This window comes from Pongo abelii, chromosome 1 (genome assembly GCF_028885655.2).
Source record: "Pongo abelii isolate AG06213 chromosome 1, NHGRI_mPonAbe1-v2.0_pri, whole genome shotgun sequence".
Lineage (NCBI taxonomy): Eukaryota > Metazoa > Chordata > Mammalia > Primates > Hominidae > Pongo > Pongo abelii.
Window position 1 is genome coordinate 6,277,681 of NC_071985.2, and position 72,089 is coordinate 6,349,769.

The following is a 72,089-nucleotide window of genomic DNA, read 5'->3' on the forward strand; positions in this document are numbered from 1 at the left end:
TTCTGCTGGGATGACAGTGTAAGTGAGCAGGTAATTTTCAAGATGTTTTAACTGTCGGTTGGAATTGTCAATGTTTGTTTATTAAACTTTCTGACTCAAGGCCATGGTGATGATTTCCAGGGTATTTTTTTAATTAAAAAAATTAAAAACATAAACAAGGTGCTGAGCATTTCATTGACAAAACTGAACCCGAACAAGCTCAAAAACAGCTGGAGTATCAGCCGGGTGCAGTGGCTTATGCCTGTAATCCCAGCACTCTGGGAGGCCGAGGCGTGTGGCTCACGAGGTCAGGAGTTCTAGACCAGCCTGGCCAATATGGTGAAACCCTGTCTCTACTAAAAAATACAAAAATTAGCTAGGCATGGTAGTGCGTGCCTGTAGTCCCAGCTACTTGGGAGGGTGAGGCAGGAGAATTACTTGAACCTGGGAGGTGGAGGTTGCAGTGAGCTAAGATCACGCCACTGCACTCCAGCCTGGGCAACACAGTGAGACTCCATCTCAAAAAAGAAAAAAAAAGTTGGCGTATCATCTGTCATAAAGTGGCAATTTGGATGATGAATTAATAATGAACTAATAATAGTAAAGTCCTTGGATGGAAATGAGATCCATTGCAGGTGTACAGAGAAGGCTTGGCAGGTGAATTAATCTATGATCTATGATCTCACACAGAATTCTGGATAGTAAATTTGATTCCCATGGTTCCAACAAAACGAAACACCTAACCACTATATCAAAGATACCTTAAAAGTGTGACAGATGCAGTACAGTCATTGTAGATTGCCCCCAGATGCTCATATTTTGCAAAAAGAGAGATGCAAGCACAGAACACTCACAGCTGGGACAGTCACCGCCTAATAAGGACCCATAGTATTGCTGATGATAAATTCCAATCTCATGGCTTCTACTTCTGGTTTTTCTAAACTACTGTTTATTAGGTTAGGTTTTTATTCCTATGGCCAAAGGTATCCTTTGAAGCTGTGATGCTCAAATGGCTGTCTTTCTCTGGGTCAGCAAATACCAAGAGAAAATGGGAGCTGATATAATTACCGACATGTGATAGACTGGACTATTAGTCACAAGAACTTTCCCCACCCCTGTAGCGTTGCTATACTTTCACAGTCTTAGCCCCATAAAGGGTGGAGTGTATTTCTCCATCCCTTGACTTTGGGCTCAACCATGTCATTGGCTTTCATCAACGGGATGTTTAGGCTGGCTCTTTACCTCTGTCGTGGGGAGAGGATGCACAGATAGCCCAGTGGACCCAGGATATTGAAACACACGTGGTAAAGGGCTGTCCCAGCCAATCTTAGACATGCCCAAGAAACACATGCTTATTTTTATATGCCACTGAGCTTTGGAGGTAGTGTGTTTCATGGAATTATTGTGGCTATAAATGACAGACACATCAACATTTTATTTGTCGAAGAAGAACAACAAAGGACAGAAAATCTTACTGTTACTCTCATTTCATAACAGGACATTTTGTTACTAAAAAACAGAAAGAACATAATTTAAAATAAAAGTCACTCCTTCAAATTGAAATAGTTAACTATGAAAAACACATCACTGAATTCTCATTTTCCTCCCTTTTCAATGGGAACCTAGGAAAAGTTGATCATTGGGTTGTAGCAGTCTGGAGAATAACTCCAAGGAATCTTCTCCACATAGGAGAAGGATCTAGGTACAGGTCTCCCAGAAGATTTCTCTGGTCTCCCTAGCTACAGATGAATCAACGTTTCTGCAGATTTATTCTCTTGTGTCTCAGGATACTATTTTGGTGTTGTATATCTTTTTTTTTTTTTTTTTTTGAGACAGAGTTTCGCTCTTGGTGCCCAGGCTGGAGTGCAATGGTGCGATCTCGGCTCACTGCAACCTCTGCCTCTGGGTTCAAGTGATTCTCCTGCCCCAGCCTCCCAAGTAGCTGGGATTACAGGCATGTGCCACCACACCTGGCTAATTTTGTATTTTTAGTAGAGACAGGGTTTCTTCATGTTGGTCAGGCTGATCTCGAACTCCCGACCTCAGGTGATCCGTCCGCCTTGGCCTCCCAAAGTGCTGGGATTATGGGCATGAGCCACCATGCCTGGCTGGTGTTGTATATCTTTAATAAAAATCTTCTTTAACTCTTCAAGAGGCAAGCAACACCCCTTGCATTTAAAGTATGCTCTTTCTGAGAGGCTAAGGTGGCTGGAATAGCCTGGTGGAGGTCATGGGGCTGGGGGGATGTGTCTTACAATGGAGCAAATCCTTTCCTTGCTTCGTCTGGTGATTCTGACAGTGGATGCCCATGGTGCCTCCGACCATGGGTCCTTGATGAAAGCTGCCTGGTTAGCATGGCTTAGACAGTGTGAGGTTGGATTTGTTTTCTCCACAGGACTTACTTTTCTTATTTTTAGCCACCACTGTTCACAAAGAAAACAAAGAGATTGAATATTGAATTGTGGGTTGCAGATTATAAATTATAGCCCAAGCAAAGGAATTTGACTCATCCTCTTGTTACAAAGCATGAAAATGGCCATTCACACAGGAAATTATGGTCTAGGGACAATAAAAACAAAGGACATTCAAGTGGATGACCTTCCTCAGGCAGTGGAAAGCTAATTGAGTTCTTTAGGCTAGAGCAAACCCCAAATCTGTTGGTTTCCATCAGTTCTGCTGCTCATAGCCTATAACTTTGGCCAGGCTTGAGTGAATCATCAATTCTATGGCAAATCGGGCAGTGATTAGGCATAGCTGTGGTGGGCTCTGCATTGCAAAGTTCTCAGACTTTTCGTTTTTGTTTTCGAAATTTTAAAAAATCACACAACTATATATAACTATATAAATGAACAAATGTAAAAATGATGAAAATTGAATGAGATCTGTAGTCTTGTTACCAATACTGTACCAATGTCAATTTCCTCATTTTTACATTTTACACCTCTTAGGATTGCCAGGTTCAGCAAATAAAAATACAGCACACCTAGTTAAATTTAGCTTTAGATAAACAACAAGGATTATCAGGAAACATTTCTACTGAATAGTTATTTGTTATCTGAAATTCAAATTTAACTGTATATCTTATATTTTATCTGGCAATCCTAATTATACTACAGTTATTTGCAATGTCACTATTAGGGGACGTTGGATGAAGAAGGCATGAGACTCCATGTACTATTTTTGCAACTTCCTAAAAGTCTATAATTATTTTAAAATAAAAAGTTCTAAAACATCATATCCTCCTCTATTCATCCCACATATAAAAATATGGGCATCCTCAGATAACCTGGAAATGAAATGGACTGTCTGCCTTGCTGGTTTATATGTTATTTGTTGAGCTACAACGGGTTTGAAGAAGCTGGGTACTTGTCTCTTAGCTGTGGAAAAAAACAGTGAAGACAATTGGGAAAGATAAATTGTGTGTGGCAAGCTTCTCTTCCGATCCTGTTAAAGTCTCAAATGCACCTCCTCTGCTGGCAGTTGGGCAGCAAATAGCATTTTCACTCTGATGTGTTGTAAGTGAGCTCTCTTTGGTGTCCTGCATCTCCAGTGACAAACTGTCATGGCTTCCAAAGTGATTTGGCTGAACTTCCTGGCCAAAGATTAGGCTAAACTGAAATAGCAGCTCATTTCTATTTCTTGTTCTAGAGGAATGGCCTTCAGGACTACTAAATATGTTAGGATGTACTGAGCATTCATATAATTGGATTCCTGAATGCAAAGGGCCCAATGCCAAGGTGACATTCACAGGGAATGTACACTCTTCACCTGCTTAGGTAGCTGGCCCTGTGTTCTTGGTGTTCTTTTAGGCCGAGGAGGTCTGAGGTTCCCTCTTGCCCCTCTGATGTAAAACCAAGACAAAGAACCTGGGTTCTTGGCTCCTTTATCATGGAACCATTTGCTAGTCACGGCAGGCTAAATGTTAGCACTCAAAATGTGGGTGGAAAAATAGATTTGGAAAAAGAGGACTGAACCTCCTTGCCCAAAGCAGCACTGTTTGAGTTCCCCTCTCCATATTTTCGTGTCCTAGTATTCAGAGATGATATTCAAATATTCAGCGACATGACTATTGAATGCCTGATACACCTATAATATTTCTTTCCCGTATTTTTAATCTGTATTCTCTATGATTACCTCTTTGTAGGACAATTTTCTAGTATTTTTACAGAGAGAATAGAAAGATAATCTAGTCTTTCCTGTGGCATGTCTAATTTTAAAGTTTTAAAGTCGTATTAATAGTTTAGAAAATGTTCTTTCAGATTCACAGCTCATTCTTGGCAATGTTTTGCAAAATTTTTAGAATTATTAAAATGTTTTTTAGAATTATATAAAGTTTTTTTCATACATGAGCAGTAAGATTTCAGAGACTTTCAATTTTCTTGTTCAATGACTGTTCTTAAGTGATCTGAATTGGTGACACTCACTGACCAGGTATCAAAATATCTGTGTCAAGATATGGGTGAGTTGCCCCAGAGGCCTTAGTTGTATCCCAGGGAAACAACCACACCAGAAAAGGTTTAGCAGGAAAACTTACCTATACCAGAAAGTGATTGCAAAGAACATAAATATATTCTACCCAAAGCAAATTGGATATATTCCTAGTTTAAGTTTTTATAATGTTTGCCAAATGTATGTGAACATGATTATCATTTTTATTTGTACTTTGAGTCTTATTGAGACTAAAGCTATCTTCATTGGCTTTGGCCTTTTTCATTTTATTTATTTATTATTTTGTGAATTGCCATTTTAGTTTTTTTTTTTTTTTTTTTTTTTTTTTTTTTTTTTTTTGAGATGGAGTCTTGCCCTGTTGCCCAGGCTGGAGTACAGGGGCATGATCTCAGTTCACTGCAACTTCCACCTCTGGGGTTCAAGCAATTCTCCTGCCTCGGCCTCCCAAGTAGCTGTGATTACAGGCATGTGCCACCACCACACCCGGCTAATTCTTGTACTTTTAGTAGAGATGGGGTTTCACCATGTTGTCTAGGGTGATCGCGAACTCCTGATCTCAAGTGATCTATTCACCTTGGCCTCCCAAAGTGCTGGGATTACAGACATGAGCCACCGCACCTGGCTACCATTTTAGATCTTTTGTCCATTTTTCTCTTTACATTTTATCTTTTTTCTATTAATTTGTGTGACTTAAAAAATATATATCTAAGATAGTTGACTTCATGTTTTGTATGTGTCACAGATATATTTTTCTGCGAATTAACCTTGTTTATGATGTTCTTTGCTGTATAGGAAGTTTAAATCTTTATAATTAAATGTACAACTCTTGTCTTTTGCAAGTTCTATTTTTAGTCTTATTTTTAGTAAATGCTTTTTTATTGCAAGACCTAACAATATTGACCAAATAATAGTAGTAATAATGAGAGTAATAACAATAACTACAACTGTTACATCTATCTATTTAGTACACGTTATTTGCCAGAGATCTCACCAGACACTGAAATTATGGAATTATATTTCATTCAATTATTAGTCCAGCAACCTGGGTGACCTTATCTTGCAAATGAGGAAATTGAGGCTCAGAGAGGTTTATCAGTTTGACCTTGCCCAAGGTCACTGTGGTCTGCTTGACTCCATAGCCTTGAAAGGACTGAGGGACAGGTTCTGAGTCCGGAGGGCGGGCGAGACAGGTGGACTGGAAAGCCAACTGGGATGGGAGGGTGTGGGTAGCTCCTTTCCCTGCGGTAAGAGAAATTCCTAGTCATTGCTCTGGAGAAGAAGTGCATTTTATTGACTAATCTTCCAAACAAACTTTAGGCTCATTTTGTCAATTTCAAGTAAAAAATCCTTTTGGAAATTTGACATTAAAAATAAAATCTTCGCACCCAAGATCATGCAATATCTCATTTATTTAGGTTTTCTCTCACACTCTAAAGTAGTATTTTATAGTTTTTAAAAATACTATCTGGCACATCTCATAAGGAGAGTGTATTATGAATGGGATCTTTTTTAAAAAATTATATTTCTAATTGGTTATTTTTCATGTAAAACTTCTGATTTTTATATGTAGACCTATCTGGCCACCTTACTTGACCCTCTTCTTTGTTCTAAAACAGTTTTCCAGCTGATCATCTTGTGATTCTTTGGTAGACTGACCCAGGTTTATAACATTTATATAATCTTGCCACTTATTTTGACAGAAAATGTAATTTATTTTTTGTGTCTAGATTTGATCTGGTTTTCTGACTTGCTAGTTAGCAGTGAAAACATTTAAATGTTAACATTAAACAGTCAGTGTCAGCCATGCACAGTGGCTCACACCTGAAATTCCAGCACTTTGGGAGGCTGAGGTGGGTGGATCACTTGAGGTTGAGACCAGCCTAGCCAACATGGTGAAACCCCGTCTCTCCCCACTAAAAATACAAAAATTGGCCAGATGTGGTGGCTGGCTCTTGTAATCCCAGCTACTTGGGAGGCTGAGGCAGGAGAATCTCTTGAACCCGGGAGGTGGAGGTTGCAGTGAGCCGAGATGCGCCATTGCACTCCAGCCAGGGCAATAGAGCAAGACTCTCTGTCTCAAAAACAAAGAAACAAACAAAAAACAGTGTCTTTTTTCCAATCTGACAATTGAAGTAGTCTCTTTAGTGTGTTCTCAGTCTCTCCAGGGAAAGGAAAAAAAAAAAAAAGCACCGTTTTTTGGAGAGCTGGCCCCTTCCCTTTTAATTTCACCAAGATAGGGTCTGGGTATATGAGGAAAATTGCCCTGTCTTAGTGGTGGTGATGAGAAGGAGGATTCAGATGGGTGTAATACTCTTACTCTGTCTTCTCTGTGGTGACATCTTTGCTCTGATGGACTTCAGTATAGTAGTCTCTGGACAATGAATTTACAACTCTTTTTTTTTTAAATTTATTAATGCTCCTGGATGTAGTGGTCACACTCACCCCTCCCCACAGGCCCCAGTCCCTCGGCCCCTGCCCTATCAACATGCAATCCCCTCAGTTCTTGCTGGCTGCACCCCTGAGTCTCAGCCTCATTCTCTGCCTAAGCCTCTGGCTTGATGGTCCCTCCCACCCTCTACTCTCAGGTCACAGGTTCCCAGACTCTGAATCTCGTGTCCTACCGGGTAGGAATTGATGGTGGCCTGTGAAAACTAAATTTCAATGCCTCACTTTGCATGTATCTCCAATTCGCTTTAGTGTGTTTTAATCCCATTATGGTTTTGGGTAATGATATGGTTTGGATCTGTGTCCTCATTTATATCTCATGTTCAATTATAACCCCTAATGTTGGAGGTGGGGTCTGGTGGGAGGCGATTTCATCATGGGAGCAGATTACTCTTGAATGGTTTAGTACCATCCTCTTGGTACTAGCCTCATGACAGCAAGTTCTCACGAGATCTGGTTGTTTCAAAGTGTGTGGCGCCTCCCCCTCTCCTTTCTCTTGCTCCTGCTTCTGCCATGTAACATGCCTGCTCCCCCTTCACCTTCTGCCATGATTGTAGGCTTCCTGAAGCCTCCCCAGAAGCTGAGCAGACATTGGCAACATGCTTTCTATAAAGCCTGTAGAACCATGAGCCAATTAAACCTCTCTTCTTTATAAATTACCCAGTCTCAGGTATTTCTTTACACCAATGTGAGAATGGCCTTATACAGGTAACCTATGAATCGGACTCCGCCCAGAGACCCAAATGGGAAACAGGAGACATGAGACCTCTCTGTCCTCAAGTTGTATCATCATTTATCTTATCTATCTGTCTCTTTTCTTGCCCAAAAGGGTAACCTGGGACAACACTGGCCAGCTTCGCTGTCTTGCATCCCTTTCTTCTGAAGCCCCCAAAAAAGAAAAAAATTATTTGAAACTATCTTTCACCATTTTTTTTTTCCATCATGGCTTTGCAGTCATAGAAAGACTTGGTATCTTTTCTGCTCCCCTCCAAAATTAATCTTATTTGCAAGTAAAATATTACTGCATTTTTTCTTTTTGTAAAACCAAATTATAATCTCTATCCCTACCTGCCCCTCAGTAATTAGGATAAAGATCACGTACTAAATGATTCTGAAGACATTACTTTAGTTACAAGGTTATTAAAATAATTGCAGAAAATCTTGTTTCTGTCTTGATTTTTCTTATCTCAGTGGCACCTAGAGGCTCTGGCCAGGGCCTATAGGACAATGTTGAATAGTAGGACTGATAGAAGGTAGCTACCTTATCCCGACTTTCATGAGGTTACTTTAAATGTCACTGTCAAGTTATGATGTTTTCTGGCAAATATCCTTAAGTTAAGGAAAATGCCTTCTATTTTTAGTTTACTAAGAGTTTTCTTTTTTAAAGATTAAGCATTAAATGTTAGTGCTTTTTTTTGCTTCTATTGGTATTGCATAATTTTTCTACCAGGTTAATATACCCAGGTAAGTGAAACACTATTCTGCCCAGGTAAGTAAATCGCTATTTCTAGCTATTCTAATCATTTGAATTGAATTTATCTGGTGGCGAACAATGACTAATAGGCATTTAATAGCAATAAAAGAGGAGTTTGTTGAAAATATAGTGGGGATATTTTGAAGAAACAAAGAGCTGAACAATGAAAGCTCAAGGAGAACCAAGACTGCTTGGAGGAGCCGAGCAACAGAAACTAGCAGATCGCATTGCTCCTACAACACTATCATATCGTTTACCCCCAATTACCTTTATTACCTTATGATGTTTTCTTTTTTTTTTTACTTTTAAAATGATTTCATTTTATGTCCAAATAATGAACAGATGTTGTACCCATAAATTCTACTTTCCAAAAACAATTAGGAGCTTTTTAAAAGAAAACCACATAATAAATTTTTAAAAGGCACTGGGATTCCTCTGCTTCTAGATCATTGTTAGGCTAGAAAAACAAAGTTTGTTCTGCCAGGAATCACAGGTTAGAACCGAGTATTCTTCAAAGTGGAAATTCTAGAGTGTAATGCCATTCCAGGCAAAGATTATTCAGTTCTCATCCCCAGCATCCACAACTACCTATCAGAAGGGTTAAACCAGGTCAAAACAGTCCAGCATAATTAGGCCTCATCAAACAGTGTCATTATGCTCTTCTAAGATGCAAATAAACCAAAACAGGAAATACTATAATCACAATAATATTTCACGCTGTCGCACAAATTGTTAGTTCCTTGTTGTATCCGCCCTTCTACAACATTAATAAAGGGAATATTTTACTGCAAAGAATATTTTATTTCATACATCACTAGCCATGAATTTTTGCCATTAGTTGTTATACAAATGCTACTGAAAGGTGACCACGTGCTAGCAGTCCTCGCTGGCTCTCGGCACCTCCTTGGCCTCGGCGTCCACTCTGGCCGCTCTTGAGGAGCCCTTCAGTCCACCACCGCACTGTGGGAGCCCCTCCCTGAGCTGGCAGTGAGGGGCTTAGCACCTAGGCCAGCAGCTGCGGAGGGTGTGCCGGGTCGCCCAGCACTGCCAGCCCGCCCGCACCGTGCTTGAATTCTCGCGGGGCCTCAGCCGCCTCCCCGCGGGGCAGGGCTCTGGACTTGCAGCCCGCCATGCCGCTGCACCCCCCAATCCATGGGCTTCCGCGCGACTCAAGCCTCCCTAACGGGCACCACCCCCTGCTCCACGGTGCCTAGTCCCATTGACGGCCCAAGGGCTGGGGAGTGCGCGGCACGGTGTGGGACTGGCGGGCAGCTCCGCCCATGGCCCCAGCGCAGGATGCACTAGGCAAAGCCAGCTGGGTTTCTGAGTTGGGTGGGTACTTGGAGAACTTTTATGTCTAGCTGGAGGATTTGTATATGCACCAATCAGAACTCTGTGTCTAGCTCAGGGTTTTTGAATGCACCAATCAGCACTCTGTATCTAGCTAATCTGGTGGGGACTTGGAGAACTTTTATGTCTAGCTAGAGGATTGTAAATGCACCAATGAGCACTCTGTGTCTAGCTAAAGGATTGTAAATCCACCAGTCAGTGCTCTATGTCTAGCTTATCTAGTGGGGACTTGGAGAACTTTTGTGTCTAGCTAAAGGATTGTAAATGCACCAATCATCACTCTGTCTCTAGCTCAAGGTTTGTAAACACACCAATCAGCGCCCTGTCAAAATGGACCAATCAGCTCTCTATAAAATGGGCCAATCAGCTATCTGTAAAATGGGTCAATCAGCTCTCTGTAAAATGGACCAATCAGCAGGATGCAGGTGGGGTCAGATAAGGGAATAAAAGCAGGCTGCCTGAGCCAGCGGCACAACCTGCTGGGGTCTCCTTCTACACTCTGGAATCTTTATTTTTCTGCTGTTTGTAATAAATCTTGCTGCTGCTCAGTCTTTGGGTCCACACTGCGTTTTTGAGCTGTAACGGAGGTCTGCGGCTTCACTCCTGAGGCCAGCGAGACCACGAACCCCTCAGAAGGAATAAACATCTCCAGACATGCTGTCTTTAAGAGCTGTAACACTCACCGTCCAGGTCTGCAGCTTTACTCCTGAAGTCAGTGAGACTACAAACCCACCGCAAGGAAGAAATCCGGACACATCTGAACATCTGAAGGAACAAACCCCAGACACACCATCTTTAAGAACTGTAACGCTCACTGCGAGTGACCGTGGCTTCATTCTTTATGTCAGCGAGACCAAGAACCCACCAATTCCGGAAACAGTACCTACTGCCGTTATCCAAATGGCATAACCACTTTATGTCCACAATTCACTTCTATAGTTATAGGTAGAAGTTTCATGATTTACATGAGTACATCAGTGAAGATTTTACACTGAGATGCAATCTAACATCCGTAATATCTGATGTTTTGAAGATAGTAATGTAGAAAAGATATATTTTAATCACTTTTCATTTAAGTGACCTTATATAAAAAATAAACCAATAATTTAGCAGTTCTAAGTCTCCAAAGGACATTTTCAAATGTACATCAAGAAACGGTTACAGAGATGTTTTAAGAAGCATCTTCATGTCTACGTCCTGTAGTTAACTGCTGTACCATATTCTCGTCCAGCTGCTTCCCTTTGCTTGCAAGAGGGACTCGGATAAGATGGATGTTTTGCTTGAATTATTCGATATCCTGGACTTTCTGTGGCTCTTTATTTTTCTTTAATCTGTTTATTATACATTTAGCTTAGCGTTTCTGTTTGATCTGTTCAACTCTCTTCATTGCATCAATAGTTTTATTCCATAGCTCTCGCTGGATTTGATAGGTTCATTTCTACGTTATTCAAATTCAAATGAATTATTCACTGTAAGCTCTTTACCAGCTACTTCCCGGAATGCTTTAGTCCACCTAACTTTGCAAGGATTATGCTTCTTTTTGAGTTGTTTATGCCGTTTAGATTTACAAAATCTGAACACGTTGCAATCGTTGCAGATGAACATTATGTCATGGCCAGGGTAGATGGGCCCCAAACAGAAATAATACTTCTTGATACACGTGTTGAACCCGCGTGGGTCACCACCAGCCAAACACCAAGCTTGAGAGGAAGTGACCACCTTATGATGTTTTGAAGAACTAAATTTCAAGCAGAGAGAATCTTATTCGTCTGGTTTAGGTCACATGTCTACTCCATGGTTGAGCAGAAGTAGTGTGGGCTCTTCCAGAATAGGGGAGGAACAATTCCTTAAAGAAAGTAGCATTACAAAAAGAAGTTTAGGGGTTGGTGGTGAGAAAGAAATGTGTTAGGCAGGAAAAACGCTATCATAGTACATGCTAGAGTGGATTTGCTAATTTTTAAAATATTTTTTCATCTATATTGTGCATACGTATTTGCATCTCAAAGATGGAATTAGTTTATTTCGTGCTTGTTTGAAGTTTTCTATTCCTTTTGGTATATTTTAAGCGAAGTTTAATTAATAGAAAAACTTTTTTTCCTAGATTGATTGGGAGAACCTGCCTGATTCTGGTATATAATTACTATTTGTTTGGTTTTAAATATATATTTTTGGCTCATTTATTATTTGTTCCATGAATAATGGTGTACTTGGGTTTCCTTGCCTCTTGAGTAAATTTTGACAATTTATACTTTCATAGAAAATGGTTTATTTCATGTAAATTGTCAAATCTGTTGCTATAAATTTGTATCCAATATTTTCCTATATTTTAAGCATTTCTTCCTACTAGTAGTTCAGGCATTTTTCTCATTCTTATCCTGCTTATTTGTGTTTGCTCTTTCTTCTGAAACAGATCTATTTTATTGGACTTTTCAAAGAAACTGCTTGTGCTTTTGTCACGTGTTCTTTAATTAGATGTACTCATTTGACTCTTTTATTTCCACTGATTCCTTCCACTTTTTACAAGTTATTTTGTTGCTAACGTTCTTGCTTCTTGAATTGAATGACAGTGTATACATTTTTATTACATTTTCTCAGATTCTCACTTGGAGGATCGAAAAAATAACAGTGGGCCCCATTATTACTTTTTCCCATGGCTTTGGAAATGATCGTGTCAATGAAGGTTATGTTTAGCTGCGTAAAAATAATAACAGAAATTTAAATAAGTTAGAAGTATATTTCTCTTTCATACAACAGAAATCTTGTGGATAGGCACTTCAGGCTGAAATGGTGGCTCAGCTCCCGCAGTCACCAGGGATGACTAGCCCGCAGGGACCCTAGTGCTATTCTGTTATCCTCAGCACATCATTTCAACCTTAAACTCTCCTCATTGTCTTATACAGCTGCTGGTCATCATGCCTGCATTTTAGGACAAGAGGGACCTCTTCCCAGCTGAGTCAACTCTCTTTAAGCAGATTCCTGGGAATGCTCACATATCACCTTCACTTATATCTCATTGGTCATGGAAGAGAGCCAGAGAAAAACAGGTTTTCCATGAATCCGTTGTTATTTTAACGGTAGTCCTATCTTGAAGACAGGGAGAAGGAATATTAGATAGGAAATAGCAGCCCCTGCCACAATGATGAAGAAACCAAGTTGCATTGATATCTGCTTCTGGATCAGACACTGAAGATGCTTAGGATGGGTTTTTTCAGTTTAGTAGATATTTTGGAAGCATAGGCTCGTTTGGCATCCCAGGTATCCTCTCTTTAGAGCTCAGGTCATTAGAAAGAGTGGTGGAGGAGACTTCAGTGTGAGCTTGGCCTCCACTTATTATGAGGGATGTGTAATTGCAACCCCTCTGAGTATATTTCATTACTTAAAAATTGAGAATTTTATCTGATACCTGTCCTACTTGTTTTCTAAGATTGACATAAGGCTCAAATATGCAATAAATTAATATTTATTTAATGTATGTATTTACTATATTACATATTTTAGTATAATATTTATTTGCTATATCCCATTCTGGGATATAAATGTTCTCCATACAGGATTTAATTTCACTGAGAGCTTGCATTCACCCTGAAGATTTTACTAAGCATTTATTAAGTGTCTACTATGTGGAGGATATTAGGATTCAGTGGTAAATATGACAGTGTTCTTGCCCTCCTGGGATTTCATTCTGTCAGTGAGTCAGACATTAAGTAACACATTACAGAACGCATTGCTTCATGACAAATAGTCTAAGTGGTGTGAAAGCTAAGCATGGGGTCCTGTGAGCACTTAAGGAGGAACTGTGACTTACTGTGGAGGGTCAGGAAAGGCTTCCTTGGAAAGAGACATGGACCTGATTCTGGAGGAGGATTAGAAATTAGGGAAATTGGTGAAAGGTTTCCACAGATGAGACATTACACATGAAAAACCACTAATAAAAGGATTAAAAATGTAGCGATTCATTTTAAGAAGGAAGGGTTGTAAAGATCTGAGTTTGGAAGAGGAGGAAGAAATGTTCTGAATTTCTCGTTTCTCCTGTTTCCCCGAATGCCTACATGTATGTGTTCTTCTTCACACAAAGAAGAAAATTGAGCTAAAAGTTGTATAGCTCTTAGTTTTACTGTAATTATTTTTATCAAAAAACTGTATTTCTTTAATTTTATTTGATCTCGTCCTGCCAAAATCTCACTGAAATTGGACTAATAGATAATCTGAGAAATAACACCTTGTACCATTTACCCACACAGTTGGGAGGCTGTGATGCTTGCTGTCATTTTGTGAAGTTCAATGATACCCAAGACCAGGGTTCTCCTCAATTCTCTGTCTCACTCATGAGGCCAGGGCTCAGCAAACGCCTTTGTCAAGAGACACATAAGAGCTGCCAGTTGGTAATTTTCATTATCAGCAAACTTACATGGTTGGCTCTCACAAACCAGTCACAGTCAAGAAAAGGGGGGAAGACAGTATTGAAGCAGAGTGGGAAGCCAATCAAAATACCAATATTCTTTATTTACTCATGATTCTATGGCAAATTTGAGAGAAAATGACTTATCTTGAACTTTTTTTTCCTGAGGATTAAAAGCTTTTCTAGTGCAGGTACAGGCCCTGCAGTGGCTCTTCAAGATCTGTAACACACTTGGTATCAAGTCCTTTCATGTGACTTTTCTCCAGTCTTCATCTCTAACAAAATGGACAAAAAGTTACTATATCCACTTTTATTTTTATTCTATTTGATTTGGTTTTTGTTTTAAATTGTATTATTATTTTAATTGACAGATACAATTGTATATATTTATTGTGTACAACATGATAGTTTGAATTGTATATACTTGTGGAGTGACTAAATTTAGCTAATTGACATACGCATTACCTCACACAGGTTACCATTTTTGTGGTGAGAACACTTCATATTCACTCTCCTAGCATTTTTCAAAAATACAATATATTGTTAACTATAGTCATCATGTGGTACAAAAGATCTCTTGAAATTACTCCTCCTACCTAACTGAAATGTTGTATCCTTGGGCCAACATTCCTCCTCCCTCTCTGCCAGCTACTTCAGACCTTGGTAACAACTATTCTATTCTCTGTTTCTAGGAGACCAGCTTTTTTAGATTCCACATGAGTGAGACCATGTGGTATCTGTCTTTCTGTGCATGGCTTATTTCTCTTGACGTAACATCCTCCAGGATCATCCATGTTGTTGCAAATGACAGGATTTCCTTCTTTTTATGGCTGAATAAATAAGGAAAAAAATAAGGAAATAAAGAATAAAGAAGGAAAAAATTTGTGTATATATACCATGTTTTCTCTATCCAGTCATCCTTTGATGGACACTTACGTGGATAATGTTTCTTGGCTATTATGAATAATACTTCAATAAAAATAGCAGTAGAGAAATAGGCATACTGATTTCATTTCCTTTGGGTATATTTAATATATCTAATAGTGGGATTACTAGATGTGATAGTTCTATCTTTGATTTTTTGAGGAAGCTCTATACCATTTTCCATAATGGCTGCATTAGTTTACATTCCTACCAATAATGTTTGAGGGTTCCCTTTTCTCTACATCCTCTCCAACACTTGTTATCTTTTGTCTTTTTGATAAAGATGATTAGTGATGTTGAGCATTTTTTCCATAAATCCATTGGATATTTGTATGTCTTATTTTGAGAAATGTGTACTCAGTTTATTTGCTCAATTTTTAATTGGGTTATTTGTTTTATTGCTATTAAGTTGTTTGAGTTCCTTGTAAATTTTGGATACTAACCCTTCATCAGATGTATGATTTGAAAATATATTCTCTCATTCTGTAGGTTGTTTCTTCAATCTGTTGATTAATTCCTTTGCTGTATAGGGAAGCTTTTTAGTTTGATGTTATCTCGTTTATCTATTTTTGCTTTTGTTACCCAGTCTTTTGGGGTTATATTTAAAAAATCACTGTCCAGACCAGTATCATGGAGCTGTTCTCCTATGTTTTCTTCTAGTAGTTTCATAATTCAGTCTTGTATTTAAGTCTTTAATCCATTTTGAGTTGATACTTGTATATGTTGTGAGATAAGGGTCTAATTTCCTTCTGTATATAGATATTTAGTTGTCCCAACACCATTTATTGAAGAGACTGTTCTTTTCCCATTTTGTTCCTGGCACCTTTGTTGAAAATCAGCTGACCATCAGTGCATGGATTTATTTTTGGGCTCTCTATTCTGTTCCATTGGTCTATGTGTCTATTTTTAAGCCAGTACAATGCTGCTTTGGTTACTCTAGGTTCGCGGTATATTTCGAAGTCAGGTAGTGTGATGTTTCCAGCTTTGTTCTTTTTGCTGAAGATTGCTTTGACTATTTGGGATCTTTTGTGGTTCCACGTTGATTTTAGAATTGTTTTTTCTATTTCTGTGAAGAATCTTATCAATATTTCAATAGGATTTCATTGGATCTGTCGATTGCTTTGGTGAGTATGGACACTGTAACAATATTAATGTTTCAGTCCATGAACATAAGGGATCTTTCTATTTATTTGTGTCTTTTAAAATTTCTTTTATAAATTTTTAAGGTTTTAAGTTTAGGGATTTTTAACCTTCTTGGTTAAATTTAATACTATTTTATTTTTTGTAGCTATTATAAATGGTATTTTTTTAAAATTTCTTTTTCAGGTAGTTCAACATTAGTGTATACAAACACTATCGATTTTGTATGTTGATTTTGTAACCCGTAACTTTACTGAATATGTTTATTAGTTTTAACAGTTTTTGGTGGCATTTTTAGGATTTTCTATATGTAAGATCATATCATCTGCAAACAGGGACAATTTAACTTATTTTCCCATTTGGATGTCTTTTATTTCTGTCTCTTTCCTAATTGCTTTGGCTAGGACTTCCAATACTATGTTGAACAGAACTGGCAAGAGTGGGCAGCCTTATCTTGTTCTGGGTCTTAGAAAAATAGGTTTCAACATTTTTCCCATTGAATATGGTATCAGCTGGGGTTTGTCATATATGGCCTTTAACATGTTGAGGTGTGTTCCTTCTATACCTAATTTGGGGAGAGTTTTTATTATTAAAGAATGTTGAAATTTGTCAAATGCTTTTTCTGCAACTATTGAAATGATTATATGGTTTTGTCTGTAATTCTTTTAATATAATGTGTCATGTTTATTGACTTATGTATTTTCAACCATCCTTGAATATCTGTGATGAATCCCACTTAATAATGGTGAATGATCTTTTTGATATGCTGCTGAATTTGGTTTGCTAGTATTTTGTTGAGAATTTTTGCATGTAAGTTCATCAGGGTTATTGGCCTGTAATTTTCTTTCTTTTTAAAATGTCCTTGCCTGACAGAAAACCAAACACCACATGTTCTCACTCATAGGTGGGAATTGAACAATGAGAACACATGGACACAGGGTGGGGAACATCACACCCTGGGGGGTGGAGGGAGGGGAGAGGGATAGCATTAGGAGATATACCTAAGATAAATGATGAGTTAATGGGTGCAGCACAACAACATGGCACATGTATACATATGTAACAAACCTGTACGTTGTGCACATGTACCCTAGAACTTAAAGTAAAATAATAATAATAAAAAAAAGCTATCACAAATACTCAACAGGAAACTTCAGAAATTATAATTTTGCCATTTATACTAAAAAACAAATAAATAAAATGTCCTTGCCTGGCTTTGTTATCAGGGCAATGCTGGCCACATGAAATGGGAGTCCTCCCTCCTTTTCAATTATTTGGAAGAGTCTGAGAAGAATTGGTATTAGTTCTTCAAATGTTTGATAGAATTCAACAGTGAAGCCATCAGGTCCTTGTCTTTTCTTTGTTGGAAGACTATTACTGATTCAATCTCCTTACTCATTATTAATGTGTTAATATTGTCTGTATCTACATAGTACAGTCTTGGTAGGTTTTATGTGTCAAGGAATTTATCCATTTCTTCTGTGTTATTCGATTTGTATATAATTGTTCACAATAGTCTCTTTTGGTCCTTTGTCTTTTGTATCCTTTATTTTTTGTAATGTAGTGTAATGTCTCCTTTATTTTTACATTATTTTTTGTAATGTAGTGTCTCTATTTTTAAGAGACATTATTTTTAAAGGAGACATCACATTACAAAACTAATGTTTATTTTTGTAATGTTTCTTTTATTTTTCTGATTTTATTTATTTGATCCTTCTATCTTTTCTTAGTCTAGATAAAGTTTTGTCTATTGTTTGTCTTTTCAGAAGACAGACTCTTGATCTTTTCTATTGTTTTCTAGTCTCTATTTCATTTATGTCTGCTCTGATCTTTATTATTCACTCTCTTTTATTAACTTTGGGTTTAGTTTGTTTTTGTTTTTCTAGTCCCTTTGGGTGCAATGTTAACTTGTTTATTTGAGGTTGTTCTTCTTTTTTGAGGTAGGCATTTATTACTACAAATGTCTTCTTAGAACTGCTTTTGCTGTATCCTGTAGCTTTTGGTATATTGTGTTTCCATTTCAGTTTGTCTCAAGAAATTTTTTTAACCTCTCTTTTAACTTCTTCATTGATCTATTGGTTGCTCAGGAGCATGTTATTTTAATGTACTTATTAATTTTTTGAAGTTTCTCCTGTTATTGATTTCTCATCTTATACCATTGTGGTCAGAGAAGACACTTGATAGGATTTGTATGTTTGTCAGGGAAAGTGTTTATCTCTTTATCTTTTCTGAAGGACAGATTTTCAGTATTCTTGGTTGGCAGGTTTTTTTCTTTCTCTAGTAACTTTGAATATCAGTCTACTCTTTCCCGGAGTATAAGTTGTCTGCTGAGAAGTCTGCTAGCTATATTCAAACTCCCTTAAATGTTCTTTGCTTCTTTTTGTTATTGTTGCTTTCAGAATCTTCTTTTTGTTTTTGACTTTCGACAGTTTGATTATAAAATGTCTTGAGTACTCTTATTTGGATTGAATCAGGTTAGACTCCTTTAGCCTTCCTGTAACTGAATATTTACAACTTTCTGCAGGTTTGGAAAGTTTTCTGCTACTATTTCCCTCCCTCCCTCCCTTCCTCCCTTCCTTCCTCTTTTTCTCTCTTTCTTTCTCTCTCTCTTTTTTTTTTTTTTTTTTTTTTGACATGGAGTCTTGCTGTGTGACCCAGGCTGGAGTGCAGTGGTGTAATCTCGACTCACTGCAACCTCTGCCTCCCAGGTTCAAGCGATTCTCCTGCCTCAACCTCCCGAGTAGCTGCAATTACAGGTGTGAGCCACCACACCAGGCTAATGTTTGTATTTTTAGTAGAGATGGGATTTTGCCATGTTGGCCAGGCTGATCTTGAACTCCTGACCTCAGGTGATCCACCCACCTGGGCCTCCCAAAGTGCTGGGATTACAGGCATGAGCCACTGCACCTGGCCTACTATTTCTTTAATTAAGTTTTCAGCCCCTTTATCTTTTTCTTCTACTTCTTTAACTCCTATGACTCAAAATTGCTCTTTTGATCCTGTCCCATATGTACTATATATTTATTCGTTCCTTTTCATTCTTTTTTATCTTTTTTCCTTGAATGTGTATTTTCAAATAACCTGTCTTTGAGTTCACACATCCTTTATTTTGCTTGATCGATTAAGCTGTTGATGCTGTCCATTTCTTGTTGATCATTGTATTTTTTACCTCCAGGATTTCTGTTTGATTTTTAAATTATTATTATTATTTTAATCTTTCTATTAAATGTCTTATTCTGATCACACAGATTTCCTCATTTTGTTGAATTGTGTCTCTACATTTTCTTGATGTTTGCTGAGCTCTCTTAGTTATTTTTAATTTTTAGTCAGGCATTTTGTACATTCTCATTTCTTTAAGGTCAGTCACTGGCACTTTATTTCATCCCTTTGGTGATATCATATTTCCTTGATTGTTCTTGATCCCTGTGGTCATATGTCATTGTCTGCAGATTTGAGGAAGTAGGTACTAATTCCAGTCACAGACTGACTTTGTCTCAGAAAACGCAACAGTCAGCCTGTTCCGAGATTCTGGGCAGGCTGTCTGGTGTGATCCATAGCACTTGGGCTGCTGTGGTAAGTGTGGCACTGGGGTATTCCAGAAGCCCAGGGCCACTGTGGTGGGTGCAGCATTGGGGTGGGCCCAAAGCCCAGGTTCCATGGAGGCTGATGTAGTGCTGGGGCACACCGGAAGCCTGAGGTCCACCTCAGGCCCACTGTGTACCTGAAGCCCAGGGCTGCTAAGGCCTACCAGAGCCTGGGACTGCTGAAGTAGGCCCAGTGGCTGTATTGGCCTGGAATCTAGTCTGTTATGCAAGCCTGAAGTCTGGGGCTGCATGGTCCTGCTTGGTACCAGGGCAGGTCTGCAGGCTTAGTCTGTGGGTACTGGCCTGGAGTGTGGGGCTATTGATGTCTTCCTAGTGCTGAGTTTTACTGTCACAGGCCCAGTGTTGGGGTCCAAGGCAAAGTTCTCTGCTCACTTTCCTCTTTTTCCCCCAAGTGGACAGTGCTTCTCTCCACACTGTGCTGACCGGGGTTGGGGGAGAGTGAGGCAGGTAATGTGAAACTGTCCTTTCTATTCCCCTTAATGTGTATTTTTTAATTATTATTTTGCTGCAACCAGGAACTGTGATCTTTCATCTGGTTTCCTTAGCTCTTATGGGTCTATTTTCACTTGTGGATACTTGTTCAAATTGATGTTTCTGCAGGGTCACAGTCACTGAAGTGATCTATTCTGCCATCTTGCTCTACCCCTCTCATATATATCTGATTTTAATTTTTCAAAGAAAAAGGTGTTACCTTCTTAGTACTGCCTTTTGGTTCTTTTAACAAATCTATATATCTCACTTTAACCTTTCAGAGGGAAAGGTGGTATCTTCTAAGTGCTACCTTTCATCTCAGTGACATAGTGGTCTATATCTGTGGCATATTAGAGAATGACCAACAACAGTGACTCAACTAACAAAGATATTTGATTCTGTAACATAACAAGATGGCTAGAGATTGGTGGTTCTAAGGGTGGTTCAGAAGCTCAAGGTCATCACTGAGGACTGACTAACACTTCTTCAAACATTGTGCTCTAAGATCCCAGCGTGTTGGTTCTTCCTCATACTTGCTCCCTGATGGTTATAAGGGATGGTTAAAGCAGTCGCTGACATCAAACCCTGACAGCACATGGAAGGTATAGCCTTCGCTAGCAGACTCTTCTTGCAGGCTTGTCTTTCTTATTAAAAAAAATATATTCTCAGAAACCCCTCAGCCGATTTCCAGTTATGTCCTCTTTGATGAGACCTGTGTCATATGGCCGCTCTTAGCTGCAGGGAAGACTGGGAAAACAAGTGTCTGTCAAATGACAATGGGGTCACCACGAATGGTTCAGATCACTACAATTTAGTCCGTGGGTTCCAATCAGAGCTTTATTTTTCTGCCCAACTGTTTTGGTGGCAAAATAAAAAGGGAGAAGAAAATAAAAAATTTGTATACTTTCTTTCAAAAAGGGTCCCTCATTGTTTATTTCAAATAGCTTTTCCTTCTATAACCTAACTGTCTAAGACAGTGATGGACAAATATTTTGAACTTAGGAATCCTTTATGCTTTTAAAAATTATCAACAATGCAAAGAGCCTTTGTTTTTATGTGTTTCATCAGTCAGTGTTTAATTTTGAATAGTTACCAAATTTGAGTATTATTTTCATAGATTTTTCAAATATTCTGCTGTTAGGTACATATACATTTAGAATTTACCGTATTTGAAATTAAAATGAAAAACTTTAAAAAGTACTTATTAATTTTAAAATAGCAATAATAAACATACTACATGTTAAACAAAAGTTAAAAGTTTTAACAAGAAATAACCATTTTGCAAAAAAAAAAAATTTGTAAGAAGTGGTATTGTCTTGCAGTTTGGAAACTTCCTTAATGTCTTGGTTAATAGAAGTCAGCCAAATTCTCATATCTGCCTCTGCATTTAATCTACTGCAATATGCTAGTTTCGTTGAAATTGTGAAGCTGTGCAGTAGGAAAAAAAAGGATTATTTTAGTAGCTTTTTCATTTTTGAGAATATTCTTCTTTGATACCATATAGAAACTTAAGAAGTGGTAGTTTCTTAAAGGTTAGTTGCAATGTGGAATCTGAAACCGTATTAATGAACCTTTTATATTGTTACTGAAAATTTCCTATTGTAGCTTGAAATTTGCGTGGATCTTTCACCCATGCGTTATTTTATAACATCATGTATTGGTAGATTGGGAAACAGTAGTTCACTCAACTATGCAGATCTTCCAAACATGTTGTTATATCTCACTAGTCTCAAAAAAGACATTTTCTTTTCTTTTCAAGTATTTGGAAACTGTCACGCTCATGATGATGGAAATAAGTTTTACAAAATTCTAATTTTTAGTCGAGAACTTTAATTTGATCACTGGCAACAAATGCTGTCAGTTGTTTTCTGTGAAGTCCCTGGCTCACTTTGCTTATTTTCAGGAAAATGTCTGTCAAATATCCAAGTCTGAAAAACCACGGTTCTTGTGTGGTCTGTCAGCTGTTCTTTCAAATCAAAATAGTATTCAAGGAGAAAAGTGACTAGATCAGCTCACAGCTCCAGCAATTGCTATGGTGCTTTTTGTTGAGACAGCTATGGAACTTTAGTACATAGCCGTACTTTATGTGTGGTTTTCATTTAATCCCACTGAGTATTAGAAAGACATACTCATGAATGAATCAAATGAACAATTTTTATTGCTTCTTTGTGGATATTTGTGAGGGAAACAACTTTCTTTTTCTTTTCATGCATAGGAGTGAAGAATACAATGACTGCCAATTCAGTTTGGTGCTGTGGTCTTGATTCATGCAAACATACCAGCAGTATTACCCACCATCGCTTTTGCACTATCAATACAAAGGCCAGTACAGTGGGAAAGGTAAATAATGTTTTTTATCTTATTATAAAATAGTTTCAACATCACGAGCCTCCTGAAGAATTGTGGGGATCACCAGCTGTTTGTGGACCACACTTCAAGAACTGCTGTTCTGAGAGGTTAGTTGTTTCAGTCTTTTTAAAAAGTTTAGTCTCACTCCTGTTCTTTTCAAATAGTGAGATGCTTTTGGTTATGTATATTTGTCAAGTACAAAATTCCTACTTTTTATAATTTGGCTCCATAAAAGTTAAGGTACCCCACTCTTTCTTCAAGAAAGTAGTATCTTAGATTATATTGGAGTTTGGTAATAAACATGTAAAGAAAACAAAAGGTAGATGTCATTAAACTTACCATTACAAGTACCATTTTACAGTGAGGAAGCTGAGGCACAGAGAGGTGAAGCACTTGCTCAAAGACACACAGCTAGTAGGAGTGGGGCCAAGACTTAAATCCATGTATTCTGACTTTGGTGCTCACACACTTAGCCACTACTGTCCTGTTCAGTGTGTTGGTGCAAGGAACAGCAACATGACTTGTACTTTGGAGGGGAAATCCTAACATGTACTTGACTACTTAAATACTACAATTTTACCGGGCATGTAAGCTCCTAAATTTTTAGAAAATTATCTCACACCTTTTGGCATGTGATTTACTAGGGTATTTTAGGTTCCTGCTACTTTTTATTTTCCAGGTTTTATGATACCACTGATGTAATAAAATGTTAAGATCCCTAAGTACCAAACCAAGTCTAAGTAGAGGGTAAACAGAACTCTGAGTCTAGGTAGTGAAGGTGTACTTACAGCCTTACCAAGTAAAAACAGCTTCTGGATATTTGCCTATTGGTGTATGAACTCTCCAACTATAAATGTGGATTTCTCTATTTCTACTTTCAGTTATGTCAGTTTTTGCTTTATGTATTTTGATACTCTGTTGTTAGGTGCGTATACATTTAGAATTAATATATGTTCTTAGGGAAACAACTCCATTATTATGTAATATCATTCTTTACCTCTAATAATATTCCTTCCCCTGAAGTCTATTTTTTTCTTATATTTCAGCTTTATTTGATTAGACTTTGCATGCTATGTCTTTTTCTATCTTTTTACTTTAGCCCATCTATATCTTTATAGTTTGAGTTTCTTATAGATAGCAAACAGTTAAGTCATGCTTTCTATAAAAACATACAACACAATAATCTTTTGATTGGTGTTTTTAGACTATTTATATTTAGTATAATTATTTTGTGATTAGATATACCATCTTGCTAGGTTGTTTTCTTTTGTGTTTTTTTTTTTTTTTTGAGATGGAGTCTTGCTCTGTCGCCCAGGCTGGAGTGCAGTGGTGCAATCTTGGCTCACTGCAAGCTCTGCCTCCTGGGTTCATGCCATTCTCCTGCCTCAGCCTCCTGAGTAGCTGGGACTACAGAAGCCCACCACCATGCCCAGCTATTTTTTTGTATTTTTAGTAGAGACGGGGTTTCACCATGTTGGCCAGGATGGTTTTGATCTCTTGACCTCGTGATCCACCCACCTCAGCCTCCCAAAGTGCTGGGATTACAGGCGTGAGCCACCGTGCCCGGCTGCTAGGTTTTTATGAAAATATATTTTTTTCTTTTTGGCTTTTTTGGGGTTAAGGGAACATTCTTTATGATACTTTATGATTGCATTTAAAATAAAATAAAGTATTATTTATATTTCTCTTTAAAGTATTTTCAGTATTTGCCATAGGGTTTATAATCTACATCTTTAATTTAGCAGCATCTGTCTTCAAATATTGTTGTGCTGCTTCATGTGTAGTTAAGGATGTTACAGTAGTGTATTCCCAATTTCTCTCTCCCATCCATTGTGTTTTTTCATACATTTTGCTTTTTTGTATTTTATAGAAACACAGCACATTGCTGCTATTATTGCTTTAAATGTTATTTTTGGAGAAATAAAAATATGGAAAATAAAATTTATTTGTATCTTAATTTAACTCATTTCTGACACGACTTCTTTGTGTGAATCCAAATTTTTTTTACTTGGTATCATCTGCTTTAGAAACTTAAAAAAACTTTTTTGTAGTGCAGGTTTGATGGCAGTGAATTTTCTCAGTTTTTGTCTGAGAAAAATCTTTATTTCTCCTTTATTTTTGAAATATGCAGCTTCCTGCATATAGAATTGTGGCTTTCAAATTCCAGTATTTTATACTATTGTAGGATGACTATAGTTAATAATATATAGCTTCAAATGGCTAGAGAGAGGATATTGAATGTTCCCAACAAAAAGAAATAATGAATGTTTGAGATGATGGATATGGTAATTGCATGTATCTGGTCACTATATATTATATATATCCAAACATCACCATGTACCCCATAAATATGCATGATTATTATATATCAATTAAAAATAAAATTTTAAAAAGAATTCTGAGTTGGGAGATTTTTTTCCTTTTCTTTAAGTGCTTTAAAGATGTTGCTCCATTGTCTTGTGGTTTTCATGGTTTCAGACAAGGTCCCTTGTAATTCTTCTCTTTGTTCTTCTTTAGATAATGTCTTTTTTCTTTGGTTGCCTTGAAGATTTTCTCTCTTTTTTTTTTTTTAGCAGTTTGAATATAGAGTGGTTTTAAACATATATATAATCTTTTTGTGTGCTCTGAGCTTCTTAGATCTGTGATTTGGTATCTGTCATTATTTTTAGTTTTGTTAACAATTCTATCCAAATTATTCTCACCAATCTTCAGCTGTGTCTTCCTCAAGTAAGCAAATGTGTATTTTTCATCTCTCCCTTGAAGTACATGTCTTTTTTTTTTTTTTTATAGTTCATGCTGTTTGGTTGCCTTGCAACCTCAGATTCCTTATAGATTGCCATAAACTTACAGTTTGTCAGACTTTGTGTGTGTGTGTTTTTAAAGATGAGAGTGATGTTTGTATTAGGCTGTTTTTGCATTGCTATGAAGAAATACTTGAGGCTGGGTAACGTATATAGAAAAGAGGTTTAATTGGCTCATGGTTCTGCAGGCTGTACAGGAAGCATGGTGCTGCCATCTGCTTCTGGTGAGGCCTCAGGAAGTTTGCAGTCATAGTGGAAGGTGGCAGGGAGCCAGCATGTCACATGGTGACAGTGGGAGCAAGAGAGAGAGGGGGGAGGTGCCATACACTTTCAGACAACAAGATCTTTCTCAAGTGAACTAGTGCAAGAACTCACTGTCACCAAGGGGGGATGGTGCTAAACCATTCATAAAGGATCTGCCCCCGTGATCCAATTACCCCCGACCAGGCCCCACCTCCAACATCAGGAATGACATTTCAACATGAGATTTGGAAGAGACAAACATCCAAACCATATCAGTGTTCTTTCCAGCTCTCTGCATACCAAGCAGAGCTCCTAACTTTTTCTCCATGGAACTAATTTTGCAGAGAAAAAACTAATGCAACGGGCTGATGCACACAGATTTCATGGATCTTACCAGGCACATTTTCCATGTAAACAACTGTCCTTAGTAAATTAGAATGACTTTTTGAAATTTCAGTAAATGCTGAACAAGAGACTCTTTTTAGAGTTGGGGAACTATCCTCCAAGTTCCAGTATGTTCAGTTTTAGTGGCCAATACAGTGTCTGATTTTTTCTATAGCCAGAATACAAGGGTTATGCAGCCAAGGGATAAAAATTATAGTGGTACTTCATACTATTCTTTTTTTTTTTTTTTTTTTTCTGAGACAGTCTTGCTTTTTTGCTCAGGATGGAGTGCAGTGGCATGATTTCGGCTCACTGCAACCTCTGCCTCCTGGGTTCAAGCAATTCTCTTGCCTAAGCCTCCTGAGTAGCTGGGATTACAGGCGTGTACTACCATGCCTGACTAATTTTTGTGTTTTTATTTGAGATGGGGTTTTACCATGTTGGTCAGGCTGGTCTCAAACTCCTGACCTCGTGATCCACCTGCCTCGGCCTCCAAAGTCACTTCATACTATTCTTGAAAAGCTTTTACTTCCTTTTCCTGAGCACCTTGGCAGTTTGCTGGTTTAGAGATCTTAGTTTCTAAGGGATAAATGTTGTCACTGTGTGTTGTCACAAACATTCCATTAAATTCAATGTTGAAAACTGCTACCTGTCCATATAGGGCTCCTATGACGCACCATGAATATAGAATGTATGAGGTTGCCACATTAATTGCACTAATCATGATTATCAAGGAGAAACAGGGTTGCCTCTACACAATGGCAGCAAGTAGAACATGACAGGAGAAGAGGCGATCCTCTGGGCGATTCTTAATGTTGCTAAGTACAGTGGAAAAGTTAGTTGATGTCTAACAAAACCCAGGAGGGACCATCAAGGGGGTCAGAAATTCTGGAAATGAAGTGTTAGTTCTCCCTACCGGATATAAAACCCTGACCTTCTTTGGTGTTGGCTGAGGGCAATGGGAACTTAGAATAGAGAATAGAGGAAGAAAAGCATTAAACCAATTACAGCCTGGGAGACAGCTGCAGAAATAGGAATATAACATTTATTTATACTTTATCTGTTGCTTGGCCACGTATATATTCAAGATTTTAAACTAATTTTATTATATTTTTCTATCCCCTTTCCCCACTTTTATGTTGTTGTTGTTGTTGCTTTGAGATGGAGTTTTGCTCTTGTTGCCCAAGCTGGGGTGCAGTGGCGTGATCTTGGCTCACTGCAACCTCCACTTCCCGGGTTCAAGTGATTCTCCTGCCTCAACCTCCCAAGTAGCTGGGATTACAGGTGCCCACTATCACGTCCAGCTAATTTTTGTATTTTAAGTAGAGATGGGGTTTCACCATGTTGGCCAGGCTGGTCTCGAACTCCTGACCTCAGGTGATCCACCCGCCTTGGCCTCCCAAAGTGCTGGGATTATAGGCATGAGCCACAGCATCCAGGCCCACTTTTAAAATATAGGATATGTTGTGATAATTTACTTTATAATTTCATTCATAAGTTACACGATATCAAGACGAATCACAGTATAACAATATGTTTTTTTGGTTATTGGGGCTCATGAACACAGGCTTAGGGATTGTTAGTGGGAGTGATTCTTAATCTCTGATCCTCCAGGTTTGTGGTTAAAAGGTTAGTGGCAGAGATAGTAATCCTCACCATATTTCTATGCCCTCCCCTTCATTTCCAAATCTTCTTGCACTCGAGTCCATCCTGTATGACTAGCCCTAGCTAATGATCCATGTACGAAAATGACATGCGCCATTTATGGACCAAGGCAGTTTAGAGCCATGTGCCCCTTTCAGTGCTTTCTTCCTCTGCCACTGAAATCTTGGAGGCCATGTGTCCAAGCTGGTGCAGCCACAAGATGAAAGGAGGCTGAACAATCTGGATATTAATTTGGTGAGTGATAAATTTTTATTGTGTTCAATTGCCGAGTTTTGAATTTATTTGTTATCACATATAACCTATATAACCTGTTCTGGTATGACTAATATAAGATTATAGGATTGATGGCTATATATATATATATATATATATATATAGATAGATAGATAGATAGATACAGAAAGAGAGTTATATTTTATGGTATAATTAGAATCATACTTTGCTTGATATTCTTGGTATTTAAATAGGAAGTTGTGAGCAAACCTATTATGCATTTCTTATTTGCTACCATGTGAACCCAGAAATCTCCACATCTCTGTGCTATAGATTTATATATATCCATGGACAGAGAGATTTATATATATCCAGAGAGAGAGAGAGAGAGAGGGAAAGAGAGAGAGAGAAGACAGTAGTTATTTTGCTGGAATCAATGATTAGAAATCAGAATAAGATAGCATAACAAATCCTTCCATTGCTATCACTGAGGCACTTGGTTTCTTAAGCAAAATGCAAAGTCATGTTACTCACACCTTGAATCAGCTTGATTCAGAGCCTGAATCAAATTCAAATAACCCATCAGAAGGCTGAGATGCATGTGACCTGTGTGTCAGTGTACTCTAAAATGCCTAGGTAAAACAAGTATTTAACATTAATAGTCCTTTCTGTTACAATTTTCTCTATGCAAAATAGAATGTTGGTTGAGGCACAATGATTTTTTCTACTTAATTTTTTTTCTGTAAGAATATGCAGGACTTTTATCTTTCCTGGCTGTTTTTTCTCTAAGAGGTTTAAAACAGGACATACAAATTTGGCGTGTGTATTTCTGTTGAAAGGTCAGAAGACTGGTACAGGTCTAAAATATTTTGCTGGTTACCTCATTTGTGAAATGAGAACAGCTGGACCAGGTCATCTCTGAGGTTCTTTTCTGCTCTAAAATTCCATGATCCTGCAGTTGAAAAAAAAATGCAATTTTTGGAGAGTGTATTCAAGGTTAATTTAATTTGTGGTGACCTTCATGATCTTTAGAGTTTTCCAAGTGAGGTAATAGAAAATGTTATTCTCTGGAGCAGAGAAACAGCCACGAGGGTACTGGAGATAGGAGTCTGTTGTAACCACTATTCTCTTCACTATTGGTACCTGGATGCAGATGTACCACGTGGCAGCAGGGATACTTTTGAGGTTCACTAGAGCTGGCTCCCAGAGTGATAGGGACTCTGTTGAAAAGCCTGCTTGTCTAGAAACACTTCTTCCCAGCCCTATTCCAGGGCCCAAGCCTCCTCCAATATGCAAGGCCATGCTCCATTCAATGGGGCGTGCTCTGTTAGGCTGCTAACTTGATCGCAACAACAACAACCACCAAGAACCTGTTATTTGGTGCTGCCCTAAATAAAATAGGAAAGTCAGGGAAATCAGTTGTTTACCAGCAGGCACTAACCCCTGTCATTTTCTTCACTTTTACGATCTGAGGACTGCCCCTTCAATTGGGGAAAAGGTCTGGCAAACTCATCCTCCTTACGTTGTGAGGAACTTAGCGTACTGTCTCTCACAAGATAATTATGTTTTCGAACAGGCCTAATGGGAAAAGATAGACTCCAACACAAACAAATGAAGATGTAATGCAACTAATTTCATACATCAGGAGGGGAAAAGATGGGTGTAGGGTTTCTTAGCAGTCCTCATCTTTTGAAGTGGGAAGACTCTTTTTGACCTGCCTAAGTCTGAGTCAGTCATGTCATTTAGGTCTAATCGCATGTAGCTTAATCTCCGAGCAAATTCCTTAGACCACTCCCTACTTCCAGGCACTTTCTGACATCTCTGAAGACTGCATGTAAGCCAGATGCATTACTAAGTAGATCAAGTCTTATGGATGAGATTTTGTGATCCTGGGTTAATGTCTTTTCCCTGCTTTGCCTCATGTTTTAATGATCAACAATCATCTTCACCCCTGGCAAAGAGACAGATAAAATCAGTCCTCTATCTTAATAGCTGTCTTCATTACCTTGGAAAAATCCATCAACCAGGATCTGAACCTCATCTAAAACCTGGGCACTCTCTTCCTAAGACATCCAACCCAGACAGAGCAGGCCTCATAATTAAGTCTCTAAGCCCTGGATGGTTGGAGCTGTGTGAAGTCCCTTTTCACAGTTGAACATGAAGGACCTTATCGTAATATACAAATACTAAAACCTAGCAATAAAACTGTACCATCTCTCAATCTTAACCTATCTGGGTGAAACCAGAGAAGAATATAATTTTAGGTGAGTCGTCTGATGCAGGCTCTTTGATATAAAAAGATAGTAAATAGGAAGCATTTTAGTGGGAAAAAACAAACCAAACCAAACAGAGGCTTGAGATTTTGAGCCAGAAATTCATGGTTTGCATCCTGTCAATTTAGTGGTTATGTGGCCTGGAATAATTAACAAGCTGCCTGAACATCTATTTATTTACCAGCTAAAACAAGAGTCATAAGAAGAGCAGCAAATGGAATAATTCCCATCTCATTTTGTGCTTGTGTGAATTAATTACAAGGAATAGAAAGATGCCTGCCATTGCACCTGTTTCTGACAGTACGAGTCAACTTCCTTTCTTTTGCTCTGATACCTAGCCGTGTGTTTTTTCCTTGAGAAAACATAGGACCAGAGTTTTATCCCTCAGCAGACAGCATTTACAAGTGCTGTCTTGATGGATTAACAAGACATTTACTAAGCCCCTGTTTTTTTTTTTGGTGTAAATTTATGGGGTACAAGTGCAATCTGATCACATGCGTAAGTTATGCAGTGGTCAAGTCAGGACTTTTAGTGTATCCATCACCCAAATAATGTACAATGTACCCATTAAGTAATTTATTATCATCTACTCCCCTCCCACCTCCTCATCCTTCCAAGTCTCCATCATCCCACTCTCTAAGTCAAGGTGTACACATTTTGTGGCACTCTCTTATGAGTGAGAACATGCAATATTTGACTTTCAGTGCCTGGCTGGTTTCACTCAAGATGATGGCCTACATTTCCATCCTTGTTGCTGCACATAATTTTGTTCCCTTTTTATGGCTGAATAATAGTCCATTGTGTGAATATACCACATTTTCTTTGTCCAATCATCCATTGATGAACACTTGGGTTGATTCCATATCTCTGCTATTGCGCACACAGTATGTTAAAAGTGGTTTTCGAACAGACCTAATGGGAAAAGATAGACTCCAACACAAACAAATGAAGCTCTAATGCAACTAATTTCATACATCAGGAGAGGAAAAGATGGGTGTAGGGCTTCTTAGCAGTCCTCATCTTTTGAAGTAGGAGGACTCTTTTTGACCTGCCTAATCCTGATTCAGTCATGCCATTTAGAATACAAAGAAACATGAGCTTGAAGTCATGATATTTACAAATTACAGCTTAAACATCTAAAGCTGCTTCATTTCATAGGAAAAGACTGTACACGAAAATTTTCTAAATTAAAGGTAGGAATAGCACACGATTTTAAAGCCCCCTGGAGATCTGCCCCTGTTTCAATGTGGTAGGATAAAGCAGACACTTTTCATTCTTCTGCATTTGGACAAAAACGTCTTTTTCTCCATGATAAAAATGTCCAAAGTTGGATGGGCTTCTGTGTATGTAGAATCAATTGACATATGGTGACAACTGTTTCGCTGGAAAAATGAGTAACTTACTCTTTCTTCCTACTGATTCTGTACATTGCATAACCTCCAGCGACTGCCAACAACCTCCACATCAGTCAGCCCATGACTTTCTTCACGTCTTGTTTGCTGTCAGAGTGTTCGAGTTACGGCCTATTTTTCAGGTGAACTAGCAAAATTATGATAATTATGCCATCTAAGTTTAATATACATGGAAGATTTGGGGTAAAGTTTAGTTAACTTTTCCTCAGGAAACATTAAAATATTAAAAATTAGGTTCATGCTGGATTTAGTATCCTTGAAATGGGTAGATATTTTTTTAAATGGCTATGTGTTTGATTAAGAATGATGTGAGATTTAGAAAGCCTGTCTGCCCATCCACAGAGGGTGTATGAAGCATGTGGGAGGAAATTGAAATTCAATAGTCCCTGCTAAAGCCATTGGCTTCTTCTGCTCGAGTGCTACTCCTCGTGTGGGCTGCTGTGGAGACTTCCCGCAGCACATTGCACATCCATCTTGGAGAAAGATCATTTTTTAAATGATGTATTTTGTAAGCAACTTTTTAATTTTAGGACGAAAACGGTTTCCTTTCTGAGAAAATCACTCTTGAGTTTTTAACCCTTAAACAACGTTGGCATTTTAACAGAAGTATTAGATTTCCTTTTGGAGCAGCCACTGTCTTTGATCAAAGGATAAAATGGTAATGGATTGACCATTAACAACCTTGGTTAAAAAATCATTCAAGGCTGGGCGCAGTGGCTCATGCCTGTAATCCCAGCACTTTGCAAGGCCGAGGTGGGCAGATCATGAGGTCAGGAGTTCAAGACCAGCCTGGCCAACATGGGGAAACCCCGTCTCTACTAAAAATACAAAAATTAGCCAGGCGTGGTGGCATGCACTTGTAGTCCCAGCTACTCAGGAGGCTGAGGCAGAAGAATCGCTTGAAGCCGGGAGGCAGTAGTGAGCTGAGACTGCACCACTGCACTCCAGCCTGGGCGACAGAGCAAGACTCTGTCTCAAAAACAAAAACAAACAAACAAACAAACAAAAATTACAGGTAAACTCGAAATCAGTTTTCATTTGTATTGTGAAATATTTGATACAAAATGAAGATGATATGGATATGTATATGGATGAAAATTCACCAAGCCATCCACTTAACATTTGTATAGTCTACTATAAATTATACCTAAAAGTAAATAACATGCAATATAATACACATTGCAATTATAAAGCATGATAGTTTAACAGAAAATTCTATTCCCATCACACAACTTGAGAGAGAGAACATTACTAATAATGTGGAGGGCCCTTTTTTTCTGGCATAAATGAATCCCTTTCTCTGCCTTTCCAGAGGTAGCTGTCTCCTGAATTTTATGTTTATTGTCCTCTTCCATTTCTTTATATTTTCTTACATATATTATTATGCCAAACAGCATTATTTATTTTGCCTGATTTTGAACTGTATGTAAATGACATCACACACATCATGTCTAAGTTGATTATATTACAGTCAGAGTATAGCTCCAGAGTCCTTGTCTCTTACTTAGAGTATAAGTCCCTTGAGAGCAGGACCATGTTCTCTTATTCTCCATATTTTCTACAGCACATGCCCAACACAGGGTAGGTTGTCATACTTTTTTTTTTTTTTGAGACGGAGTCTCACTTTGTCGCCCAGGCTGGAGTGCAGTGGCATGGTCTCGGCTCACACAACCTCCACCTCCGGGGTTCAAGCGATTCTCCTGCCTCAGCCTCCCGAGTAGCTGGGATTACAGGCATGTGCCACCACGCCCAGCTAATTTTGTATTTTTAGGAGAGACGGGGTTTCTCCATGTTGGTCAGGCTGGTCTCGAACTCCCAACCTCAGGTGATCCACCCACCTTGGCCTCCCAAAGTGCTGGGATTACAGGCGTGAGTCACTGTGTCCTGCCACTTTTTTAAATAAATAAATCTCGGGTGTACCTCCTCCTGGTCCCAATAGAAAGGGTTTCAGAGAATGGGAAGCCCTGGCCTCTGGAGGTTTAACCTCCCTCTCCTCCTCTTCGAATGGTACAGGATTTTCCATTCAAAACTGGCTTGGTAATAGGGTTGCCAGATTTAGCAAATAAAAATACAGGATGTCTATTAAATTTGAATTTCGATAAACAACTAATTTTTATTTTAAGTACATCCCATGCAGTATCTGATGCATACTGATACTAAAGAATTCTGTTATTTATTTGCAATTCAAATTTAACTCATCATCCTGTATAATATCTGGAAACTCTGCATGGGGATCTCTTGGAAAGAACATATTGCTCCTTCTGAAGCGATTCTGATCCATTGCTTCTGGTTACTCCCTGTCCTTTTTCTTTCATGCAGAATATGAAAATGGTAACCCTGAGCAAAATTTGTCCTGTCTTCTTACACTGCCACTCTCTTCAGTCAGTAGCTGAACTCATTCTTCTGTTTTGATTGATTAAAAACACATACCAAAAGTGACTATGAATTATAGATTTGTTTCATAATTACTTAGCTAGTTCTACTCAGTTATTCACAAATGACTTTGTGCTTTCAAAGCTTTAGTAATATTCATTATTGGATACATTTTTCTATTCCAAAGTCTTAAAATGATAAACTACTTACCAAAGAAAATCTAAAAGTAAAAAAGAAAAGATAGAAACATGAAAATGTAAAGGAGAGAAAATGATAATCCTTGCTTCCTCTATGCAGAGACAACCATTGTTAACACTGGTTTTTAATCTATTTTTGATCATTTAAAAATGTACATTTATACATGCTAATTCATATTTTTTGAACATTTGTCTCACTTAGACAAAGCCTGAGGTTTAACCAAACTTTTAAGTTGTTTCCAATTTTATATAGTTACAAATAGCTTCAATAAACATCTCGTTGAAAGTCCGTTTCTGGTATTCATGTATGCGACAGTGATTATTCTACGCTCTGGGGCCGTTACAGTGAATACAACAATGTCTCTGCTCTCAGACAATTAACAAGGGAGACAGAAAATTATCAGATATATAAGGAAATATATAACATATGAGCTAATGATAAGTGCTGTGAAAGAAAATGAGAGAATAAATTGGAAGGAAGATAGGGCGCTGGCATTTAAAAAGAAAGATGAAGGGAAGTCTATCCCAGGAGATGGCATTTAAGCAGATACCTGGGTGAGTGGCGAGTGAGCAGTAAGGCAAGTGGGGACAAGCATTCAGCAAGTGCAAATCCCACGAGGCAGGAGGATGCTCCGTATTCTTTCCTATTCAAGGCACAGAGGAAAGATCAGTATTGCCGTACTGTGGGGAACGGGGGAAGAGTGGTGCAAAGTGAGGTCAGAAGGTAGGGAGGAGCAGGGTGTGGGTTTTATTTCTAATCACAGTGGGAAGCCATTTGTACCTTATGCCCGGGAATGACCCTTTAAGAACGTCATTCTGGCTTCTATACGAGAGGTTACGAGTAGAAACAGGACTGCCAGTTAGGATGCTACTGCAGCAGCCTGAGAATGGAAATGATGGTGGCCTGGGTTGAATTTGTAGTGATGGAGATGTGAGAAATTGGTTCAAGATACATTTTGGAATTGATATTGATAGGATGTGCCGGTAGATTGATGTGGAAAGTGAAGAAAAAGTGGAATCAAGGAGGATTTTAATTTCAGGTTTTTGGGCCGCATGTGAATGGCAGAGCCATTCTCTGAGATAAGAAAGACTAGAAGACTAGGAGTTGTGTGTGTGCCAGTGTGTGCATGTGTGTACACGTGTGTGCATATGTGTTTATGTGTACGTGTGTGTGCATGTATATGCACCTGGGTGTGCATATATGTGTGCCTGTGTGCACCTGTGTGTGCATGCATGTGTCTGTGTGTGCCTGTGTGTACCTGTGTGTACACACATGCATGTGTGTATGTATGTCTTGTGTACGTGTGTGCACGTGTGTGTCTCTGTGCATGTGTGTGTGTGCATGCACGTGTGCATGTTGGGTGTGGTGGTGGGGAAGAATCAGTAGCTATTTTTAACATGTCAAGTTTGAGATGCCATTGAAAGATGCACGGGAAGCTTTCTAGTGGACAGTGTGATTCCCAATACTGTAGCTCAGAGGAGACGACAGGGCACAGTGCCATACTGGGGCCTGAGGCAGAAGGAAAAACCAATAATATCGATCTGTCTTTACTAAAATGCAGATATTTTGTTAATGCTACATTTTTGGGTTTTCATTATCTTTCTAAGAATATTGTATTGAAATATTATTTATCAATTATATAATAGTGATTATTAAATTTTTTGATACCCCTGAAATTTTAAGTTTGAGCCTAGTGCCTCACTTGCCTAACACTGGCCCAGGCCCTTTTAGGACTCAATGCTATATTGACAGTATTTAAAACCATGAGCCTATATGAGATCCTTTAGAGAGGGAGTATGGATACAGAAGACAGGAAGAGAATGTGCAGCCAAGGAGACAGAGAAGAGGTGAGTTGGGAAGAAAACAGGGATAGAGAATGTGCATTTATCATTATTAACAGTAATCACTACCACCATAGCAAATGCACTGATTTATCATCCCATTAGACATTACAGCAACTATCCAGAGATGAGTACTTTATTATCCTTATTTTGTAGATGAGGAAATAGAAACTTAGGTTAAGTTGCCTGATTTCATTATGATCCCAGAAGCCACTATATATGCTCCTGAGCACTGTATTCTCTCACACCCTTTTGTTTATACTTATGACCTCCCCCCAACTTTATTATGACGTTTTCTTTAATTTTTGACACCAGTAAGAGTAGAAAAATGCTTACGAAATTGAATTAGATGAGAAGATGGACAATTGTTTGGTGGACTCTAAGTCATCGAGTTACAGCTAATAATAAGAAAACTTGCTGGATTACAAAATCTGGAATATATTTTGTTCACACTTCAACTATTTAAAAAATCCTTCTCTTTCATAAATGGCATTCTGTTTACACTTCTGTCTCAGTCTTGCTGAATTCCAGCTCAAACACATTCTTTTCTTGACGTCTTAGATAAACCATTTATTTATACTTCTTTGTTTTTCACATGTTAATGTACCGTGCTGATGTTAAAATTTGCTGTGATGTGCTTGGGATTAATTTATGAGAGTGTTACTAAACTGAACAATAACCTCTTGATACTTAGCATTTGTTCAACATTTAATATGAGCCTGGCTCTAGACTAAGAGTGTATTATGTATTATCTCATTAAATTCTTTTTTTTTTTTTTTTTTTTTTTTTTGAGACGGAGTCTCGCTCTGCCATCAGGCTGGAGTGCAGTGGCGCGATCTTGGCTCGGTGCAACCTCCACCTTCTGGGTTCAAGTGATTCTCCTATCTCAGCCTCCCAAGTAGCTGAGACTACACACATGCACCACCATGCCCAGCTAATTTTTGTATTATTAGTACAGATGGGGTTTCACCATATTGGCCAGGCTTGTCTTGAACTCCTGACCTTGTGATCCGCCTGCCTTGGCCTCCCAAAGTGCTGGGATTAGAGGCGTGAGCCACCATGCCCAGCCTATCTCATTAAATTCTTAACACAAACTTATGGGCTGAATACGATGATTATCAACTTTCTTTTGATGAAGAAACTGAGACATAAAGTAGTTAGATAATAACTACTTTATTATAAAGCAAGTTATAAAGCAAGGAAGTTTCAGAGACTGAAATGAACTCAGAAACTAAGAGGTCTTCACCACTTACTATTGCCTTCCTTGTTCAGTCCCCTATTATCACTGAAAAAGTTTGTGTACTGGCCACAGTTAGAGAAAATATGAGTGTAGGCCCATCTCCAAATGGCTTATTCACTTTACTTTTGTGTCTCTCATGTTATTTCATCCTTCTGGAATTTTGTACGCCTATTCACAGTAGCCCCAAATGGCCAACGTTGATAACTCCAGGGTTAATGCATTCCTGCAGTGACAACACCTGTTTATTTCTTTCAAGCCCCGCTGGCATGCTGCTTTCCTCTTTTAGACACTATTAAGTCAGCACTCTGCACCAAACAATTTTCTCAAATTGACCTGGCCCTTCTGATAAACTGGCAGTTCTTTTTAAGTGTATACTTAGAGTCAGAAAAAAAAATTATTTTCCAACCTCACCTCTGGCAGAGAGTGAAAAGCTGCCTATATTCTGTTTTCTCAATGTCCTGTATAGGCATTCACCACCAATAATAAGCTCAGTGTAAGGCAGAACAGCCACAAGCATGGCAAAGATTTCATGACATCTGAATACGGAGGGAGGAAATTGCTTCATAGAGAGGAAGGCATTTATCTTTAACCAACAATAAAATTTCAGGCTGAACAAAATCCCAATGCCCATCGAGATATTTTCACTCCTGTATAATATTTTTGAAGTGGTATTTAAATGGTAATTTTCCTCTCCATCAAGTGTGTCTGGGCAAATTGTTTAATATGTTTTTCTCATCCATTGTTCTGAATTTTTCTCTCCATTCCTGAAGAGATATGAGTTCCAGTATCCTTATTTCCAGAGAAATCAGCCCCCAAGGGTTTGCCTTGAAATTAATGAGCCGGTCAGCAAATATGTCCCTGTCCTCAAGTCCCACCTCTTCTTTGAATGCTTTTTCATCATCTGAGCCCTACGTGATGATACCCTTTTATGGGCACTCCCGTATTTATCTCTCATTGGTTCCTAAATGCTTTTCTTGGGACAGACGGTATCACAATCACTGTGGTCACTTGTGAGAAACATAGATCATCAGGCCATACCCCAGATCTGCAGAATCATGTTCTCTAAGGTTTGGCTCAAGAATCTATATTTTAAATAGTCTGTCAAGGCAAGCTGCCTTGACTGGAAGCATCCTTGTCTCTGACCGCTACCCCTTAACCGCTCTGCTCACATCCTCTAGAATCCTTGCCCCAGACATCTTTCAAGCACAAGGACCTCCAGCCCATTGACCCACTGATTCTTCCCCTCCCCTCTCACCCTTCATCTCCTTGCTTTGCTTCTTACCCATATTAGCTATCATGACTCAACAACATAGATTCTCTAGTCCCTGGTCTCTTTCTCCCTTTTTGTAACTTTCTTAGAAACATTCCAACTCTGGGTTTGTCTAACCATCTCCCTACTCTGTTGCCTGCACCTGCACAGCTAAATATGTCAGAAGAAAACCACAAAACCAGGCCAACTGGTCAAATTTTAATTTATTATCATAAATTCACATGGATGGTCCATGCTGATGGAAAAATCCTACCATCCCTCCTCCTTGTCACTATTTCACACCTTTTTTTCCCTTCTCTTTAAGTCTCTAAGCCTCTTCTTCAATGCTAGAAATTGAAGCACTCAGATGAGAAATCCTTCACCTCGCCACCAAATGTACCGGCAGCCCACCTTGCACCTGTACCCTAGAGCTTTGCTTTCCCACATGCTGTGCTGGGAGCTGCATTCTGCTTCTATGGAAAGCCAGCACCTGCTCTTTTACTTTGGATCTTATTTAACCTCCCATCTTCAATAATTTTATCTCTACAATTTCCCTTAGTTTCCTTCCTGTATCATCATTTTTTTCTCTTTTCCTGATTCTGCCATCAGATCGACATGTCTTCATATCTTCCATTAAAAAATACTTCTTTGGGCCAGGCACGGTGGCTCACGCCTGTAATCCCAGCACTTTGGGAAGCTGAGGTGGGTGGATCACCTGAGGTCAGGAGTTCGAGACCAGCCTGGCCAACATGGTGAAACCCTGTTTCTACTAAAACTTCAAAAACACTAGCCGGGCATGATGGCAGTTGCCTGTAATTCTAGCTACTCGGGAGGCTGAGGCAGGAGAATAGCTTGAACCAGGGAGGCAAAGGTTGCAGTGAGCCAAGATCGTGCCACTGCACTCCAGCCTGGGCAACAGAGAGAGACTCTGCCTCAAACAAACAAGCAAACAAAATTTCTTTGGTCTCATGTGTTTTACCCACTCACTACCCCATTTTTTCTGCTTATCTTACAGAAAAACTTTTTGTGAGATTTGACTCAACTGCTGTCTCACTTTTTATATTCCTGTCTCATGCCACTCTAATAGAACTGTTGACTCCAACCACTCTATCCTTGAAACATCATTGACAAAGGTCTCCAATTAGTTCCATCTTAACAGACTGCAAGGCCAAATCTCTGTTCTTTTCCTTACTGTACATCTCATTGACGTGGCTGATACAGTTGATCACTCTCATCTTCCTTAAAATACTTCCTTCTTTGGGCTTCTCAGTTTTCTGGTTTCCCTCCCATGTTACAGATTTCTCCCCATTAATCTCTTGTCATAAATTGAGGAGTCATCTTTGATTTCATTCTTTTCTTTATATCCAATATCTAAACTATCAGTACCTTTGGTCAGCATTAAATATTCATCCTAAATCCAACAACTTCTCACCATCCATATTGCTACAATCCTAGGTGAAGTTACTACCGTCTCTTATCTGGATTACTAAAATAGACCTGTTTACTCACTCCAAGCCTTGACCACTTCAAACCATTCTCCACAAAACAACCACAGTAACCTTGTTTGAAGCATAAATATAATACTATCATTTTCCTACCTAGTTAAAATTCTACTTTGGCTTTCTATTTAAACTAGTTAAATAGTTAAACTATTTAACTAGTTTAGCAAACATCCTACTATGTTCTATAGGGCTCTCTGTTTACTCATCATTCAGTAAAATCTACTGAGTAGCTAATATGAGCCAGATGTAGTTTTAGATGTTGTGTAAACATTACTGAACAAAATTAAAATCTTTCCCTTATGTGGCTCTAATATGGAAGACAAATAATTTATAAAAACTTTTTTTTTTTTTTTTGAGGTGGAGTTTAACTCATCACCCAGGCTGGAGTGTAATGGTGCGATCTCGGCTCAGTGCAACCTCCACCTTGTGTGTTCAAGCAATTCTCCTGCCTCAGCCTCCTGAGTAGTTGGGATTACAGGCACCCATTACCACACCCAGATAATTTTTGTATTTTTAGTAGAGATGGGGTTTCACCATGTTGGCCAGGCTCGTCTTGAACTCTTAACCTTGTGATCTGCCTGCCTTGGCCTCCACTTACAAAGTGCCAGGATTACAGGCGTGAGCCACCATGCCCGGCCTACAAAAACTTTTAATAAGTAATATATATGGGATATTGAATGGTGATATGTGCTCCAAAAAGAAATAAAGCAGGGAAAATAGCAGGGACTTTAGGGGCATAATGGTGGTGCAATTTAAAATAAATTGATGGAGGAAGACCTTCCTGAGAAGGTGGATGGCAACACTTGGAAAAGCCTCAAAGGAGAAGAGGGGAGAACGTTAGGAATGTCTTGGGGAAGAGAGCTGCAGAGGGAGGCACATCCAGTGGAAGGGCCCCATGTGGGGTAAGCCTGTGTTGACTCAAGACATGGCCAGGAGGCCCATGATCTCCCACAGTGGGAGCAAGGGAGGTGATTGGAGGACAGAAGGTGGGAGTGGTAATGGAGCAGGGAAGAGGATTGGAAGATAGAAAATGCGGGACATTGTCAGCCATGTTGAAAGCTTTGGCTTTAACCTGAGTGAGATTGAAAGCTATTAGAAGGTATTGAACAGAAATGACTAATGTTTAATAGGATCACTCTCAGGCCCTACATTAATAGACTGAAGGGGCATGGTCTAGATATCAATTAGAAGGCTATTGCAGTAATCTCCTTGAGAGGTGATGATGGCTTCCATCAAGATAGTATCAGTGGAGGTAGAGAGAAATGCTGAGATGCTGGGCACATTTTGAAAGTGGAGTCATCAGGGTTTTCTGACAGATTGAATGGAAGGTATAGAGGAAGGGAAGAGTCAAGGATGACTCTAACATTTTTAGTCTGAGTGATTGGAAGAGCTGAGTCGTCATTAACTATATCAGGGAAGATACAGAAAGAGCCATTTATTTGGGGAGAGCAGAAATTGAATTTCAGCCATGTTATATTAGGGATACATAGCTACATGATCCAGCCTCTGTCCAACTCTCTGATGAGACCAGAGCCCTGGTGACAACTTCCTTGCAGCCTTGTGGGACCTGCAACAGGAGATGCAGCTAAGCAGTGTCCTGATTCCTGATCTACAGAAACCATGAGATAAATTGTTTTGTTCTAAGCCACCTAGGATTATGGTAATATCATTATACAAAAGAGATAACTAATGTAGTGAGTGTGTTGTGTGATTGATTTGATTTGCCAAAGGATTTAATTGTTTTAAAGAGTGATCTGTTCAGTACTTTCAAAATTTGATTTTATTTATCAAAATTAAATTTAAAATTTATAAAAATAATACATGGTATAAGGTGAGATACACTTGTTTAAAGATCTAAACTTCAGGATTTACAGAGCTTTTGAAAATATTTTTTCTTTGGAAATTTCCATTGTATTCATTTTTTTCATGGTGCTTTTTAGAAAGAATATGTGGTTCTGTAAGTCTGATTCTTTAATCTTGCACATCTCATACTGGTTCACCCAAGGGTAACTAAAAGTACCAGGATAGATGTGGTGTATAGTCCTGGAAAATTAATTTTACCTGACAATTTGGGGATATGAAGATTTGAATTCTTATGACATTAAGATATTTTGAAACATACATGTGCAAGTAAATTGAGAAGATGGTAACTTATACATGTTAGACAATTCATGAGGAATGAGTGGAAATGTTGGTTGTTTTGAATTCTTAGGAAATCTGGTGCTCTTAACCCTCCTGGTAACAAAAGGGGTATGAGGATGAATGATGCTTGGCTGGTGTGGGCTGCTGTGTGGCATGCCAGAACAGGGACTGCAGTATCAGCATTCACAGACACTGGAGGCTGGCACAGGTAGAGTTTGGTTTTTGCTTTTTTGTTGTTGTTGTTGTTGAATGCATTTTTCACCACATAATCAGTGACTTTTATTTTTATTTTTTATTTTTATTTATTTATTTATTTATTTATTATTATTATACTTTAGGTTTTATGGTACATGTGCGCAATGTGCAGGTTAGTTACATATGTATACATGTGCCATGCTGGTGCGCTGCACCCACTAACTCGTCATCTAGCATTAGGTATATCTCCCAGTGCTATCCCTCCCCCCTCCCCCCACCCCACAACAGTCCCCAAAGTGTGATGTTCCCCTTCCTGTGTCCATGTGTTCTCATTGTTCAATTCCCACCTATGAGTGAGAATATGCGGTGTTTGGTTTTTTGTCCTTGCGATAGTTTACTGAGAATGATGATTTCCAATTTCATCCATGTCCCTACAAAGGACATGAACTCATCATTTTTTATGGCTGCATGGTATTCCATGGTGTATATGTGCCACATTTTCTTAATCCAGTCTATCATTGTTGGACATTTGGGTTGGTTCCAAGTCTTTGCTATTGTGAATAATGCCGCAAGAAACATACATATGCATGTGTCTTTATAGCAGCATGATTTATAGTCCTTTGGGTATATACCCAGTAATGGGATGGCTGGGTCAAATGGAATTTCTAGTTCTAGATCCCTGAGGAATCGCCACACTGACTTCCACAAGGGTTGAACTAGTTTACAGTCCCACCAACAGTATAAAAGTGTTCCTATTTCTCCACATCCTCTCCAGCACCTGTTGTTTCCTGACTTTTTAATGATTGCCATTCTAACTGGTGTGAGATGGTATCTCATTGTGGTTTTGATTTGCATTTCTCTGATGGCCAGCGATGGTGAGCATTTTTTCATGTGTTTTTTGGCTGCATAAATGTCTTCTTTTGAGAAGTGTCTGTTCATGTCCTTCGCCCACTTTTTGATGGGGTTGCTTGTTTTTTTCTTGTAAATTTGTTGGAGTTCATTGTAGATTCTGGATATTAGCCCTTTGTCAGATGAGTAGGTTGCGAAAATTTTCTCCCATTTTGTAGGTTGCCTGTTCACTCTGATGGTAGTTTCTTTTGCTGTGCAGAAGCTCTTTAGTTTAATTAGATCCCATTTGTCAATTTTGGCTTTTGTTGCCATTGCTTTTGGTGTTTTAGACATGAAGTCCTTGCCCATGCCTATGTCCTGAATGGTAATGCCTAGGTTTTCTTCTAGGGTTTTTATGGTTTTAGGTCTAACATTTAAGTCTTTAATCCATCTTGAATTGATTTTTGTATAAGGGGTAAGGAAGGGATCCAGTTTCAGCTTTCTACATATGGCTAGCCAGTTTTCCCAGCACCATTTATTAAATAGAGAATCCTTTCCCCATTTCTTGTTTTTCTCAGGTTTGTCAAAGATCAGATAGTTGTAGATATGTGGCGTTATTTCTGAGGGCTTTGTTCTGTTCCATTGATCTATATCTCTGTTTTGGTACCAGAACCATGCTGTTTTGGTTACTGTAACCTTGTAGTATAGTTTGAAGTCAGGTAGTGTGATGCCTCCAGCTTTGTTCTTTTGGCTTAGGATTGACTTGGTGATGCGGGCTCTTTTTTGGTTCCATATGAACTTTAAAGTAGTTTTTTCCAATTCTGTGAAGAAAGTCATTGGTAGCTTGATGGAGATGGCATTGAATCTGTAAATTACCTTGGGCAGTATGGCCATTTTCACAATATTGATTCTTCCTATCCATGAGCATGGAATGTTCTTCCATTTGTTTGTATCCTCTTTTATTTCGTTGAGCAGTGGTTTGTAGTTCTCCTTGAAGAGGTCCTTCACATCCCTTGTAAGTTGGATTCCTAGGTATTTTATTCTCTTTGAAGCAATTGTGAATGGGAGTTCACTCATGATTTGGCTCTCTGTTTATCTGTTATTGGTGTATAAGATTGCTTGTGATTTTTGTACATTGATTTTGTATCCTGAGACTTTGCTGAATTTGCTTATCATCTTAAGGAGATTTTGGGCTGAGACACTGGGATTTTCTAGATGTACAATCATGTCATCTGCAAACAGGGACAATTTGACTTCCTCTTTTCCTAATTGAATGCCCTTCATTTCCTTCTCCTGCCTAATTGCCCTGGCCAGAACTTCCAACACTATGTTGAATAGGAGTGGTGAGAGAGGACATCCCTGTCTTGTGCCAGTTTTCAAAGGGAATGCTTCCAGTTTTTTCCCATTCCATATAATATTGGCTGTGGGTTTGTCATAGATAGCTCTTATTATTTTGAGATATGTCCCATCAATACCTAATTTATTGAGAGTTTTTAGCATGAAGGGTTGTTGAATTTTGTCAAAGGCCTTTTCTGCATCTATTGAGATAAACATGTGGTTTTTGTCTTTGGTTCTGTTTATATGCTGGAATACATTTATTGATTTGCATATATTGAACCAGCCTTGCATCCCATGGATGAAGCCCACTTGATCATGGTGGATAAGCTTTTTGATGTGCTGCTGGATTTGGTTTGCCAGTATTTTATTGAGGATTTGGCATCAATGTTCATCAAGGATATTGGTCTAAAATTCTCTTTTTTGGTTGTGTCTCTGCCCGGCTTTGGTATCAGGATGATGCTGGCCTCATAAAATGAGTTAGGGAGGATTCCCTCTTTTTCTATCGATTAGAATAGTTTCATAAGGAATGGTACCAGTTCCTCGTTGTACCTCTGGTAGAATTCGGCCGTGAATCCATCTGGTCCTGGACTTTTTTTGGCTGGTAAGCTATTGATTATTGCCACAATTTCAGAGCCTGTTATTGGTCTATTCAGAGATTCAACTTCTTCCTGGTTTAGTCTTGGGAGGGTGTCTGTATTGAGGAATTTATCCATTTCTTCTAGATTTTCTAGTTTATTTGCGTGGAGTGTTTGTAGTATTCTCTGATGTTCATTTGTATTTCTGTGGGATCGGTGGTGATATCCCCTTTATCATTTTTTATTGCATCTATTTGATTCTTCTCTCTTTTTTTCCTTATTAGTCTTGCTAGCAGTCTATCAATTTTGTTGATCCTTTCAAAAAACCAGCTCCTGGATTCATTAATTTTTTGAAGGGTTTTTTGTGTCTGTATTTCCTTCAGTTCTGCTCTGATTTTAGTTATTTCTTGCCTTCTGCTAGCTTTTGAATGTGTTTGCTCTTGCTTTTCTAGTTCTTTTAATTGTGATGTTAGGGTGTCAATTTTGGATCTTTCCTGCTTTCTCTTATGGGCATTTAGTGCTATAAATTTCCCTCTACACACTGCTTTGAATGCATCCCAGAGATTCTGGTATGTTGTGTCTTGGTTCTCATTGGTTTCAAAGAACATCTTTATTTCTGCCTTCATTTCATTATGTACCCAGTAGTCATTCAGGAGCAGGTTGTGCAGTTTCCATGTAGTTGAGCGGTTTTGAGTGAGATTCTTAATCCTGAGTTCTAGCTTGATTGCACTGTGATCTGAGAGATAGTTTGTTATAATTTCTGTTCTTTTACATTTACTGAGGAGAGCTTTACTTCCAAGTATGTGGTCAATTTTGGAATAGGTGTGGTGTGGTGCTGAAAAAAATGTATATTCTGTTGATTTGGGGTGGAGAGTTCTGTAGATGTCTATTAGGTCTGCTTGGTGCAGAGCTGAGTTCAATTCCTGGGTATCCTTATTGACCTTCTGCCTCGTTGATCTGTCTAATGTTGACAGTGGGGTGTTAAAGTCTCCCATTATTAATGTGTGGGAGTCTAAGTCTCTTTGTAGGTCACTCAGGACTTGCTTTATGAATCTGGGTGCTCCTGTATTGGGTGCATATATATTTAGGATAGTTAGCTCTTCTTGTTGAATTAATCCCTTTACCATTATGTAATGGCCTTCTTTGTCTCTTTTGATCTTTGTTGGTTTAAAGTTTGTTTTATCAGAGACTAGGATTGCAACCCCTGCCTTTTTTTGCTTTCCATTTGCTTGGTAGATCTTCCTCCATCCTTTTATTTTGAGCCTATGTGTGTCTCTGCATGTGAGATGGGTTTCCTGAATACAGCACACTGATGGGTCTTGAGTCTTTATCCAATTTGCCAGTCTGTGTCTTTTAATTGGAGCATTTGGTCCATTTACATTTAAAGTTAATATTGTTATGTGTGAATTTGATCATGTCATTATGATATTAGCTGGTTATTTTGCTCGTTAGTTGATGCAGTCTCTTCCTAGTCTCGATGGTCTTTACATTTTGGCATGATTTTTCAGCGGCTGGTACCGGTTATGCCTTTCCATGTTTAGCACTTCCTTCAGGAGCTCTTTTAGGGCAGGCCTGGTGGTGACAAAATCTCTCAGCATTTGCTTGTCTGTAAAGTATTTTATTTCTCCTTCACTTATGAAGCTTAGTTTGGCTGGATATGAAATTCTGGGTTGAAAATTATTTTCTTTAAGAATGTTGAATATTGGCCCCCACTCTCTTCTGGCTTGTAGGTTTTCTGCCAAGAGATCCGCTGTTAGTCTGATGGGCTTCCGTTTGAGGGTAACCCGACCTTTCTCTCTGGCTGCCCTTAACATTTTTTCCTTCATTTCAACTTTGGTGAATCTGACAATTACGTGTCTTGGAGTTGCTCTTCTTGAGGAGTATCTTTGTGGCATTCTCTGTATTTCCTGAATCTGAATGTTGGCCTGCCTTGCTAGATAGGGGAAGTTCTCCTGGATAATATCCTGCAGAGTGTTTTCCAACTTGGTTCCATTCTCCCTGTCACTTTCAGGTACACCAATCAGACGTAGATTTGGTCTTTTCACATAGTCCCACATTTCTTGGAGGCTTTGCTCGTTTCTTTTTATTCTTTTTTCTCTAAACTTCCCTTCTCGCTGCATTTCATTCATTTCATCTTCCATTGCTGATACCCTTTCTTCCATTTGATCGCATCAGCTCCTGAGGCTTCTGCATTCTTCACGTAGTTCTCGAGCCTTGGTTTTCAGCTTTATCAGCTCCTTTAAGCACTTCTCTGTATTGGTTATTCTAGTTATACATTCTTCTAAATTTTTTTCAAAGTTTTCAACTTCTTTGCCTTTGGTTTGAATATCCTCCTGTAGCTCGGAGTAATTTGATCGTCTGAAGCCTTCTTCTCTCAGCTCGTCAAAGTCATTCTCCATCCAGCTTTGTTCCGTTGCTGGTGAGGAACTGTGTTCCTTTGGAGGAGGAGAGGCGCTCTGCTTTTTAGAGTTTCCAGTTTTTCTGCTCTGTTTTTTCCCCATCTTTGTGGTTTTATCTACTTTTGGTCTTTGATGATGGTGATATACAGATGGGTTTTTGGTGTGGATGTCCTTTCTGTTTGTTAGTTTTCCTTCTCAGATGGAAATGCAGAAATCACCCGTCTTCTGCGTCGCGCACGCTGGGAGCTGTAGACCGGAGCTGTTCCTATTCAGCCCTCTTGGCTCCTCGCCTCTGTGAGTATTATCTCAAGTGACTTTTTAAGCATATAATTAGACCAGAAAGCCACTGGCCAACTTTAATCAGCCCAACTCTCTTGCCTTGACTCTAATAAGCTGTTTAGTTGACAAGCTTGCAACTGTACTTCAATCTATTTCTTATTGCACTGATTTTGCCAATATCATAATGTCCTCTTTCCAGCAAATTTTGCTTTTTTTTCTTCTTCAGAAATTAGTGTCATTCTTTACCTTTTAAAAGGGAAATAACATTCAAAATTCTATTTTCAAATGGGGACAGTAAGTTATGGCTAAAAACAGGAGGTTGGAAGCCTTCACTTGAACCCAGAGGAAATGCTGAAGATCAGACCAGATCAGAGGTCACCAAAGGGGCCACAGCTCACCAGACAGTGCAGATGGGAGCACCTCTCAACCACTCCTGCAAAATCAGTCATCATGGTGGTAGTTGATGCCAAAACGGAGGATGTACTTTGATGCTTATTTAAAATGCTTTTTTAAATTTTGGTGAAAGACTAAGACACATCAGAAAGCCTATATCAGTAGCCGCATAACACACATAATTTAAAAATTAGTAATGTTAAGTTTGAATAAAATACTTGTAAACTGAAAAGAGATGAGTCTCCATGAGGACCATACAATGAGAAGTACCATTAAATAAACAACTTTTAAAAGCATGTTGAGCTAACCTCATATAAGGTTAGTTACAGCAATTCTGTCTTAGGTTCTTCTTATTAAAGGGAGACCATGGGATGAAATCTTGAATCTGTTTTGGGTCTCAAATGGCTGCTAAGCTGAAAAAAGACAATTGTTAAAGAACCCTTTCATATGATGCACTTATACGTGCTCAACAGACGTCTTTAAACAGCTGGTTGAGAGACTGGCGTTGACCTGGTTCCTTCTATTACAGATGGCTGGAGGCATGGGCATGAATAATATGCTTGTTTTATTCATCTCAGGTTATCATATTTATAATGATGTTGTCTGTGAAGACGCTAACTTAAAAAGAACTTTTGGCAACATAACTGGTGAAGACATTCTCAGCAAGATGTATGAGATATTTAGCAGGCACTGTATCAATTACAAAAAAAATGTATGGCTGTGTGCACAGATGGAGCTAAATCTGGAAAGGCAAAGCTGAGAAGAGGAATACCTCACACCAAGGCTGTGAGCACACCCAGGAAAAGACCAGCAGCCGCCAGATCTCTTACCAAGACACCTCACCTCAGGAAGTTTGTCACTATCTCAATGTGTTTGACCAGGGGTGCCGGGATACAAAATTATGACTTTTCTTTAAAAATTGCTTAAAATTCTCATTTTTAAAAAACACATTTGTCAGAAAAACAGAAATGTCTTTGAAAGCTGACTGGAATGCACAGATGTAATCTGGCATAGTCAAAGGAAAGTGTTTGTCAGAATTTATTTTTCCTAAATGGACATCAGGAGTGTAATATTGATGACTCATCAGCCTGCTTCATGTCACATTATCATCTTTAATTTACCCATAAACCGTTTTTATGTTGTTTATTTAAATAAATATATATTTAAGTACATGTATTTTTATTTACATCTATCATCTATATATTTCCTTTTTTTTTTTCTTTTTGAGACGGACTCACTTGAGTCACTCAGGCTGGAGTGCAGTGGCTCAATCTCAGCTCACTGCAACCTCCACCTGCCAGGTTCAACGTTACTCCCACCTCAGCCTCCCGAGTAGCTGGGATTACAGGCATGCGTTACCACACCTGAATAACTTTTGTGTTTTTAGTAGAGATGGGGTCTCACCATGTTGGCCAGGCTGGTCTCGAACTCCTGACCTCAAGTGATCTGCCAGCTGTGGCCTCCCAAAGGTGCTGAGATTACAGACGTGAGCCACTGTGCCCAGCCTGTTTTTTGTTTGGAGATGAGGTCTTGTGATGTTGCCCAGGATGATCTCCAACTCCTGGACTCAAGCAACCTTCCTGCCTCACCCAGAAAATATATTTTAATAATGTGATGAACACCTATGAACTCACTATCCAACCCAAGAACTAGAACAATAAACAATAGCTACCAATCAGCTTTTCTCTATCCCATTACTCTGCCTCCCCTTCAGCATCCAAAATTTTATTGATTCTCTGCTTAAACAAAGCAAAAATCTAAAAAATTCACAAATATGCATATCTAAAGCACGGCATTTGGTTTTGGTTGTAAAATGTATAAAACGTTTTTTATATTGTATGTAGTCTTTTCAATATTTCCTTTATTCACTCAATGTTGTTACTGAGCATCTTCAGTTTCTTTCAGGTAGCTGTAGCTCATTTTCACTATGCTATGATATTTTGTTGTGTGAACATACTGTGATTTATTATTCATTTTCCTCTCAATGTGCTTTTTGGGATAGGTATTCAGCTATTATAAATGTTCTTATCCATGTCACCTGGTGTTCATGTGAAAGACTTTCTTCTGGGTTAGACTAGGGTTGCAGGGTATTAAGGTGTTTAGCTGAACAAAACAATGACAAACTTTTCAAAAGTGATTGTGTCAATTTACCTCCCCACCAGCAATGTGGATCACGTTGATCCACATCCTCTTCACATCTTCGTATAAGGAAACTCATTAATTTTTGCCAGTCTGGTGGATGCAACCTGACATCTCATTGTGGTTTTAATTTTTATTTTTCTGATTTCTAATGCGATTGAACATCTCTTCATATATTTTTTGGTCACAGGTTCCCAAAGTTATCAAAGTATTGCCTCTAAGTTCCAAATTCATTCTTCATTGCCTACTTTGTGACAATGGAGTCAGGATTTACTTTTCCTACATTTTAAAAATTTTTATTAATTTATTTTTTCCTAAATAATTTACTTTTCCTGAACCCTGTAAACTTTGTGTTCTGTCTTACCAGTATTTCTGTACTCCAAGATCAGAAAATATCCACTTCTTAATATTGGTAAATATATTATGTTTCAATTTTTTTCTCTCCCATATGATTAACAATTTTTTCCTAGCTTCTTTTATTCAAATATTTTTCACATGATCATTGTTTCTCTCTTATATATGGGAGAAATATACATATATGATATATATTCATATATAATATGTAAACATATATTATGCATATACATACACAAAGTTCTATGTTCATGGTAATGTTTCTGACTTTTTAATCTGTTTCATTAGTCAATTTGTTTATTTCTGTAGTTTTACTATATTTTATAGCTTTTAAAATATTTTAATCAAGGAGTAACGTTCATATGCTGCACAAGATGCAGTAATCTAAAATGTACAGTTTAACGACTTTAACATATGCCTTCACTCATGTAACCACCACTCATATTAAGTTATGAAACATGTCTATTAACTCATAAGGCTTCTTTTAGCCCCTTTTATGTTTATATTCCATCTTTCAGATATAACTACTATTCAGATATTTTTCATCATAGATAAAATTTTCTGTTTTAAAATTTCATATAAATGGGAGCATACAATATATTCCCTTTTAAGCCTGCCTTCACTCACTCATTGCAACATGTAGCAGTAGCTTATTATCTTTTATTGAGTAATGTATTTCATTGTACAAATATTCCACAACTTGTTTGTTTGTTCTCCTGTTGCTAGACATTTTGGCTATTTTCTGTTTGGGACTGGTGTGATAAAAAGGCTGCAGTGAGTGATAACATACATTTCTATTAGAGGACACATGCACACATTTCTCTTTGATATATACCTGGGAGTGGAATTGCTGTATCTAAGACTATTTGACAGTTTCTACTAATGTTAAACATACATTTATGAAAATGTTTCTTCTAATGTAACATTAGTAGAAACTGCCAAATGGTCCTATAGAAACAGTCTTATAGTCAAATAGAAAATGTTTCTACCAATGTTTAACATTAGTAGATAGTAGATAGAGATAGCTACTTATTAAGTCCTGATGTTTGGCAAGACAGATCCATAACTTGGCTTCTTTATTCTTCTCCTACAAAACAGTCATGATTATTCTGGACCTCTGCTCTTCCATATACATTTGAGATTTGGCATATTTCATCCCCCAAAAAGCCTTGTGGAATTTTTACTAGAGTTACATTGACTCTATACATTATTTTAAGAACAAAATATGTTTATATATTTTGTCTTTCTTTTCATGAACATGTGGTATCTCTCCATTTATTTAATTTTTTTTCAATAAAGTTTTATAATTGTATACATATGGGTCTTCCATTTATATTATTTTATCTTCTTCTTAGGTACTCTGTAATTTTTGTTGCTATTGTGAATGATGCCCTTTTAAAAAGTAATTTGCTGGTTGACTGTTACTAGCTCATGAAAATGAAATTAACTTTGCATTTTTATATTAATCATATATCCAGTCACCTTGCTAAGGCATCCTATTATTTCTAATAATATGCCTGTAAATGCTTGGGCTTTCGGCGTAGACCATCATGTCTCCAAGTAATTAAATAACTTAAGGTTTATTTACTCTCTTCCCATCCTTAAGCTTTTAATTCTAAATTTTAAATTAATTTCTGGTCTTATTTTACTAGATATTTAACTACTTAGTTAGTTAGGACTTCTGATTCTAGACTGAAATGTGATAGTGAGCATTTTGTTCTTGTTTCTAGTTTTAAACAGAAGACTCTAAAATTTCCCAGTTAAGTATATACTTTATCATAGGGTTTTGCAGATATACTTTATCTTATTGGATCAGTAATTGTCAATCAATTTTTCATTATTGTCCCCATAAAGAGCCTTCTTAGACTTTTCCCCCCAATTGCCCCCTCCATGACATTTTAAAGCCACTAATATAGTTTACCTCTTTATATACTATATCTGTGCTTTATATATTAAAAGAGCAAGGTTTTTTCACTCCAGTATCCCAGAATGACTGTTTTTTTTGCACTCTTAGAGATGATGTCATTCCTTCAATTCTTGCATTACAGGCATTTCTTTTTACTTCTAGAGTACTAAGATTTCTTTAAACTTTAATTGATGTTAAAGCTTATCAAATGTATTTCTAGTATGTTATAAATTTCATTTGTTATTCTACTTTAACATGGTAAATACAATGTACAGATTTTCTAACAATGATGCTCAAATTCATGGGTGTAACAACTTCTTTATATACCACTGGATTTAATTTATTTATATATATTTGTGAGTTAAACATGCCAGTGACTTTCTTTTCTAGGCTATCTCTGTCTTTTTTTTTTTTTTTTTTTCTGAGATAGAGTCTCACTCTGTCACCCAGGCTGGAATGCAGTGGTGAGATCTTGGCTCACTGCAACCTCCACCTCCCAGGTTCAAGCTATTCTCCCACCTCAGCCTCCCGAGTAGCTGGGACTACAGGCATGCACCACCACGGCCGGCTAATTTTTGTATTTTTAGTAGAGATGGCATTTCACCATGTTGGCCAGTCTGGTCTCAAGCTCCTGACCTCAAGTGATCCACCCACTTCTGCCTTCCAAATCTGTCTAGTTTTGATATCAAAGTAATGAAAGGAGTTGGAAAGTATCCCTTCTTTTAAAAAATTAAGGCTTTTGTTTGAGATCATTGAAGATTCACATGTAAGACATAAAACAGAGAGGTCTCCTATACTCTTTATCCAGTTTCCCTCAATGATAACATCTTGTAAAACTATGCTACAGTATCACAACCAGAATTTTGACATTGATGCCGTCAAAATACAGAACATTTCCCTCACCAAAGGGATCCCTTAGGTTGCCCTTTTATAACCACATCTACCACTCTCCCACCCCCTTCCCCCAACCCTAACCTCGGGCCACCACTAATCTTTATTCCATTGTTTTGATTTTGTCATTTTGAGAGTGTTATATATAATTCTCTGGACATTCATTCAAATCATTGACTCTATCAGTATTTCATTCCTTTTTATTGCTGAGGAGTATCCACAGTTTATGTATTACAGTTTGTTTAATTAGTCACCCATTGAAAGACATTTGGATTGTCTCCAGTTTTTCACTATTAGAAATAAAGATGTTGTAAACATTTGTTTTCAGCCTTTTGTGTGAGCATAAGTTTTCATTTCTCTGGGATAAATATTCAGGAGTGCAATTGCTGGGTCATATAGCAGTTACCTTCTATGTTTTTATATATTTTATTTTATTTTTTAAATTTTGAGATGGTATCTCACTCTGTTGCCCAGGCTGGAGTGCAGTGGGGTGATCTCGGCTCACTACAACCCCTGCCTCCCGGGTTCAAGCGATTCTCCCACCTCCGCCTCCAAAGTAGCTGGGATTACAGCCACACACCATCATGCCCAGCTAATTTTTGTATTTTTGTAGAGACGAGGTTTCACCATGTTGGCCAGGCTGGTCTTGAACTCCTGACCTCAGGTGATCCGCCTGCCTCAGCCTCCCAAAGTGCTGGGATTACAGGTGTGAGCCACCATGCCCAGCCTAAGTTTTTAAAGCAACTGCTCAAATGTTTCCTAGAGTGACTAACATTTTGTACTCCTGTGAGCAATGAATGAATGATATGTAGTTTCTCCACATCCTTGACAGCATTTTTGGCTGTAAATTTTGCATATTGTAAATATTTATTTTACTAAATAATATATAGCAAATTTTGTTGATAATACATTAGTAATATTTTATTTATAATATGTAAATAAAATAAATATTTTATTTATTTTATCTATTGTGATAGGTGTGTAGCAGTATCTCATGGTAATTTTAGTTTGATTTTCCTAATGGTTACTGATGTTAAATATATTGTTATATGTTTATTTACCATCTGTTTAGTCTTGTTAGCAAAATGTCTGTTCATGTCTTTTGCTCATTTCCTATTAGGATTGTCTGTGTTTTTACTAGTAGTTTGACAGTTCTTTAGATATTCTCAACATTAGTCCTTTGTTGGATACGTGATTTGGAAATGTTTTCTTCCCTTGTGTAGTTGTCTTTTTTATCTTTTTAACCAGATCTTTAGTGTAGCAAAAGTTTTGCTGGAGTATAATTTATCAGTTTTTTTTCTTTTTTGGGGTCATGCTCTTTGATATCAAGTCTAAGAATGCTTTGCCTAGCCCTACATCCTGAATACTTTCTCATACAGTTGTTTTTTTCTAAAAGTCTTAGAGTTTTACATTTTACAGTCTATCATCTATTTTGAGTTACTTTTTGTATGAGTTGTGATGTTTAGATTAAGGTTCATTTTCTTTGCTTATGAATGTCCATATGCTCCAGCACTGTTTGTTGAAAAGGTTGTCTTCCCTTCCATTGAAAGACTTTATTTCTGGGTTTTGTATTTAGTTCCATTGACACAAGTGTCCATTCCTCTACCAACACCACACCCTGAATTAATGTAGCTGTCTAATAAGACTTGAAATTGGGTACACTATTTATTCTCACTTTCTTCTTGTTTTTCAAAATTGTCTTAGCTATTTTAGTTTCCTTAACCTTTCAATATATGCTTTAGAATAATATCACTATACCTATAATGTATTTTGCTGGAATGTGATTTTTTTTTTTTTTGCCACATTTGAGAAGTATTTCTTCATTATTTTTTGAGCACTTTTCCAGCTCTGCTCCCCATCTCCTCTCTTTGCTGGACACTGCTGACACAAATGTCAGATCTTTTGCTGTAGTCCCACAGGTCACTTGGGCTCTATTCCTTTTTTTTTTTTTTTTTTTTTTTTGAGATGGAGTCTCACTCTGTTGCCCAGGCTGGAGTGCAGTGGCATGATCTTGGCTCACCACAACCTCCACCTCCTGGGTTCAAGTGATTCTCTGCCTCAGCCTCCCAAGTAGCTGGGATTACAGGCATGCACTACCATGCCCAGCTAATTTTGTATTTTTAGTAGAGATGAGGTTTCTCCATGTTGGTCAGGCTGGTCTCGAACTCCTGACCTCAGGTGATCTGCCCGCCTTGGCCTCCCAAAGTGCTGGGATTACAGGCATGAGCCACCATGCCCAGCCTCTATTTATTTTTTTTTTCAGTCTATTTTCATTCTTTTGTTCAGATTGCGTAATATCTATTGTCCTGTCTTCAAGTTCACTGACTGTTTCCTCTCTTCCCTCCATTCTGCTGTTGAATTCATCCATTGGGTCTTGTGTTTTAGCTATTGTATTTTTAAATTTTAAAGTGTCCATGGGTTCTTGTTTATATCTTATATTTCATTTGTTTCTTGCATTCTTGTAATCACTGGTTGAAGCAGTTGTATGACGATGGCTTTAAAATCCTTGTCAGATCATTCTCACATTTCTGTCATCTCAGTGTTAGCATCTATTGCTGGTCTTTTGAGATTTAGTTGAGATCTTCCTGGTCCTTGATGTGACAAATGATTTTCCATTGAAACCTGGATATTTGGGTATTATAAAACTAAATATTATTTAAACTTTCTGTTTTAGCTGGCTTCTGCTCTGGACAGCAAAGGAGGGGCACTTCTTTGGGACTACAGATGCAGGTAAATTTCAATTCCCGTTCAGGCTTCGTTGAGTCACTAAGGGTGGTGTTCAGTGTTTCTGTAGGGTGGGATGGTTGTTCCACTCTCCCACTAGGTCCTCTCCGACACCACTTCAGTGTAGTGGGGGCTGGTATCACCTCATGACTCTTAGTTGGTAATCCAGGCTCCTCACAGTCTCCACTGACACCATGAGGGGGGATTTTACCAGCTGGAGAGGATGAAAGTCTTGGCTGCATACTGGGCCTCCCCTGACACCACCTGGAGGGAGAACTGGAGAGTCTATTTACAGCCTCAAAAGAGTGGAAGTCTAGGCTACCCACCCAAACTTTGCTGGAATGGGTAGGGAGAGGGCCACAGTTGTTCCTGTGGTTTCGGCTGAAATAGAGCAGTTATCCTCTCAAGGGTTTTTGGCTTGTTATATTGCACTTTTCCTGCTTTTTTAAAGAGCACAAGCTTTTGTTGAGGCGATTTTTTCTGTGTCCATTGGCATTTTCAGATTTCCAGCCTTTTCAGCTCCAAATATGGGCTATGTAAGGCAAAAAGGATACCCAGGGACTCCTCACCACTTTGCTGTTCTTTTGATACTGACATCCCTCACTGTCTCAAAAACTAGTTTGTTTTGGCTGTAAAATTCTAGTTGTACTTAGCAGAAAAAAATACAGAAAACACATTACCTCCATCTTCTTTTTAAAAATTGATTTCTACTTTTCCAGAAAATAGGAGAGGTAGGAACACATCCCAAATCATTCTATGAGACCAGTATTACCCTGATAACAAAACCAAAGACATCGCAAGTAAAGAAAGAGACCAATATTCATTATGAACATAGATGAAAAATCCTCAACAAAATACTTACAAACTAAATCCAACAATATAAAAAATTAATTATGCACCATGACCAAGTGGAATTTATCCTAGCAATGCAACATTTGAAAATCAATCCCTGTAATATACCATATTAATAGCAGAGAGGGCAAAAGCCACATGCTCATCTCCATAGGCACAGAAAAAGCACTGGACAAAATCCAATACATTTTCACATCAAAATTCTCAAAACAGTAGGAATAGAAGGGAACTTTCTTGCCTGATAAGAGGGTATCTGTGAAAAACTCGCTGCTAACACACTTAATGGTGAAGAACTGACCACTTTCCCTGTAATATCAAGAATAAGACAAGGATGTTTATTATTGCCACTTCTAGTGCACATCTTAACAGAGGTTCTAACAAGTACATTTTGGCAATAAAATGAAATAAAAGACTTCAAAATTGGAAAGAAATAAGTAAAACTGTATTTGCAGAAGACATGATCTCGTATATAGAAAATCCTAAAGAATCCACTAAAAACTATTCATATAAGTTCAGCAAAGTTGCAGGGATTCAAGTTTAATATATAAAAGTCAATTCTATTTGTATATACTAGAAATAAATAAATAATCTAAAAGATGAAATTAGAAAATAATTCCTTGTATAATAGTATCAAAATAATAAAATGCACAGGAATAAATTCAGCAAAAAATAGAAATATTTAAACGCTAGATACAAAACATGAAAAGAAGTTAAAGAAGACCTAAACAAATGGAAAGACATCTCATGTTTATGGATTGGAAGACTTAATATTAAGAAAAAGGAAAAGTTCCTCAAACTGATATATAGATTGAACATAATTCCTATTAAAATCCTAGCTGTCTTTTTTTTTTTTTTTTGCAAACATTGACAAGCTGATCCTAAAAATCATGTGAAAATGTAAAGAATCCAGCAATCTCTTGGAAAAGAAGCCAAAGCAATATTGGAGAAGAAAAAGTTGGAAAACTCACACTTCCTGATATCATAACGTAATACAAAGCTACAGTAATTAAGGCTATTTGATTGTCTGGTGTAAAGATAGACACATAGATCAACGCAACAGAATTTAGAATTCAGGAATAAACCCATTTATCTATGGATAATTAATTATCAACAAACACACCAAGACAATTGGGGAAGCAATAGTTTTTTCAACAAATGGTGTTGGGGCAATTGGATCACCACATTTAAAGAATGAATGTATTAACACCATATAGAAAGCTGACTTATACCAAATCAAAAACTAAATATAAGAGCTAAAACTATAAAAACATTAGAAGAAAAAATGTGTAAATATTTGTGACCTTGGATTGGGCAACAGTTTCTTGAATATGACATGAATCGTACAAGCAAACAGAAAAAAATACTTAAATTGAACATCAAAATTAAGTACTTTTTATACTTCCAAAGATACTATTGAGAAATCGAAAAGATTTTCTACAGAATGGGAGAAAATATTTGAAAATCATATATCTGACAAGAGTTTAGTGTACAGTTTATATAAAAACTCTTACAACTCATAGATAAAAAGACAAATAACCCAATTAAAGTATGGGCAAAGGATTTGAATAGATATTTCTCCAATGAAGGCATAAAAATAGCTGATTAGCACATAAAAAATGTTCGGTATCATTAGTCATTAGAGAGATGCAAATCAAAACCCCAGTGAGTTACACCTCACACTCACTATGATGGCTGAAATTTAAAAAGTCTGACAATGAGAAGTGTTGGTGAGGATGTAGAGAAATTGGAACCTTTATACATTGTTGGTGGGAATGTAAAATGATTCAGCCATTGTAGAAAACAGTTTGGCAGATCCTCAAAAAGTTACAGTTACCAAATGACCCAGCAATTTCATTCCTATGTATATAACCAAGAGAATTGAAAACATCTCCACACAAAAACCTGTAAACCAACATTCAAAGCATCATTATTCATAATAGTCAAAAAGTGGGGACAACCCAAATTTCCATCAACAGATGAATGGCAGACAAAATGTGGTAGGTCTATACAGTGGAATATTACTCAGCTATAAAAAGGAATGTGGTACTAATATATGCTGTAAGACGAATGAACCTTGAAAACATAAGGCTAAATGAAAGAAGTCAGACACAAAAGGCCACATACTGTATGATTCTATTCAAGTAAAATGTCCAGAATGGGAAACTCCTAAACAGAAAGTAGATTAGTGGTTGTCAGGGACTTCGAGAGGGGAAAACAGAGAGTGGCTGCTGATGATATAGGTTTTGGGGATAATGAAAACATTCTGGAATTAGATCGTGGTGATGGTCGTAAAATTTCTGAATATGCTAAACACTACTGAATTATACACTTTGATGAAGTGACTTCTATGGTATGTTAACTATATCTCAAAAAATCATGAGGGAAAAAAATTGGTCTCTATAGCTTTAACCTTTTAAATATTGGCATACTCTCATGTCCCTTGGTTTCCCGCCTTCCCCTTGGTTTGAAGAAATTGTCTAGACTTTTAATTTGGGATTTTTATGGATTTATTTTACTTTTTATTTTTTGAAGTCTTCATCCTATTCCCCATATGCATATTTTGCTAGATATAATGCCAGGGAAGAACTCAGGATTAGCCCTAATGTGTAACTTTATGCTATCTCAGGTTAGTTTAAGGAGAGGAATCTCTAGGGCTGAAAGCCACATGCACCAAAACCCAGTTATCACCCCTATTTCTCTCACCTCATCATGCAACTCTTCAAGTCGGAGCTTCATCTTTTTTTTTTTCTTTTTTTTGAGACAGAGTTTCACTCTTGTTGCCCAGGCTGGAGTGCAATGGCGTGGTCTCGGCTCACTGCAACCTCGCCTCCCAGGTTCAAGCAATTCTCCTGCTTCAACCCCCAAGAGTAGCTGGGATTACAGGCATGCACCATCACACCCGGCTAATTTTGTATTTTTAGTAGAGATGGGGTTTCTTCATGTTGGTCAGGCTGGTCTTGAATTCCCAACCTCAGGTGATCCACCACCTCAGCCTCCCAAAGTGCTGGGATTATAGGCGTGAGCCACCATGCGTGGCCAGAACTTCATCTTTAAAGTCCCAATGAGCTGTGCATTGCAAGGGTAGTGTCCCTAGGTTGAACTCTGGGGGTGTCAAGGAGAGTGGGTGAAGGAGTGAATGCTCACAGCCTATCAGACCCAACGTGTTATTAACTCTTCATTCTAAGGGGCTTTTAAAGGAGTGAAGAAACTGCTGTGACTTGTGCCAAATTCTCAAAAGCTTTTGACCTCAAGTCAGAGATATTTTTACCATTACACAGACGTTGGGCTCTTGAATGCGGCCCCATTGCCCAAGTTCGATTGATCCAGTATCTCAGAATGTTTTGCTGCTAACCAATGAGCCTTGAGGAAACTTGCTTGTTTTCCCTACTGGTAATTGAAAATACTATTATCGTGTGAAGCAACATGGATATATTATGAAATAGAGTGCAAAAATTGTGAATTTTGTAGATAGAACACCTAAATTGCAGTAAGCCATTTTAGTCTAAACTGACTCTAGACCTGTTAAGGTAATTTCCTCTTGGCTTGAAAATGTATTTTTGGTAAAACTGTTTGACAAGCAGAGTCCTAATTCAATAACCTACCATCCCTAGCTTGACACTGTAGCTGAAGCTGAGTGTTATCGTGTGTTAGCAAGATGTTAAGCTCCTGTACACTAATTCCTGAAAACGCCATTGTATTTTTGGAACCGCACTGTGTTTTTGCTTGATTTAACTTGATATTCTTTCTCAGTGAGTAATTTTTACGGTTCCTGTTAAAAAAAAACACCAAGTTGTCTCATTTGCTATGGCCATTTGATTGTAGTTCCTGATGTAATCTCTAGCACAAAGGTCCCATTGAAGAGTTTATTTTGGTTTCTATATGTGGGTCAATCACATAATGTAGTTTACAGTGTGAATTTTGAAGAATTCCAATCCTTCTAATAGTGCTTGGAAATATGAGTACAAATATTTGTCTTTAATGCATTGAAAGGTGTTGTAGGAGGCAAACAACATAGAAATTAGGGTTTTGACACATTTTTCAAGGAAGGGGCTCGAAGGAGGAGGTGTAGTGGCAGGCGTCTCTGGAGAACACCACTGACTAAAATAAAAAAAAAAAAATTTCTCCAAGTTTCCCATCTGTTACATACTGGATTTTTCCTGTAAATATCAAGTTTAATGAAACATACATCCTGAATACATTGAAGGAGAAATAACAATCACCAGCTCCTGCCTGGTTAAATGTTGACTCTAATAAATGAGTTGCCTGCACAGCTGTTCAATTTTATAATTTCTCATGGTGGCTAGTTCCTCATTTCCATCTTTGAAATGCTTTTTAAAAATCCTGGAAAGAACATTTAGTTTTTAAATTGAGAAGATTAGTGATAATCTCATTAGCAATCTGGATGGTAATTTTCATTTAGTGGGTGCTTTCTGTATGAATCTTGGGAAATTCTGAGAATTCATTGTCACTAAACTTTTTGCTAAAAATATCCTTCCTAAATGGAAAAGTCTGTGTCATGCATGCTAGTGTGAATGTGGGCTCTTGAAGGAACTGGCAGCCTGGATAGATACCCTGAGAGTGATGAGGTGGTGTGTATCAGTCAGTGTTTACCACAGTAATGCTGCATAACAAACCACCCCCAAAGTCTGGACCATACAACGAAAGCATTTATTTCTAGCTCATGTATATATGAGTCAGCTTGTCTGGTTTCAGCTAGATTTGGCTGCAGGCCTTGAGTTCAATTTAGATCTGTTTCAAGCATCTTATTTTTCTGAGTCAAGTAGGCAACTCTGCAAGGCTTGTTCTTCTCACATTAATGTCAGGGTGCAAGAGGACAAGCCTAATCATGCCAGTGCATTATATCATACCCCACTGGCCAAAGCAGACATGTGGCTAAACCCAAAGGTTAGCCAAATTCTGCCTATAGTGGGAGGAACTGCAAAAGCCACAGGACAAAATGTATGGATAGTAGAAAGGGCAAAGAATTGGAGTGAAATATTCCATCGACCACATGCAGCTTCCCTTGGAATGCATCCAATGATAATCAAATAAATTTTAAAATTGTTTATCACGAAGTTATAGCATGTGCACACCCTCTTGTCCTTCATGCAGTGATAAAATCTACTAGCTATGGCATAGTAGTAATTTTTAACTATTCCGTCCTTTTTACTTTCTAAAGCACCAGAACCTTGTTTTAAAACAATTTTATGTAGACCACGATTTATGAAATGAATAATGGTGGAGCTGTACCGGTGGGAAGGCCAAGAGCGGGAGGAGTTGGTAATAGGGTGGTCAGGCAAAATATAGGATGCCCAGTTGAATTTGGATTTCAGACAATGAATAATTTTCTAGTACAGGTGTGTCCCATGATGTCCTTTGTGTTTTCTTTTCCCTATTCCTCCTCCTCCTCCTTCTGCTAAATCTGGCAGCCATAAATGAGAGCAACACATAACGTGTCCATTCCCCCTCCTCCGTTTGTTTGTTTGTTTGAGACAGAGTCTCACTCTGTTGTCCAGGCTGCAGTGCAGTAGCATGATCTTGACTCACTGCAATCTCTGCCTCCTGGGTTCAAGTGATTCTCCTGCCTCAGCCTCCCAAGAAGCTGGGATTACAGGTGCGTGTCACCATGCCTGGCTTATTTTTGTGTTTTTAGTAGAGATGGGGTTTCACCATGTTGGCCAGGCTGGTCTCAAACTTTTGACCTCAGGTGATCCACCTGCCTTGGCCTCCCAAAGTGCTAGAGTTACAGGCGTGAGCCACTGCACCCGGCCACGCCTCCTCCTTTACTACCTTCTCTAGTCATATGCACCCGATGCCCCTGACCTGCTCAGATACAGCCACGCTTCTCTCCTTCTCTGGGCTGTGGAGACCACAGGTTTCTACACCCTAACTTGTCTTCCTCTGGCTCTCCCATGGAAAACACAGTTCAGAAATTCCTTTCTCCCACAGTGCCTTCTGGTCCTATCCTGTGATTCCTTCAGAAAAACTGACACTGGACTGAAGACTGACTCTGGAAGAGCAAACCAGAGACTGTTGGAGACTCTGCCAGGGCTAGATCATGGAGTAAGCTCTGCAAAAGTAGCCACATAAAATCGTTTGCAAAAAGAGTTCTTACACTTAAAAGAAGAATTACAGGAAGGAATGGTTGAAAATTCCATGCCATGATGGTTTCTGATCAGTGTAGGGATTGATTTCTTATGGAGCACCTGAAAGATTCATTTTTGCTCAAGGTAGAGGCGTAATGGGCAGAGGCTTCTGCTGCCCCAGCACCCCAATTCCCCCTCCGCTGGACTCTGCCCTGCAGCAGTTCTGCTGTCATGGAGTTCATATACTGAGGTTCTTGATGATCTTGTTTGATCATCAAGTTCTTTGTGGACCAGGCAAGCACTTGAGGTAGCTCTTCTTGCCCTTTAGAAGCTTGGTTTCTCTGACCCTCTGTCCACACTATCTCTGCAGAACAACGAGCGCCTTACATTTAGATGGGGAAAGTCAGCACTGTTAAAACTGATGTGATTGATTTTGTTCCTTCAATGCACGGATTTAAATTCTGGGAAGTCCGGGGAAAACCTCAGGCCATACTGAAATGGAAGTTGCTTTAGATTTATGTCTTTGCAAATCATAAACAGTGGGCACATAAAAGCCTATAGATTGTTGTATTAAAACATGACTCCTTCAACAGCATTCAAGTCTTCCTGAAGACTTTAATGAGTGGGGAATATTTAATCTGCTCTCATGCCGACATCAGCAATGAGCTCAAAAGTTCTGAGAAGACGCAGTTAAGTGCTTGAGCTTTCGTGGATTTAATTTTCCATATTCAAAGAAGTCCAGAATGTAGAAGTCTCAGGAAGACACGGGTGAAGGCCTTGCTGCAGTTAGTTCTGGCGCTGGGGGACAGAGAAGGAAGAAGGGAAGCTTTGACTGGCCTCGCTTGTTTGGCAGGACCCGGCTGAAGCCACAGGCACGGGGCTGTTCTTTGGCTTGATGTGTATCCATCCAAATGCTAAATAATGCAGTGATTTTATTCCTTTACTTCAAACAGCAGCTGCAAAGGAAAAAAGCAAAAATCCTTTTCATGTCTCAGAAATGACAGAAAACTCTTTCTGCTTTGGAAATAAAAGCCTGCACAATAAATGGAAATATTTGAGCAGAGTAAGAAGACTTTAATGAGAAACTAGAAAACTCGATCTGCAGTGAAAATAGGTAGTGTGATAACTGCCACTTTAAATGCATGTTGGAAAAAAAAACCCAAAATGATTGTTCTTCTTCACGTCTTGCCTTTTAAGATCAGAAGATCTTATTTTATTCACATTAGGAGCCACTGCAATGCAGTGTTGTTATCAAGTGGCAAAGGTGGGGTCTTTGTTTTGCAGAAGATCACAAAGCACCAGGGGCCATCGGCTGGCAATTTGCATAACCTTATTAGATGGCCCTGATATTTTCTGCGAGAAAATAAGTTACAGACATGCCCGTAAAGGGCTTTGCACACATGAAACGCTCTGGAGAGGCAAAGCTCACTTACCGTTGTGTGTTCATCAGCGTGGCGTCCTCTCTGGATGAAGACAAAAGCACAAAGCTCTGCTGCCTGGAAACCAAACAGTGCTCAGTAGCAGAATACAATTTCATTTCATGACTTAGGCGAAAGATACTCAGGAGATTCTGTTGTAAAAGTAGGTTGGAACTGCAGTTACAACATTCAGGTTGTGAACATTTTATCCTCTTGCAACCTATTTGACACATTGGATGCTTCTAATTATTATAAGCACCGCAGGGCTAATGTAGGATAAATTGTGCTCTCTGCAAGGTGACAAATCTGACAAATGCACAATGGTCATGTTGAAGGAATGAGAGAGAGAATAAGAGAGAACAAGAGAGAGAGATATCAGTGGACATTTTTATGTATTGCTTATAATAGCACTGCTCCTGGCAGATTAGCGATGCTTTTGTATAGCATTTATATGCAGAATAGACATGCTTTCATATTTGATCACTCACTGGAGATACCAATGATGAATAGGTGTTTGTCAAAGTGAAAGAGAGAACTAATCTAATCTGCTCACTTTCTGGACATACATTGTTTAATATAAATTTGCCCATAGGTACTTTTACACCACCCCCATATCTTGCTAGAATTTGTTTTGCTCAAAGGCCCCTAGCTAAAAAATGAACAAACTTGGACCTGAATCCAGATCTGTCTGAATAGAAAACCCTCTCAATTCCAGCACATGGTCACCAAGGAAAGAATGGCTTTAATCTCCATGTACACAGCCATTTACCAGAGCGTCTGTAAAACATGGTAAATTGCCTGTTATAGGTCCAGTTTTAAAAAGGTTTTTTCAGTGCAATGACACAGTCAGGGTTTAGTTGTGACCACATGTGTATATTTCCAGTGGCACTTTACTCATTCTCTTTTGACCCTGTAGCAAAGAAATATTTCCTTCAAAATTAATAGTTTTGCAGGATCTTACCAAATAATGGAATACTGTGATATCCACTGGGAAAAGCCCCATGGTGGGTATCTGGGGACTCAGGTTCTGAGCCTGACTTGCCGTCACCTAACACGCAACTTTTAACAACCGATTCCTCTTCTATAACTTCCTTGTTGTAAAATGAGGACAATAAGTGGAGTCCAGTGAACAAACCCCCCAGGTCAGCATCTCCAGGTGTAGATGAGGAGCCAAGGCTGGGGCAGGGGGCAGGGGGCAGGGGCAGGGCCCGTGCTGGGGGTCCCATGAGTTTGCGGGATACAGCCTGTTTTAGGGAGGCCTTTCAGATGCTCATGGGCCTTCCCTGCTGGCTGAAGTCAGGCTGTTCTCTGAGCAAACTTTAGGGCAATGCTTTTAACTAGAGCCACATAAGGCATCATTAGAAGTAGCATTCTGCTCCATTCGGCTGCTCCATTCGGTGTGATAATTCTTCTGTGTAATGTATCTGCCTGATGATAAGTGTTCCTACTAGTAATTCTCTGAAGATCCAGTTTGATCAAAGTTGCCCTGAATTTTTGTGATTGTATTTTTACTAATTGTTGGGGAAGGAAAGAAAGGTTCAAATTCTACCAGGTATCACAGATATCACCGGGGTTATAACTGAGGGAGTGAGGGAGTGTGTGTGTGTGTGTGTGTGTGTGTGTGTGTGTGTGTGTGTGTGTCTATGTGCATGTATATTTTCTGGAGTAAATTTTCAAGTAAAAAGAAAAGAGTCTTGTGTTTGTGAGTGTATGTGTCTGAGTGTGTGTGTTTGTGTGTGTGTGTGCGTGCATGTGTCAGAGAGAGAGACAAAAAAAGAGAGAGAAAAAGAGAAAAAATGAGCAAGCCTTGGTAGAGCCCTCTCTCTGGCCTGGATTCAAACAAAAGATTTCCCGAAATCACTAGAAACAATTTGGAGTAAAGCAGAGGGCAGGCTGCTGTCTAAGGATGGTTCTGTACTTGCCGATTTGCCTCCCAATATACAAGTAGAGAGATGGGATGTGTGGTTTAATATCTGACTGCGTGAGGCCATCCAAAGCAACGCTGTCTGGTAGAACATTCTGGGGGGACCGAAACATCCCCTACGGTAACCACCAGCCAAATGTGGCTACTGAGCTCTTGAGATGTGGCTAGTATGACTGAAGAATTGAAGTTTTAAAAAATTTAATTTATGTTAACTGAAGTTTAAATCTAAATGGCCACAAGGATCTAGTGACTACCGTATAAAACAGCACAAAGGAAAAGGGACATGAGTAGATACTGAAAGTGCTGCTAGTTGAAGCCTCCTTGCCCTTACCCAGCCAGGCGACCTTGCAGTTTCCATCTGCCCTCCGCTTTCTCAGGTGGACTGTAAAAGGACATCTAGTCTGAAACCCATTCAATTCGAGAAGCCTAAAAGTAGAGTAGAAAGAAAAATTTGACAAATCTTTGTTGCATCTCGTCGTTTTCTTTCTTTTTTTTTTTTTTTTTTTTGAGATGGAGCTTCGCTCTGTCACCCAGGCTGAAGTTCAGTGGTGCAATCTTGGCTCACTGCAACCTCTGCCTCCTGGGTTCAAGTGATTCTTCTGCCTCAGCCTCCTGAGTAGCTGGGATTACAGGTGTGTGTCACCACGTCTGGCTAATTTGTGTATTTTTAATAGAGACGGGGTTTCACCATGTTGGCCAGGCTGGTCTCGAATTCCTGACCTCAGGTGATCCACCCACCCTGGCCTCCCAAAGTGCTGGGATTATAGGCATGAGCCACCGTGACTGGCCTGAGACTGGGTAATTTATAAAGAAAAAGTGGTTTAATGGACTTATAGTTCCACGTGGCCAAGGAGGCCTCACAGTCCTGGCAGAAGGCAAAAGGCACATCTTACATGGTGGCAGACTTGAGAATGAGAGCCAAATGAGAAGGAAAACCCCTTATAAAACCATCAGATCTCCTGAGACTTATTCACTACCATGAGAACAATATTGAGGAAACTGCTCCCATGATTCAATTATCTTCCACTAGGTCCCTCCCACAATGTGTAGGAATTATGGGAGCTACAATTTGAGATGAGATTTGGTTGGGGACATAGCCAAACCATATCACCACCTGTCTGTTTCCCAGCAAGGATCCACTTTCTGGCCTCTTGGTGGTCCACACGCTGGCCCCCGAGCCTGGGACACTTCTTGCTACTCTTTCCATCCTTCTCTTTAATGCTCCAACACCTGTCCTCCCATAGCAGTGTAGAAGCCACACCTGTTGTCACTTTCCTGGGGCCCTGGGAGGTGGTGGAACACAGTGGTTCAGAGCACAGGCTCTGCAGTGAGACGGCTGTAAGCCCATTACTATCATTTACCTTCCGCCAGGTCCGGTGGTTTTTCCTTTGTGCTCTGGTGGTACACTGGCTGTGACCTTTTAATAACTCCTCTAAATTACATTGCAGTAACCTGTTTTCTTTTCTATCTCTTCCACTAACCCAGGGATTATTAGACTGCAAATCATAAAATCAACTTAGAGGGTTGTGATTAGCATTAAAAAAATGAGTAAAATAGAATGGAAGACATCAATTCATTTTATGCCTCCTTGATTGTTTTGGGAAATCATAATTGTTTTATTTTTACACACATAAATACATATAAATATATTTGTGTGTGTGCATGGAGTCATAATGTAGAATTATTTATTACTGTGAATTGGGATTCTAAAAGGCTTTTAAAAACATTGCATTAGGTTAAAATTTCTGGAACGTCGGGACAGAGGCATATTCATGGCTTGTATCTCTAGTACAACAATGGCGGAAGCACTAACACAATGTATGAGCCACTGACCTGAGTAAATTCATGTTGAGGTGGGCAGGGTGAGGGAGGCAGCATGAAGGCTAGGGGAAGGCAGGCAGGCTGCCAACAGGGGTCACAGGACCGGGAGCTTTGCCAGTGAGCCCAGCCCAGGCAAGCACTATTTCCAGAGGCTTCAGGACTAAGTGTGAAGATCATGTTGGTGTTGATTGACAGGGGTCAGTGGAAAGAGATGGGCTGAGCAGTGTACAAAGTGAGCGCTGAGGGTGAAGTCAAAGTTAGAATCAAGCTAGATTGGGGGCTCAGAGATTCACGTTTGCCTCAACGAAGACAAAGCCATGATTTGAGCGTCAGGACTCAGGTTCTGCCTTGTCACTTCTGACCATACCTTGTCCTAGAGGTACCTGGTGGCTTCTCTCCATATGACCCTCTCTGCCATCCCTTTCCTCTCCACGGTACCCTCATTTGTAGACTCCTTCTCAGTGCCTCTCTTTCGTCAAGCGAATTCTGAGTTAGGCCCCAACGTGGGAAAAAGTCTTCAGTTATTTCCTGAATCCCATTATTTGTCAGTTACAGGACCCATTTCCTAAAGCCCAGGGTCACGGTTCCCCAGGTCATTCTGAGTCCTGCTTCCTGTCTTAGAGTGCCAGCCCTGTGCCAACCCCTCCCTCCCCATCTTTTGTTGGCCAAGGGAGGTCTTTCACTAGAATCTCAAAGTATGGCAGGCCAGCAGGGGGAGAGTTCAGCCCCGGAAGCCGGCAGACAGACATCATTTCCAAGGTAGCAGAGCACAGCCACACATTCCCACTGCTACCAAGAGAATCCTCTGCACAACAGAATGTTGTGAACTTTTCATGTGCATCGTTCCTTTGCCACTCATGTCATTATAAAATTTACACACAGATGGCCATGGCTGGTGATTCTAAGAGAGGGGCTTTTTACAGCAAGCATGTTTATACTCAGGACTTGTTCTTTTGATGCAGCACTTATTTAGGAGGGAATCCCAGGTGTTGTCTTTTAGGTGAATGAACTGCCTGATGCTGGTCAAGAATGCTAACAGGTGGGCTCTTCCTGGGACAGTGGCTGAGTTGGCTCTGGTGCTCAGGCTGGAAACGGGCAGCCACTTCTCTGGTAGTGAATGCAGAAAAAATAAAAGGAAATAAAGACCAAGCTGAAGTTCCTGAAATCTTTTCAAGATATCACTATCTTTTTTTTTTTTTCTTTGAGATGGAGTCTCGCTCTGTTGCCCATGCTGGAGTGCAATGGCGCGATCTCGGCTCTCTGCAACCTCCGCCTCCCAGATTCAAGCATTTCTCCTACCTCAGCTGCCCGAGCAGCTGGGATTACAGGCGCCCGCCACCACGTCCAACTAATTTTTGTATTTTTAGTACGGGGGGGGTTTCACCATGTTGGCTAGGCTGGTCTCGAACTCCTGACCTCAGGTGATTTGCCCACCTCGGCCTCCCGAAGTGCTGGGATTACAGGCGTGAGCCACTGCGTCTGGCCGATATCACCATCTTTTTTAAGCTCTACTCTGCATGGGAGCTATGATATACATGATCCAAATGACAGGCAATCCTCACATCATCAGCATTGGGACTTGGAATAAGTTTGCTGCTCTTTTGGATGTGGCTTTGTTGTCTGTCTTCTCCATCCACAAAGAAAAAGGTAGGAACTAATGTTTCCTGGGTACCTGCTATGTTCCAAGTATTGTAGTTAGTTGGCAAGTAACATAACTCGATTCCCTTGCTTCTCCTGTTTCTTCATGCAGTCAACTTTTCAAGTCCTTTCCTGTCCTCCAGGCTGTAGTAGACAATGATACCTGTGAGTCAGATGCAGAAACATAATGTAAAGCACAAGAGATCAGTCCTAGACAAGTGGAAGTTAAGTATTTGCTTAAAGGACTTTTTCTCTTCTAATTGCTGATCACAATGGATCTCAAACTTTTTAAAAGTATAGCACACTTTTTGTCAATAAATAAATAATGAAATTAAAATTTTAGCAAAGCAGAGATGCTATTCTGATCGAAGGGGTTTGTGAGTACAGCCTGGATCTCCAACCCCCATGACCTCCAGGAACATTCTCACAGGTCCTGAGAGATTTTGGGATATTCTGTGGATCAAAAAAGCAATTAGTAGCAGCCACCTCTACCAAGGGAATTCTCTGCATAACAGAATGTTGTTAAGTTTTCATATGCATCATCATTTTGACACTCATATTATTATAAGATTTATTATTATTATTAGTTTCAGTATTAGTATCAGCATTATCATCCCTCTTCTGCAGAAGAGTACACAAAGGCTGAAAAAGTTCAAACACCTTCCTTAGGTGGTAGAGCCTGAATTTAACTCTAATTAGTTTGACTCTGAAGCCATCATTCTTAACCATCATTTGTTTATCCATTCATTCAACAAATATTTACTGGGTACTGTATATAGGTTGAGCATGCCCTGTGTAGACAAAACAAGCACAAATTTCTGCCTTTGTGGAGCTGACAGTTTAGTTTGGGAAAGTGAATGGGTAGGATATAGACAATAAATCAAACAAGTAGGTAAGAAATAATGTGTTAAGCCAGGTGCAGTGGCTCATGCCTGTAATCCCAGCACTTTGGGAGGCTGAGGTGGGCAGATCACCTGAGGTTGGGAGTTCAAGACCAGCCTGGCTAACATGGTGCGACCCTGTCTTTACTAAAAATACAAAAATTAGCTGGGTGTGGTGGTGTGTGCCTGTAATCCCAGCTACTCGGGTGGCTGAGGTGGGAGAATCACTTGAATACTGGAGGTAGAGGTTGTGGTGAGCTGAGATTGCACCATTGCACTCCCGCCTGGGTGACAGAGTGAGACTCCATCTCAAAAAAAAAAAAAAAAAAAAGAGAAAAAGTATCTTAGATAGTGATAAGTGCTCTGAAGGACAATAAGGTAGAAAAGGATAATAGAGAATATTGGGTAGGTTTAAAAATATAGAGGCATCAGAGGCCTCATTAAGGTGAGTAGTATGTCATTTTAGCTAACTTTGAAAAGTAAAACAACCTTGAGTCAAATAAAGGAAGATACCGTTAAATCAAAACTTATTCAATAATACTAGGTAAATGGTAAAGTGAACACAGTCTTTAAAAGCCTTTCAGCGGGTCAAACTGACAGGCAATGGTTACATTAACTGTTAATATGTCTTAAGATGCATTAAAAAATGTATTCCCCATATCTGGCGTCTTTGTCTAGAGAATAGAAATTCTTTGCTATGGGAGAAGAATTACCCACAGACATGTGCTCAGGGTGTTTTGCAGAAGCTGTGGACGTCGGGCATTCCATTTGTCCGCAGCAATCACTCAGGGTGTGCTCGTTTTGATGGTGAATGCTGGTTTTGATGAGGAAGGATTTCCTTGCTGATTTCATCTGAACGTTGGTGCATTCTGTTCCTTCACAGTTTGCTTGGCAGCTGTTCTATTGCAAATCCAGGCGAGATCTGATAAATTTAGCACTGATTAAAAACTGAATCCTTGAGCTATAAGATGGGTTAAGGTATAATTGCTTAGCATAACTGTTTTCTTTTCCTCTTAGGGAAATAGATTACTAGGGAAGCCTGGTGCAAAACATACAATTTGATCTCAAACTTCTTAATTGCCCATTAACTTAGGCAGTTACTTGCTCTCTTAAAAAAAGTCTAGGCTTTTTGTGAGACCTAATTGTTGTCTGCAAGTCACCTGTAATAAAACCACAGTAACAGACCACAAAGTCTTCAGCAAAAGAGAAGGAAGACCGAATTTGCACCTGACTGTTAGGCTGGCTGTGAAGTTACAGTTTTGTAAGCGACAAGGGTAGCAGCCATCAATTAGAAATCCTCATGGACTTGACGATTGAATTATTACAC

The 72,089-nt window shown here is 38.8% G+C and overlaps 1 long non-coding RNA gene and 1 pseudogene across 1 annotated transcript; both read right to left on the bottom strand.

Moving 5' to 3' along the window:
• Positions 1-10,868: 10,868 nt before the first annotated feature.
• LOC129052366 (probable ribosome biogenesis protein RLP24) lies at positions 10,869-19,995 on the bottom strand (annotated as a pseudogene).
• A 43,682-nt stretch (positions 19,996-63,677) lies between these two features.
• Positions 63,678-71,684, bottom strand: LOC129060113 (uncharacterized). The gene is made up of 5 exons (XR_008526539.1): positions 71,480-71,684; positions 69,916-70,044; positions 66,754-66,848; positions 64,514-64,576; positions 63,678-64,036 (listed from the first exon to the last, which is right to left on the bottom strand). It is a non-coding gene; the product is annotated as an uncharacterized LOC129060113 (long non-coding RNA).
• Between the last annotated feature and the right edge of the window lie 405 nt (positions 71,685-72,089).